This window comes from Mytilus californianus, unplaced genomic scaffold (genome assembly GCF_021869535.1).
Source record: "Mytilus californianus isolate M0D057914Y unplaced genomic scaffold, xbMytCali1.0.p SCAF_4, whole genome shotgun sequence".
In the NCBI taxonomy this organism is placed as follows: Eukaryota; Metazoa; Mollusca; class Bivalvia; order Mytilida; family Mytilidae; genus Mytilus; species Mytilus californianus.
Window position 1 is genome coordinate 24,945,007 of NW_026262690.1, and position 72,089 is coordinate 25,017,095.

At 33.0% G+C, this 72,089-nt stretch overlaps 1 protein-coding gene across 1 annotated transcript; it reads right to left on the bottom strand.

The window, feature by feature from the left end:
• Positions 1–43,460: 43,460 nt before the first annotated feature.
• On the bottom strand, positions 43,461–54,406 carry LOC127737766 (proline-rich proteoglycan 2-like). The gene is made up of 6 exons (XM_052248668.1): positions 54,238–54,406; positions 51,010–51,020; positions 49,689–49,921; positions 46,600–46,693; positions 45,456–45,523; positions 43,461–43,633 (listed from the first exon to the last, which is right to left on the bottom strand). Exons 2-5 carry the CDS (start codon positions 51,016–51,018, stop codon positions 45,467–45,469), a joined length of 393 nt encoding a protein of 130 aa, XP_052104628.1. The 5' UTR covers positions 51,019–51,020; positions 54,238–54,406; the 3' UTR covers positions 43,461–43,633; positions 45,456–45,466.
• Between the last annotated feature and the right edge of the window lie 17,683 nt (positions 54,407–72,089).

Sequence of the window (72,089 nt, forward strand, 5' to 3'; positions counted from 1 at the left end):
GTACACTTCAGGAACCGAGTAGAGAACATACGGGCGTCCATACACACCATTTTGTTGATTATTTTTCTGATTTTATTGGCGTTCCAAATACTTACATCTCTAAAATTTCTATATGGAATTAAAAATAGATAATTAGTTTCATATTTGAGTCGATGACTTTTCATGCATAAAGCACTTGATATGCATAGAAATGAGATTGTAAGATAGTTTTCTCAGCTGACATTATGTATGACTTTAAAACAGATATTTTAAGGCTGAGGCTGGCATTGCAAAACTTAGATAAACATTTTTATTGTACAAAATAATTATGTTCGTATTATAGTCTATACTACACAATGATTATCTTAGTGAATAGAATTTTAGGATGTTTTAATAAAACAGTTGAGTTACTGTCTGCTTGACGTACATAAACATAAGTATATATGCTATATACATTTCTTTATAGTTTTTTAAATGAAATCAATTAATTTCATCACTATAAATGAATTTAATGTCGGAGTACGGCCTTGTTATGCCATTTAATTTATTATTGAAAAAGAATTTTTAATCTGTTGTATAATAAAAGCTTAAACAAACAAATATTCAATAAACAAATGGCTAGCCTTAAAAGATTGCGTATATAAAAAGATTAACGGACTTAGAAGTTTAAGCATTGCAAATTGGACAGGCGGGCGAACAGAAGTTTAGAGGGCACTCTTAATTTTATAAAATTGGGTCTGTGCCGATGAATGGGTACACTATCATGAATCTTCTTTTTGTTTATCCACAATTACATTAACTGTGAACTTAAACTGTTTTCCTTTGTTTCACTTGGTCTGTATGATTATATTAGCAAATAAATAGAGTTGTTAAAATAAGGAAAGGGGAAGGATAATTTTAATTGAAAACAAATACCTGAATGAAGAAGATCTCATGAAAATAAGCCATCCTCTTTAATATCTTTAAAAAATGTCATGTCATGTTATTTCGAGCATTATCATTGCGGCGTAAAAAATACTACATTTCAGCGACCTTACTATTTTCGGTACCAAGATCTCCTCTTACCATCATAGGTCCTCCCTTCTGAAGAATAGCTTTGACAAAATACCCTGAAATAACCCGAGGGTCACTACTAGTCTGCCCTGCCTCCAACCATATTATCAGTCGATAAAAGCCATCTATGCACCCATTTATGCATATTCCCAAAGATTCCAGTTTATCGTAGGAATTCAAATGCCATATGGAGTTTGGCCCTTTCGAACAATATTCTCTCCTATGTAATCGACCATTTCGTCGCATTTCAACTCCTTCGGGGTTTATAATTTGCATCAAAATTCGCACATACTCTTTTTGTATAGTTAAACCTGCTTGTCTACATTTCATAAACATCCAGCGATAACATGGAGCCTTCCAGATCCCTTAATGTTGTCTTTGGTGAAAGCAACGACATCTTCAAGTGGCGTGTAGTGTTTTCGACGAAATAAACGTAGCTTCTTCAGTATTCGTTTCAGGTGTCGATAAGAAACAATGCAGTGATGATTTTTTGCTAAAAGTGCGAGTATTTCCAAGTAATCTAACCCCATTTCAAAATACACCCTTAGGTATTTCTCCATTCTGTCACTTTGAAAAGGAGACATTAAAACGCCGTACCATGTGTAAGCTCAATGGTTTTGAGCGCACACTATATTAGTTTGTGCGCACAATATATTTAAGTTGTGCGCACAATATATTTAAATTGTGCGCACGATATATTATTTTGTGCGCACAATATATTTAAGTTGTGCGCACAATATATATTTTCTTCTTTGCATGTCCATAGCGGGGCTCCGTACAATTCAGAGCAAAGACAGCACTTACCCAATTCAATATTTGACAACCAACTCTGCGAACCTCATCAATGCAAATTCACTTTAAAAAGTCTGTCATATGAGTTGAACCTTTTTAGGTTTAATGTGAAATACTTGATAGCAGCTTAAACGCAATAGAAAATTAGAACCACTTCCTTGTTTCAGGATTAATTCAAAAGCTTCATCGATTAAAATAAATGCATCGAATACAAAAAAAATGTTTAACTTAAGATGTTTTTCAAACTTGAAAAAAAAGAGAACTTCCCGATACATTGGTAAAATGTCTTGATGTCTGCATTGCAGGATATTACAGATAAAATATATTGTTGATTTTCACAGCGATGATTTTTGTTACAAATTTATTTATAATTATGTCTATTTTCTTGTATTACGTGATTATTTTTGGCTTGTGCCGTAAATAAAGGCACTGTTATTTCGAGGCATATACCATCTATTCTAATTAATATCATTAAAATTGTGATTTTTTTTTAATGGAAGAACCACAAACCACAGATTCTGTGAAGAAGAAATGGAAAACAAAATTATATCTCTCTATAGGACATCTTGCCCCGCTCGCACTATTACATTTCAAAGTTAGGCACAGGTAGAAACGTCGTTATATCGAAGTGCGTTCAGTACAGTGGTTTAGTGATGATTTGGTTCAGTTGGTCATGATTTAGTTACGTCACTCGAGCTCGTACGAACGATTGCCTAGGTAAAATAGATGTTAGATTTAGTGTTTTAAGTGAAACTCTCAATTTTGAAATTGTAGTTTTTTTTGAAAATTAACACACGCAAAGCATAATAATAATATGAAAAATTGACTTGGTTTGGCTAAGAAATTGACATGTTTTGGTAAAGTGTTCCAAATTTTGTCATGGTTTTTTATCACATTTGTCATGGTTTGGAAAAAAAATGATACACATTAGTTTCACGAAAATATAAGAAGTTTGTTCGAACGCGTCGTTAAAAGAACCCAATTACACTAAGTACCAAATGACTTATAAGAAAAGTAGCCTTTTTAACCAATTTGATGGATATAATCGGTGAATCGTACATAAAAAACCTTGCGTATATATAGGTTGTATCCAAAGATATCATAGCTGTGAATAATATAACTGATATAGGCATCTTTGAATATAGTTTACATTGTCACTAATATCGATTTTGTCATCGGCAAATTAAAACATAACTAAATGTGTATTCTTTTCAAACGGGATGTATAAAGACACACCCACTTTCATTTTTATCTATAAAGAGGTTAACTCATAACTACCCTACTACTGCCTGTCGATACATTTATTTTTGGCATTGCACAAATCATGTCTTCTTTGACTGTCCATGACGTTAAGATACTTAATTCCTGGGATGTGTTTTAGTTGATTTTAGTCTCTGATGAATGATTTTTTATTATTAATTGTTTTTGGCTTTTAACTAGCTGCCAGTAACTGCGAGTACTTTCAAATCGTATTTTCTTGTTAATATGACCTGTTGATACTAGTATTTGTAATGCTTTTTTGTTATTTAATGTTTACTTATTCAGGATTATATCTGGTCTATATACCAGTTTTGATAAGTGTTTGGTATTACTATAAATGTTCGCTTCTTCGTACTATGAACATCAAAATTATTTATTTTGTAAAAATATTTCCTTTCTCCATTTAAACTGTATACCTGACTACAAAATTATTTTCATTTACCTGTGTATAATATTATTGTAAATGGCGGATTTTCGTTCAATGTTATTGTATTTCTTAAATTGTTTAACATTTCACAGCGGTATGATACTGTTACTATAATTATTCATCCCTTATTTTATTGATTTTGTATTTACATTGTATCATATATCAAATTTATTCGTTCAGTGTATGTTCACTTGTGTTAATTTGTCTTTGATTGAGTTAAACCATTTCAATTGATATTGCATAGTGTGTCTTTCTATGTTGTGATGTTACACTATTGTTTCAGATAAGGGTGAAGGTTTGGTACCATTAAAACGTTTAAACCCGCTGCAATTGTTTGCACCTGTCCTAAGTCAGGGATCTGATGTTCTGTAATCAGTAGTTGTCGTTTGTTGATGTGGTTCATAAGTGTTTCTCGTTTCTAGTTTTTTATATAGATTAGACCGTTGGTTTTCCCGTTTGAATGGTTTATCACTAGTTATTTTGGGGGCCCTTTATAGCTTGCTGTTCGGTATGAGCCAAGGCTCCGTGTTGAAGACCGTACTTTGACTTATAATGGTTTACTTTTATAAATTGTGATTTGGATGGAGAGTTATCTCATTGGCACTCATACCACATCTTCTTATATCTAATAACTCGTTTGTGCAACCATTCAATGGAACCATTTCTCGCCTAAGAGTATGTTAGGGTAAACTTGATGAAAATATTTATATATTTTTGACAGAAAGAAAACTAATATTTTTATTGTAATCGATATTTGAATTTATGTATGTGCATGTGTACTGTATTATGTATAAAATAAATTACCACATATATCATGCTTCATACTACTTAAGTACTTACCACATGTTCTTTATCCTTTTATAATCCATACATGGGTATATTACAGTTTAATATCTAATTTGTGTGAATCACATCAATAATTTCAAATTCAGATTATAACTCTTAATTTTATCATTTGGTTCTTTAATCCTGCAATCCTATCAAAATATATGTACATCAAAGCCTTGGAACGACGTTTTAAGAAGTGAGTTCTTAAACTATTTAAGTCGTATGCAAATTGAAAGATTTGCCATATGTGAAAATTTTGTGTACACACTATACCAACTAATGTGCGTTTGGACGAAAGATTTTTGGTAAATGTCTCGGACGTTACTGGTGACTGTTTTTTTTTAAATTTTTTATTGAGGAAAGGGTATGTGATCGAAAAATATCAAAGCAGCTTGGCAGAAAAAATAAACCACACACGAATATAAAAACAAACCATAAACTACACGCGTAATAAAAATAATTATATGTTCGATTTGTAAATATAACACATAAAGGTGTCATCATCTCCCTTATCGTATTTGTCGATTTTATAACTCGTACCTTTTGATGCAGTCATGTGTGTATTGTAGTTCATTGGTTTTCATAAATTATAAAGTTCGCGGTTTTTTTTAGTTTTTTTCTTTTAGGGGGGGGGGGGGTCTTCTCCTCCCCTCCTCAGTTCCAGTTATTGCGTCAGTCTTTTTTATGACCTCATTAACTCTTGTTACATAACTCGGTCCCCGAGAGGGTGATCCAAAACTATCACTCCTTACCACTCAAATAATGTGTTGTTAACGCAGAAAACCAACTTTTAAAATTGTCGTACGCCTGAAACCAAATTGATATTCTACCTTAAGCCAAATGTTTAACCTGATACGGGACACGTTCGTAAATATGTTTTCTTAACGATAATAAAATGGAACTGCTGTTTGATCTTGTTTGAACTTTGTAATCAACTTTTTTAAAAGGTGTTTATAAAATTATAATTGCTTAAATTATTGTTTAGTTAATTGATATATGTAGTAATTGAGTTATTTTAAATTATGGTAGATAATTCAAAGCACTATAAATATCTAGAAAATAAAATTTAATTAATTATATATCTAGCCCATGAAGATGATAGATAGGGTTTAACGTCAACGACCCACAGGGCGTAAAATGCGCAATATTTCCATATTGTAGATATTTTTCGGAGAGCGTACTCGAGTATCGCTTGATAAAACCAACGAGTACTCGATTAGTAATTCATCACCGAGTTGACAAATCTAACTGCAACAGTTTTTTCTCCATGTTAGATAGTTATATACTGGATGGTCTCTTTTTTGGATTTCCGCCTAACTATGTTGTCATTTTTTGAAGTTAAAACCATAATACAAAAGTTAAACTATTCTTTTGACAATCATAATGAAAAACACAAATAAAAGTTGTATCTTAGACTAAGTGTAAGCCCGGATATCAAAGCATTCTCTTTTTCGTGTATAAATGTATATTTTTTTTATATTATAGTCCTAATATGAAAATTGATATATTTTTGTTATCATACAGTACTTATAAAATATTAATTTATTTGTTTCATTAAATTTGACGGTAACCTTATTTAGTGTTGTGAAATTATGCAGTAAGATTTAGAATATTTTTTGTCGAGCACAACTGGCGATAATTTTTTTCGAATTGCGCAACGGGTTGATAAAAAAAAAATTCATACCTCTCTTATAACAGACACTACACTATCTTATCGTCAATAACATTAAATTGACGACTTTAGACATATCGATTATTGTAAAAAGAAACAAGTATGTGTTGTAGCAGTACAGTACAAGACATGTACACATAAAACATTCTTGTGATATTAAAATACCTACATATAAGTCAAAGAAAACAATATACAAATCACTGCTAACAAGAAGAAATGGAATTACTTCTTTATGGGTTCCATTCAATTGAATAAATTCTTCGTATAAGTTCGATACTTTAAAAATAAGCGATCATGATTGAATTTCCTCCATTCCAAAATGTATGAACATTTTCCATATCTGCAAACAGATGAATCGAAGACTGATTTGTTTATTGTTTTCTTGATTGAATCATTAATATCTTGAAGTAACATAAATCTTCGAAAAGTTTTAAGACACAACGGAGCAATAAGTCAACGTCCATTAAATAGGGAAAAAAATAAAAGAAAAACACAAAACAGTTGAAGGCATCTAAAGAATGCTTTCCACAAGTTTTTGAGCACTAGGGACAGGGATACGTTACACTATGTTCTGTGGAAAGGTTTCTACTACACACAATGCACCATTCGTGTTTCTCATGCTGGAAGGTTTCTATTACACATATGGCACCATTCGTGTTTCTCATGCTGGAAGGTTTCTACTACACATATGGCACCATTCGTGTTTCTCATGCTGAAATTTTTCTACTACACATAGGCACCATTCGTAAAATGGGATAATATGTAGTTAAAGCATGATAGACGGGTCAAGAATATTGATATAATTGATAATATGTAGTTAAAGCATGATAGACGGGTCAGGAATATTGATATAATTGATAATATGTAAGTTTAGGCATGATAGACGGGTCAGGAATATTGATATAATTGAATGAATGAGTGATTTTATGTGACACTGACACTTAATCAATGAAAACATTAATTTTGCTAACTGAAGAATTTTCACCGTCTGTGTGTGGGCCCTTGGTTGAGATACTGCGACTGTGACTTCAATACAATTACAAATACCTATAGTCGAGGAACAAATGATGAAAATTGACATGTTACAACAAATGTTTATAAACATGGAAATATATAAATATTTCAGTTCGAAAATCGATTCTATTATTCTTGCTAAAACAAGATTTTTTATATGCAATATAAAACAATGAAGAAAGTTTTATTTTCAGAGAATAATACTGAATGGATTGATTCGTTACATATCCAGTACAACGGAGATAAATCTTTTAGATATTGTAAAATTATAAAGATTTCGATAGAATGAGGATTGGCCATTGTTTTTACAAACGTATCATAAAACCCTTGGTAGATGTCAAACAATAACAGAGAAACATTAAGAAAGCAACTGTACTGAATGATCTTATACGAAAGTTTCATTTTCTTTGTAATAAATAATTTTAAATAGAAATAACATGTAAATTAAAACATCCTGTAGGATAAAAACTATATTATTACCGAGAGACAATATAAGTTTTTACTTTTCATAGATTGAAATAATTACCCATGGATCTGTTTTTCCTGTAAATATTTTGTGATAAACTGATAGAATACAAAGATTCTTTAAATAAAAGTCAATTTTGATTTCAGACTTTCTAGACAAATTTAGTTGACTGATGATGATCCAACTCAACATTTTATGTATATTTGATATATATGTAATTTCATTTTGAAGTTAGATTTACAGTTTATCTACAACGACAGAATGACTTCTTTTTCATTACAAATGAAATCTCCATTTGCGCTTAAGTTTCAATGGTTGCAAAGAACTTGAGCACTTCACCTGCGTAGAAGAGATGCGAGCGCCACTGGTTAGTCTTATGTAGACGAAGCCAGCGTCTAGTGTACCAAATTATAAGCCCGATATCTCTGAGTAGTTTTTTTTTCATAAAGGATTCCTAATTATGCAAATTATATAATTAAGATTTACATCTTTCTAGAAACTGATCGACTGAATACCTGAAACTTGTTATAGGCCTGTCTAAAGATGGAAAAGTATGTGCATGTAAAATGCTGATTCATTGTATTCGTGAATATAAGAGAATATGTATTTCGATAAACCAAGTGAACTTTACACTTCGAATTTAGACAAAAGAAACGATTTACGATCCTTTTGTTAATTTCTTCCTTTTTTTTGACAGGGATGATCCTGAGCATTAAGGCCTTTTTTGTACAGCATGCTTTTTCCTCAAATAGTTCAATAAGGCCCGTATCTGTAGTGATGTTTAAGATTTCAATATGAACGTTATCTATTTGAAACATGAAAAAAAAATATTACGTCATGGATTTCCTTACCACAAATTACTTGAAACCTTAAAAAAAGGTTAACTTTATTCTATTGAAGATACAAACAATTGGTGTATAAGTTTGGATGTTATTGTAGAAACCTTATGACGAACAGGATGGCACATTCTATGCGATACTATACATCCTTTGAATAAACTTATTCTGAAAGGCTATCAAATTAACACTGTCGCACGATCTTACAATATTGTTCTTTATTGGATCAATTGTCCCAATGCTATTAAACATGTTAAACCTTTCACCCTTTGAAGTGTCTTTCCTTGTTACAAACATTTTCAAATGGAAGAGATTTACATACATAACTATCTTCCTTTTTCTGATAAATTTACATATCATCTCTTCGTCTTATCATTCCAAATGTATTTTATTGTAGTTCTTAGTCTAAATCATTGCATGAATGTTTTAAGTAGAGAATAGGAAATGTATGACACCTGTTTCGTTGGATTAGATGTAATATTCATCATCAGGTAGATTCAAGATTGTCTGGGGGCGTAATGTATAACTAACAAGATTGTCTAGGGCGTAATGCGTAGAAAACAAGATTGTCTGGGGCGTAATGCATAACAAACAAGATCGTCTGGGGCGTAATGCATAACAAACAAGATTGTCTGGGGCGTAAAACGTAACAAACAAGATTATCTTGGGCTAAATGCATAACACACGAGATTGTCTGAGGCGTAATGCATAACAAACAAGATTGCTGGGGCGTAATGCATAACAATCAAGATTGTCTGGGCCTTAATACATAACCGACAAGATTGTCTGGGGCGTAATGCATAACAAACAAGATTGTCTGGGCCGTAATACATAACAAACAAGATTGTCTGGGGCGTAATGCATAACAAAGATTCAAGATTGTCTGGGGCGTAATGCATAACAAAGATTCAAGATTTTTTAGGGCGTAATGCATAACAAAGATTCAAGATTGTCTGGGGCGTAATGCATAACAAAGATTCAAGATTGTCTGGGGCGTAATGCATAACAACGATTCAAGATTTTTTAGGGCGTAATGCATAACAAAGATTCAAGATTTTTTATGGCGTAATGCAAACCAAATATTCAAGATTGTCTGGGGCGTAATGCATAACAAAGATTCAAGATTGTCTGGGGCGTAATGCATAACAAAGATTCAAGATTGTCTGCGACTTAATGCATAACAAAGATTCAAGATTGTCTGGGGCGTAATGCATAACAAAGATTCAAGATTGTCTGGGGCGTAATGCATAACAAAGATTCAAGATTGTCTGGGGCGTAATGCATAACAAAGATTCAAGATTGTCTGGGGCGTAATGCATTACAACGATTCAAGATTGTCTGGGGCGTAATGCATGAGAAAGATTCAAGATTGTCTGGGGCGTAATGCATAAGAAAGATTCAAGATTGTCTAGGGCGTAATGGATAAGAAAGATTCAAGATTGTCTGAGCCTTAATGCATAACAAAGATTCAAGATTGTCTGGGGCGTTATGCATAACAAAGATTCAAGATTGTCTGGGGCGTAATGCATAACAAAGATTCAAGATTGTCTGGGGCGTAATGCATAACAAAGATTCAAGATTGTCTAGGGCGTAATACATAACAAATCTTCAAGATTGTCTGAGGCGTAATGCATAACAGAGATTCAAGATTGTCTGGGGCGTAATGCTGTCTGGGGCGTAATGCATAACAAACAAGATTGTCTGGGGCGTGATGCATAACAAAGATTCAAGATTGTCTGGGGCGTAATGCATAACAAAGATTCAAGATTGTCTGGGGCGTAATGCATAACAAAGATTCAAGATTGTCTGGGGCGTAAAGCATAATAAAAATGACAAAAGAACGGAAGAACAACAGCCAAAAAACAACTATAACTTGAGAGTAGCAATACCATTTCTGATTCGCCTTTATTAAGTTCTTATGAACAGAGTTCTAAGACCGTCATTTACATGTATTGAGTTTGGATGGTGGTTGATAGAAGGGTAAATGTCATATGGCTAAGGTGTTTTAGTACATTGACAATAGTTTGTATAACTGTATAAGAAACTACTCAGTAGCGAATCCATTTTTTTTTAAATACGAGGGGAGTGGGACCGACTATTTCCAGATTTTTTTATTTCTAAAATAAGAGGGATTGTAACTTTTTTATATATAAAGAATCAAATTGTCGTCCTTTGATTAAGTAAACGAGTCCCTTGTATCCTTGGATTCTCCTCTATGTTTCTAAGATTAAGTTAGAGATTTATACTCTAACCGGCTTCCAATTCACAAGTAAATTCTGTACACGTGATCTATGTAGACTTTAAAGTCATATGAAAACTTCACTGATTTAAACAAAAAAGTTGAAAATGTTTTATATACTTGAATGACTAAGTTTGGCTATAAAACACGTTAACATAAACTTTCATGTAAAAAAAAATCCTTCTGTTCTGACAAAGTTAAATTAAAAAATGGGAACCCATGGCTTAAATAAAAAGTAACAAATAAACGACGCTCTATCCATGCTATCATCTCACTTATTTTTCACATGTTCCATGATTCTGTTTTGATTATCACGGTCGCTATCGATAAATTTCGTCATCAAAATGCGAGAACTTCTTTGCAGCTTTAGTCACTGAATGAAATATTTTTTTTTGCCGATTACGTAATAAATATAAAATAACGTGCATAAAGGACATAGTTTAGTATATATGCAGTCATTGGTTAAAAAAATACCATCACGTTATAATTAAAAGAAACTTGTTTCATATGACTTTAATTCCGGCCTCCTGTTTCTGAAATAACTGAAAACATGTTTTAGTTGAGGGCCAGTTTTTTTATAAATATTTAAATTTTCAAGATGAAAACAGAGAAGTTTATTTTTGATCGCGTTACTGATATACTAGATTGAATATCCTTAGCCAACACAAAGCACGAGCATATTGAAAAACTTATATATATTTAAGGTGAGATGTCCCAGGTTATTTAGTAGTTACATAGCGAAGGAATTTTTAAGTATTTGGTTTCGAAAGGCTGTTATCAAAAAGTCAATAACCTATCAAACTCAAGTCAAATGTTCTACTGTTCACTTGCAGCATAGAAGGCAAAGAGCATTGTCTAATCAATCAAAACATATGAAGTCTTGAAGTCTTAGTCAAGCTAAATTAAATGTTCAATACAGAAAATAAGAGATGTGTTACGATTGCTAATGAGACAAGTATCAACAAAAACCAAACGACAAACATTTGTTATTTATATATGTTCAGTTCTTAAAGATATTTAAATTAACGCAATCTATTTAGGACGTGTTTTTTCAACACACAATCGGCATTACCATGGGAACCAAATGTGCTCCTCTTCTTGTCGAATTGTTTATTTATTCGTTTGAAAATACCAGAAACTTCTTAGGAAGAAAGAAAAGAAGTTAGCAGTATTTATTTTTACTTTCAGCTACTAGTATATGGATGATGTTCTCTCGCTAAATGATTCAAAGTTGTGTGATTTTGTTACACGCATCTATCCAATCGAACTCGAGATAAAAGATACAACAGATACAGTTGAAAACAAAACTTTACGACAAAAGAGATGATTTCAGCTTCCCAATTGTGAACTTTCCATTTCTATGTAGCAACATTCCAGCAGCGCCTGAATACGGAGAATATAACTCCCAGTTGATACGATATTCCAGGGCTTGTATTTCCTATCAATATTTTCTTGATAGAGGGTTGCTGCTCACAAGGAAGCTATTAAATCAAGAGTTCCAAGTGGTGAAGTTGAAATCATTCCTTCGTAAATTTTACGGACGCCATCACGAGTTGGTTGATCGTTATGGAATATCGGTTTCACAGATGACAGCGGATATGTTCCAATTGTCGTAACTTCAATCCCGTCCCCCTTTCCTCAAATGTGACCTACCGTGTTTGTACTAACATGAGCAACACGACGGGTGTCACATTTGGAGCAGGATCTGCTTACCCTTCCGGAGCACCTGAGATCACCCCCAGTTTTTGTGGGGTTCGTGTTGCTCAGTCTTTAGTTTTCTATGTTGTGTTTTGTGAACTGTTGTTTGTTTGTCTTTTTCTTTTTTAATCATGGCTTTGTCAGTTTATTTTCGACTTATGAGTTTGAATGTCCCATTGGTATCTTTCGCCTCTCTCCTATTTAAGAGACGTTATAGCAAGATCGGTTTATTGCAAACTGTGTTCATATACTAAATATTTAATCACGAAAAATGACACATCGATTATTTCGCTTTAATCAGTCACCTATTGAAATAATTGTCCTTACACCCCAGTTCTATTGTTATACTTCATAGTTTCTATTTCTGAAACATGTGTAAATTGAATAGATCTATTGTTACGAATAACAATGGATTTTGACCACAGGGTGTGACGAGCGGGGTTTCTGGAAACCCCTGCTTCTACAACCCGCAAACAAAGTCCATTGTTATTCGTAACAATAGAAATTGATTATTTTTTAAATAGCATGAACATAAGAAATTACTTATAGTCTTCACTACAAATTGTTTCATGATATTAAAAAAAATCATTTTAGGAAATTCCAATAAGCATCTATATGGAATACAAAAATAATCCTTTATTTTTTTTTATCCCAGTCATATGTCTCTATTCTAAGCATTGATCTTTAAAAAAAAATGGGGATTCTAACCCCCGGACCCCCCCCCCCCCCCCCCCGGTTACCTAGTGGCCGATCTGGGGTTAGGGGTTCTGCGGGTTGGACCCGACTTTTATTTAAAAGATCAATGCATTTGAATGGTTGGACCCCCACCCCCCCCCCTTTTTCTCTTGAGTTGGGAACCCCCGGGATCAGCCCCTGATTGCCCCCAAAAAGGGAGTTCCTCTATATCAAATATTGTATGTTGAGCGTGTCTGGTAGTCGGATTTTTAATGCAGACACACATATCCCTTAGTATGTTCGAATATGAATGTTTGTTTATTCTCGAGAAGAGGGAGAGGGGGGGCTTTCGTTTTTTGATAAAATCGTAAGATATAAAATACAGTTATGATTACCTTTATTAAACTGATACAGGTAAGTACTTTGGGTTATAATATTGTCTTTGTCTTTAGTCTCTTATACCAAATCCAACGCTTGCCACAAAATGTCGTCCGTCTTATACCCGTCCATATTGACAACTGTATACCAGGAGTATGATGTATTTTTTGTTTGTAATAAGAATACACGAAACAGTTAACCTTGACCTGCTGATCCATATTAGAACATGGATTTAACGGGAATATGCAAAACAACTTTGACATTTGTAAAATATACTCACTTGTCAAAGTTTGAACGAAGATAACCAAAGAAAGGTTACTAGTGGGGTTTCGTGTAATAAAAAAATTATTTTTTTTATAAATCATGGTTTGATATTGTCAATAAATATGCTATCGTTTTTTTTTTTCTTTTAATAATCAATGTTAACAAATATAGGGTTTATACACCTCGGGATACGGCGTGTCTGGATAAGAAACCCCTCCGGCCTCCGGCCGACGGGGTTTCTTATCCAGACACACCTATCCCTCGGTGTATAACTATTACTTCTGCTACAGGAGATCGCCAAGATCTGATATACATTTAATTATCCAGAATTTAATTAGTCTGTCGCGTCAGTGATTAGAGTAAGTTAATTTCCAAGATGAGATATGTTCCTCAGGAAAAAAATTAGTCAACGATTTTGTTATGTAGATTCATTGCAACGATAGAGTAACTATTCTTTTATCTGAATATGGATCACGTAGTTTAAATTTAATATTTACGGTACGGAGATAAGCCTCAGATAACATGATTAGGTCTATATCGCATCTAATATGTTTTTTACCTAACAATATTTATTATGTAAATTCATTATTAGAGAACATGGACATCTGTTGGACTTCATTTGCAAATTGACCTTTACTTGACCTTTAAATTAAATGAGTATTAGAAGTGTAGTAGCAGATGAGACCTTTGCGATTACCTTTATGACATCACAAGAAATATAGATTTGAACATTTATTTTATTTTGCATAAATGAATTTTAGATTACTTTTTATCTCGAGACAACGCTCAAAATAACTAGAATTTAACAACCACTTCCGTGTTTGTTTTTCAGTCTTATCAATTGATTGATAGACATGGACTGGTCATAAAGCGACATTCTTGAAACAGAACATGATTTAACTGGCTTTGAACTATCTTTCCGTAACTTTGTATACTCTTAGATCGGTACTTTGTGTCTTTATGTTAGATGTTTTTGTTCCTCGTGCCAATCTGATGAGTTCAGCTTTTTCCAACAGATCTTACAGTGTGTTCTTATGTTGTGCTGTTACACCACTGTCCCCAGGTTAGGGGAGCGTAAGCGCTCACAAATTAAAACATGTTTAATCCCGCCACATTCTACAATTGCCTATCCCTGAAGCCTGTAATTCAGTGCTTGTCGTTGGTTGCTATCTGTCATATTTGTTTTTCGTTTATTGTTTTTTTTTTTCGTTTGAATTGATTCAGTAATGTCGGGACCGTTTATAAAAGTGTTATCCACATGACAACTTGTACTAGTTATGGCATATGACTATTGCCATGTCATTAACTGTAGACGAAATAAATCTAAATTAGTGACAGCTAAAATCTACTTAATATACCAAGATCTTAAGACTTTGACCACCACAGAACGAAGGTTTTGTAACATTGATTGAATAACCTCCAAATATTGAATTGTTTAAAGAAAGGTAAACAGTGAAAAGTGTTTTTAGTTTAAGACAGATATTTTATAGTCTTTTAAATGTACATGTATTCACATTTTTTTCTAGACATGGAACGATATATCTTGACATGATTCCTTATACTTTTGTAAATTGTTGAACCATGCAGAACCTATACGTCTTTTTGTTTTTTGTGTCATTATGAGTTGTTGTCTTATTGGTGTAAACCCTGCATTTCCTTTTATTATATTCTGCTTAATAAGATCAAGTATAATTGGTTACTCAAAAGTTGGGAGATCATCCAAATTTTACCCCGAAAAGCAAGAAGAAATATAAACTGATCTTGTTTCGCAATTAATCCTTACTGACAGTCTTCAATGTATCAACGCAAGTACTCTTTCTACACGTTGCTTGTGGTACTTTATAAGAAAGTCAGAAAAATCTCCAATAACAGGTTGTTATGGATATTAAGTTCTGTAGTATTTGGAATATAAATAAAAGAGTTTAAAGAGTAAATACCAATGACTATATGACAGGCTCTTACATCACCAGGGAGGGAGATAGGGTGTAAATATTTAAGACCATATGACAAGCTGTTACATTGTCGCGAAGGCAGACAGGGTGTAAAAGTCAATGACCATATGATAATCTCTCACACCACCACGGAGGGAGACAGGGTGTCTATATTTATGACCACATGACAAGCTCTTACATGGTCAAGGAACGAACTAGGGTGTAAATATCAATGACCATATGATAAGCTCTTTCATCGCCACGGAGGGAGACAGCCTGAGGGTATAAATTTTTATGACCACATGACAAGCTCTTACATCGCCACGGAGGGAGACAGGGTATAAATTTTTATGACCACATGACAAGCTCACATCGCCACGGACATGATATGAATTAATTAAACAGTGCCAATTACAAACTTGACAACAAGCCCACTAATATGAACACATGAAAAACAGTTAAAGCTATTGACAAGATTTCAGACAACTTACAGACAAACAACATAGGGAGGCGTAATCAAGTTGCACACTATGCTAGGTTACCTTTTTAAAAAATTGATGAATAAACTTGCGTTCGTGTAAAAAAATCAGAAACCAAAAGACATGGGAACAGTTATAATAAAAAGAACAAATAATTATACATGGTAAGAAAACACAATATCAGTACTGTAATAGAAAAACAGAGGCTTATTTTGACCAGAGAAAGTAGCACGTGTTAAACGAAACCTAGACAACATAATTATGATCTATAAGTGAAGTACAAATTCGTACAAAATCAGAACATAAAATCTTACTTGATTATGTTAACAACAAATTCAAGTGAAATTCGTACAAAATTAAGACAGGAAATTTTATTTAATTAGGCCAACGACAATTTGTCTTTTTGAAATATCTGTGGCAAATTGGAAATAATTGGTCTTCACTTTTGTCGTTGTTTTCTGAGATCAAATAAAAGACAGAATTCGAATTCAGGAGATCTTTTAGTATTCCTAAGAAGAATGTAAAGAAAATGGAAAGGACATTTTATTGATGCACTTTAGACAAACATACTCAATATATATAAAAGCAATAGCGTTAAAATTTGGCTGTTCATTTTCTTCAAAATATAGATATGGAGATGTGGTATGATTGCCAATGAAACAACTATCCACCAAAGTTAAAATGAAGTGGATGTAAGCAATTATAGCCAACCGTACGGCCTTCAAAAATAAGAAAAACTCATACCATATAGTCGGCTTAAAAAGGCTCCAACATGGAAAATATGAAACAATTCAGCTGAGAAAACTGACGGCCTAATTTATAACAAAATAATTTACGAAAAAACAAATATGACAGACATGAACGACAACCACTGAACTACAGGCTTCTGACTAGGGATAGGCAAATAAATAATGTGGCGGGATTAAACATGTTTGTGAGCGCTCAACCCTCACCTAACTTGTGACAGTGGTGTAACAGCACAACATAAGAACAACCTATAAAAATTAGTTGAAAAAGGTTTAACTCACCAGATCAATACAAAGCAGAAAAAGACCAAACAAAAACACAGACCGGACTTGTTCTTCGTAGGACGCAGCATATACCAAGGTGAAGACCAACCCTATAGTCGGCGCAAGCCATACACGTTAGTTGATATATCTGTTGTTTATGGAACAAATGTGGAGAAAACATACCGTTGAAGTCTTTCTACAAATTACATCATTTAAAAACCCCTTATTACAACAAAAACTACACACAAAGTTAATAAGGTATCACCACGGACTTTGTAGGAAAGGAACAGCGAAGATCATGTACATAGTTAGTTAATGTTTTTTCTATTTTCTATTTTATCAGTAGTTTTTTATCCTGGTTTTTAAACGCATTTTAGGTAAATGTTTTAATTTTATCTAAAATTTGTGAAATAAATACTGACTTCGCCTTTCTTAAAGTACCAGCTTTTGATATCTGAACATTGGTTGGTTGATGAAAAGGATACTGTGCCTTCTCCTTTTTAATTCCAATGCCTTACTTATAAATCATAATGTTTTACATATCTATGATTGTTCTTTTGATTGTTCATCATCATGACATTTATTAATGAAGATCAGTTTTGAAGATATTAATCTCCTTGTCATTCCCGCGGTTTCAATGCTTGATCTATTTGTTAACGTATTTTTTGATGATTGATTGACGCCCAACAAGTATATATTCAGGACGATAACAATTTAATTAGATATGAATATCCTCTGGTTCATACTAGACTAACATGCAAAGTCGGTTTTTTTAGACTCGAGCTCATAAGGTGGCAGCCACAGGAAAGCAAATCCCTGTACCCTGAGTCATATCAATCTGACTCCGAGACGATAGGTATATATGCCCGGTGCTTCTCGGAGAAACATGCCATACCACTTCTAAAGTTTTGGTTTAAACCAATAAATCACCCGCATTCATAGTGAGATGCTCCCACGAGACCTCCGTCATTCCAGTGTTCTCAAGACATTTATTTACATAAAATGTTTGTTTCCGTCATTTCCAAGGATAAAAAATAGTAACATGCAACGGGAAATACGCAACAACTACAATTGTTATTTAATACTGTGTAAAATTTTATTTAAAACATATGTTGTGGTAATTAAACTACTTAGATTAAATAAAGGAACATATAAATTTCCTATTGTCATTTAATTTTAAATGAAGCTATCAGTATTAAAATGCCAATATTGATTTTGTAGAATATCAATTTTGCAATTTCGTTCAAGGTATCATTAATATTTCCTTTAATCAGCAGTTTTACTTTTGAATATTTTGTAAATTGCTATAATTGATTTATGTTTGGATTAAATTCCATTTAACTTTATCATTAAACAAGACAAATGCAAAATGAAGTAAAAATATTAGAAAAAAGATAAAATCTTATCATCCTGTTTGCATTTTAAAAAATTCTTCAATTATTCGAGACCATTCGACAATGAAAGAGAACTAACATATAAGAAATCATATCCCTCACAACAAATCATGACCTTCAGAAGATCAAATACTTTTGAGATGTATTGGTATATTTGATAGCAACCTGATCCAATATTTTGGGTACTATACGTAATTTACATAGTGGTCAAAGTGGTCAGAGTGAAAAAGACGAGAAATGTTAGTATATACTAGAAGGTGACCAGCACACACAAGCGTGGGTATGAAAAACATTTAACGAATTGGTCTTCGCGATCGTTATTAGAAGATCGATCGGTTGCTTTGATGAATTTTATTTACTTTTCAGTAAAATATGATTACTCTTGTGTAGTGTCTGTTACAGATAGATAAGTAGGAAAGGCAAAATCGATGATTTGCAATAAACGAGATTACCCCTTTAATCATTAACTGAGTTAGCAGAGCATTCTGTCAATTTCAACTCAATATTTTTTTATTGTTTTAATGTTGGCACAAAACCATAACTCGGAATTCGTAGATGATATTCCAATTCCATCCACTATATTTGCAGCAGAAAACTCGCTAGAAATGACCTAAGAACGGGATGGGCCTTAAACCATAGAGAAAGCTAAAATCTAATAATTGCGTGCATTTGGTTAAAAGATGGTGGTATGTTTGAAAAAGAGGTGCTTTTTATTTTTAGAAAAAAGATCAATATCTCGTTTGTTTAAATTTTCTGTCAGTTTACAATGTGAGTTTGTAAACTTTCTACTTGTATTGCATTCATTGACATTAAAAAGGCCTATGATTAGATTAAATAAATTTATTGGTTTGAAAACTACAGTCGTTGGAATAAGTTCGAAAATGTTGCAAGCACTACATTCAATGTAGAAATGTTCAGTTTTGTTTAAAGATTTTGGCTTAAAACAAGGGTATATATTATTGCGTTTATGTATTTTCAATTTTTTTATTAATGAACTTATTGATGATATTATAAGGATTAAAATTGGTATTAATGTTGATAATGATAAAGTTTGTATATTATTGGATGCAGATTATGATGTTTTTTTAATTGAAAATGAAAATGAAAAGGACGAACACATTTGATCTCCCCTGAACATATAAAAAAAATAACCAATTGAAAAAATGGCACAAATACGAAAGTACCGATTGATTGATTGGTTGTGTAACGTCCGGTGGTAACATCTATTTCCTGAATAATCAGGACGTTAATAAATACGATCTGTAAAGTGGGTCGACTAGGGTGAATGTTTGGAAATTAGACTGCCATGTTAAGTAGGTGCAACTTTGCCTGCAACATTCCACCTACGGATCAATCGAAGAGATGCTACAATGATTCTATTACTAGTACTAGCAGAGAGGGCGACACTCTCCCTACACGAGGAATCGAACTAATTAAACGCTCCTATTCCTGCCGGACGTGACTACATTTTATACATCATGCTAGGTCAAACAGACTCATGGTGGAGTAGTGTAACAGGTGACCATATCTCTTTTCTCCATTTACACATACTGTTACAGTAGACAAAGATGTACATGAATAAGTGTGTATGTACTTGTTATTGAGACTCGAATGATTTGAAGATCGACAAATAGTATGGACCCTTTTTTATTGTTGGAGTCCGTATGATAAACTGTAGATATGAATAATGGTGGGGGTATATGATAATTAAACAGCAATTAAGGGCAACATGCAGTACCAAAAGACATATTGAGGGTAACATGCAGTACCAAAAGACATATTGAGGGCAACGTACAGTACCAAAAGACATATTGAGGGCAACATGCAGTACCAAAAAAGACATATTGAGGGCAACATGCAGTCTTCAACAATAGACAAGTGTCTTAACAATATGTCAAATCATACAGATTATATAGATAAACTGAATAAATTTAAAAGACACATTCAAAGACCTGGCTTTAAAACACAATACTCGAAAAAACGACAAGCAATTAGATATGGCATACAAAAACTACTGACGATATACCCGACCACGGACAGGCAAATCAAAATTTGACATGATTAAATTAGTTTACTTGAGGTCTCACTCTTCCCCTTTTTTATCTTGATCAGTCGTACATAAAAGAACATACAATAAAACAGTACAGAAAAACACTTAATTAACTCTTAAGCAAGGGTATAATTAGTACCAAAAATAAAAATTGATGAATAACAAATTGTACCGTATTAAAAAATGAATGCTCGTAGTTGCCGAAAGCAAGCTCAAAGTACTTAAAGTACTGACAAGTACAAACGTAGTCATGCCGTCTTACGCTTAAATTCGTTGCTATACTTCATAAATGATTTCATACAACAACGTCATAAACAGGATAGGATGACATGATTAATGCCCAAAACAAACTATACAGAAAAAGAATGTGTCCATAGTACACGAATGCCCCACTCGCACTATCATTTTCTATGTTCAGTGGACCGTGAAATTGGGGTCAAAACTTTAATTTGGCTTTAGAATTAGAAAGATCATATCACAGGGAACATGTGTACTAAGTTTCAAGTTGATTGGACTTCAACTTCATCAAATAAAGCTGTTTCACACAATCCCATTTTCATGTTCAATAAACCGTAAAATGTGGACCAAAACCCAAATTTGCCATACTTTTTAAAAAGTCCCAATCATAATGACTATGTATTCAAAGTTACAAGTGGATGCAACTATAAATTCATCATAAACTACCTTGACCAAAACATTTAACCTAGCACGGGACAGACGGACGAACGGACGGACGAACAAACGGACGAACGAACGAACGGACGCACAGACCAGAAAACATAATGCCCCTACTTCCATCGTAGGCGGGGCATAAAAACAAAAGGCACATTTAAGTATGGCTTTAATCAATTAATAAGTACACTAATAAAAAAAAACTAAATAAATAAAACACAAGCACATGGAATCAAAATTTCCCTTCAGTATTTCTGAATAAACTCATCACAGATACCAGGATTGAAATTTTGTACACCATTTTGTGTCATCTACAATTTAACGAGCAGCGATCTTGATCTGATAAATAATACTTCATTAGCTAAAACTTGTCTGTTCTGTGGACATCTTAGGAGAGATGCAGCTTTGAAATGGTATCTTATTTATAATAAAACGTTTATTGACTGGTTTATTTCAAAACCATTTATATAAAAATCTATCCACCAAACTTTAAATGAAGTGGATGTAAGCAACTATAGGCAACCGTACAGCCTTCAACAATGTGAAAAAACCCAAACCGTATAGGCGGCTTTAAAAGGCCCCGACATGAAAATATGAAACAATTCAATTGAGAAAACTAACGGCCTAACTCATAACAAAACAATTTACGAAAAACAAATATGACAGGCATGAACGAACGACAACCACTGAACTACAGACTCCTGACTTGGGACAGGCACATAAAGAATGTGGCGGGGTTAAACATGTATGTGAGCGCTCAACCCTTCCCTAACCTGGGACAGTGGTGTAACAGGACAACATAAAAACAAACTATAATCAAAGTACTGAAGTACTGAACATCGGATGACCGCAGGTTCTTATGGATGGTCAAAAGCACATGTCACAGAAACAGATCACATCTCATTACCTGAAACTGAGGTTAATTTACAGAGATTTTTTTTTTCTTATACAAGTTCGTGCTTGGATGATGAATAAATGATAGGAAATTCAACCTCACCGTAATAACTATTATTATATTGTAGTGATACAAATCAGTATACCTTAGACTATTATACTAATATAATAATAGTTCCAGAGAATACATTGGTTTGTTGTTATATATTATATTAATATTACGGTTGCATGTATATATAATTTTCATCTATTTGTATATCATACTATTCTACTATTATTATAGTGTAATGCAAGTGCATGGTGGACACTCTTCTGTAAAAAAAAATCAAAGTCTTAAAGGCTGTAAAAGCAATTGCTGCCATGTTAATGTTTTGTGGACTTTTATTTTTCATCCATATATATAAGAATTAAACCTGACAGGACAGGAGTGTTGACTAGTGAGAAGCAAGACGGTTTTAACTTTATATCAAAATAAGACTTTAGCAGGAAATCATTTTAAATATGTTTTATATTTTACAAGGAGACAACAAGTTTACCAGGCTAAAGTTGGGGTTAATTATACATGTGCTGAAACATATAACTGAAAAAAAATCATTATGGATTATCCCCTGGTAGTGTTTGTAACTGGGCAATAATTTCCTTTATTGAATTAATTTTAACCATTTTCATAATTAATTTAAATTAACCATTCAGTTAAAACATTTCAACTTTCCAGACGCTAATGTTGAAAAACGGGACAGAAATAAAATATCTTACAAGACATAAACATGTAAAAAATAAATATATATTTCAGCTTACTAAAAATATTTTCATAATGTTACTTTGACATCATTTCTTAAAACTAAGTCCCAAACATAATTGCTCAGTTGACATGTGTCATCCTCCTGCGATACGAGATAACTATAATTCTGATGCAATCCCAAAAAGGGGGGTCATCACAAACAAACATGACATTAAATTGTCATTATACGAACTAGAACAAACAGCTCTATGTTGCTTTGATATTTATCAATTTTCAGGAAACATGTGAAATAAATTTCAGGTCCATTTCATTATAATGCCTAACAAGATTGTGTGAGGTAGACGAAATTGACCTTAAAACGATCGTATTGTCGTTTGATGTCCAAAAATAGGCAGATCGGACATATACGGACTTTATCTAATGACTACATAAATTTGGGATTTATTATTATTATAATATTCTAATGGAACTGAAAATTGTATTTTTTTTTAGGATAAACAACAATTTTACCTGGCGTAGCCGTTCATAAATGTTTTTCTGCATTTATCTTCGAAAAATGGCGTATTTAATGGAATAGAACGTTAATACAGTAAACTTTCTCTTTTTTCTCCGCAATAGGCTTTCAAAAATAATTTATCTAATGTGTATGTGGAAAATTATGTGAAAAGATAAAAAGTGGCAATTGTTACCTTTCATACCTTAAGTTTCGTTCATCTGATTCTGACCAATGCTTATATACTAAATATCTATTTATATGCCGCTATTATTGTTGTTGTTACCAATTATGTAAATCAATTGTATCTGATTTTATGCCCTTTATGGGCCCTGTAATTTGGGAAATAAAAAAAAAATCTATTCATTGATAAAACGTAATATGGACTGGTCCAGTGTCCAGTTTGCAGGTCATTTACTTTTCTGTACACATTCATGCACGCTCTGATTTAATCAATATACTCGTACGAAAAAGCATGAACAGTTTGAAGGTAATCTAATAATAACTTAATCCAATCAAATTGCATAAGATTCAATAACAATGTCAAGTCCACATCATAATGAGTAATAGAGGTAAACTGGGTAGGGAGAAAATGACAGATATTTCAAGTTAATATTTATGCAATAACGAATTAAAATTTGTCAACCAAAAGTTTTGCTACAATTTCAAAAACATGTCGTTCTGTATGGGTATAGTTTTCGGATCTTTCATTAGCGTATTTAAGGCTATAAAAAGTTTGGGCTTCAAAAGTTCACACAATTATTGACTTTATACAGAAAATTCGTCCTTGTAAAACATTTAATAGTTCACAAATGATACGCGATTTTAAAGTAAAATTATTTCTTAAAACACTGCAAAAAATTTCATTCGTATTGATAAAGTGGTATCGTCATAAAGTGCGTTGAAATGAACAGTGGTATAGCAAATATCGAATTCCCTCACAACATGTTATCACACACTACAGTAAGGGGAGTCAGTTAAGTTTGTCTATTTTTAGATACTATGCAGGTAATCTTTTGACACTACGTATACAACCTGTGTGACCTGTGTAGTGATTTTGATTTTACGATAAATTCATGAATGAACGATAATTTTATGAATGAACATGAGCACCTGACCTCTTTCTTAAACACCTATTAAACATATAAAACCGTATTTAATAAGGAGATAATTCAGTCAAATTTTCAGTACTAAATCAACAACTGAAATGATTCCATTTTTTGATGAAACATCGTACGAACGGAGAACGGAATCGCAGGTATAATAATGCACTTTTTTCCCTTGTAATGACCGCGGATCTATAATTTTTATAGATCGGTTGAAATCCCAAAACTAATTTGCATAATGGAAATTTAGGCGATAGCAATACATCGGAGTGACCTCAAGGTCATCCTCTGTAAAAATCAATTGAAAAAGGATTTCAAGTGGTTTCAAATATAATAATCCTGATTGTTTCCACGGCCATTTCCTGTGCATACATGTAGATCTGTAATCTTTAAATTGGAGTACTTTATATATGTTGTGTACAAGTTATCATTTTGTACAAATTATAATTTGTACAAAAAAATTGTACAAATTATAATTTGTATTTTGACTTTGTACAAATTGTAATTTGTACAAAAAGTGCTTGTACAAATTACAATTTGTACAAAATTTGACTAAAATTCACTTATAACTTGTACAATAATTTATAGTACGGATTTTGTTATAAAAAAAAGGATTGATACACACTATAGAATTTTTATTTTTTATTCAATGACCCCACAATAAACCTTATTTACAAAATACAAAAATAGTTATGTATCATTTGTTTGAGCATGTGAGTGAATCATCGTTCTTCACCCCCCCCCCCCCCCCCCCCCCTTTTGCATTTACATGAAAGAAACCCCTGACCACCATTTTTTGAAAGCTTTTCAACTGCTTCACGTAGTGAAAGTTGAAGCTCAGGAACCGTTGCTGCCAATAAAGATGCGTCTTTAACAGCTTATATTTGTTTTCTCGACAAATATCCTGTTAAAATTCCTACAGCTGTTCCAATGCGGTACCCAAATTCTGATTAAATAATTACACCTAAGATATTTAGAGGATCAGTTAGGGCACGATCATACTTAGAAATTGGTATAATGACATTCATGATCCCCCACAGCAAGTTCTGATAATTTCTGTTTTGTTTTCTTGGTTAGATATTCGGCTTCGACCTTTTTGCGCATTACATTTATGCGCATTTGGGGATTAAAAAAAAATACGTTTGCGCGCAGCTTTTGGTTACATTTGCGCGCATTCATTTTACAGGTAACACAGGTAAAAATAAAGGTTATTCATAATAAATATGACTATAAATGATTAGATTTGAAAATATTTGTTAATTTAAATTATGTATTTTTCATATTGAATTCTAAAAAAAATGAGTGATCTTGAGAAATTATATGTATATACCTGTACTTACCAAAGATTACCTGTAAAATAAATGTGTGCAAATGTAATCAAAAGCTGCGCGGAAACGTAATGATTTTTGCGTGCAAATGTAATGGTAATCGGCGCGCAAATATAATGTACCGGGATCTGTTGGCCAGACAGCGCACGCTTCCTGGCACGTATGATTATTGTTTCAACGTCCGTGTCATCCTGATTGTCACTGGGGCCAATTTCTATTATACTATCAGAATTGTCACTGGGGCCAATTTCTATTATACTATCAGAATTGTCACTGGGGCCAATTTTTATTATACTATCAGAATTGTCACTGGGGCCAATTTTTATTATTCTATCAGAATTGTCACTTGGATCAATTTCTATTGTACTATCCGAATTAACTGGCATGCATGTATCAATTACATTTCCTGTCTCCATCTGGGTATTTTTGTATTTTGTGAATAAGGTTTATTGTATGGTCATTGAATAAAAATTCTATAATGTGTATCAATGCTTTTTTTATAACAAAATCCGTACTATAAATTATTGTACAAGTTATAAGTGAATTTTAGTCAAATTTTGTACAAATTGTAATTTGTACAAGCACTTTTTGTACAAATTACAATTTGTACAAAGTCAAAATACAAATTATAATTTGTACAATTTTTTTGTACAAATTATAATTTGTACAAAATGATAACTTGTACACAACATATACATAGATCTGTAATCTTTAAATTGGAGTACTTTGGATACAATGTAGGAGCCTGATTTTATTTTTGTTCTTTTACTTTTTTTAAGAAGATAAGCTAGACTGAAGCTTAACATATTAATCACTTTGCTGTTTCTCTTTTTTGTAGTTTTGTCGGATAAGAATTAATGATAAATGTTCCATTATATATACAAAAAGTGTATTCTTTAGTCGTAGATCACAATGATAAGAGAGGAACAGCTCAGTAATTTTCATGTTCTTTGGTGTTTAAATTCAATTTAATGTAAAAGACTTTAGTCATAGAATCCTCAAATACTTTTGAAATATAACTTTTGTCAGTCGATTTCCATTCCATTGCCATATGGTGACTTATCTTTGATCATCTTTAGGTTGTATTTCCATATAGTATCTCGAAATTTATAAAATTATATTGTCAAGAAAGTCCATTGAAAAGAGTAAATTAATTTGTATCAAATACCTTTGTTCTGTTTTTCATAGGTATTGGAATATATTTTCAACGTCTGCATGCTTTATGTGCCACTGGATACGAGGATAAATGTTCGCAAGAAAATTCAAATATTGACTTCTTTGTTTTTTTATTATGTTTGAGAACTCAAAAAACGGATTCACTTTCAAAAATAATATCTGTACCCAAGTTTTATATTTTCAAAAGTGATAAATTTTATTAGACTTTTGTACAAAGTACATAGATACCGAAACAGTTTGAGAAGTTGTTATAATAGGTCGATAATGAGGAATTAAAATATAAAACGATTTCACAAGACTGAGTCAGACATTTCCACTGAAGATGGCACCGATCCAGTTAACAATATTCTACACTGCATTTATTTATGGATACACCCAAGGTAGGATAACTCGTGGTACATAACAACCAGCGACTTTTTGGGCAATCTATTTTACCGACTTTTTACGTTTTGTACCGAAATAAACAGGTAGTTCTTGTTTGAATGTTCCTTTTCCCTTTGTTTTTCTAACTTATACATTTCAGTATAACTTACGATCAATTTTAATCGTAATATTTTTTGTGAAAAGAGTCGCAGAATCAGGTCATAAAATATTGCTGGCAGGAATACGTGAACGTGCTGTTGCTAGACAATTTCACTCCAGAAACAACTCCTCTTATTGTCGTTACAACAACGGTACAGGCAGACGGGATTTGTTAATGACCACCCATGACCAGATCAATATGTAGTGACAATTTGATTACGCAACGTAATTTTCGAGACATGGTTACGCAGTTGGAAAGCAGGTCACGGTTTGACCCTAGCTGCGGAACCGTAGCTCTTAGGTCCTCATGTTATTAGGTCCTCATGTTATTTTTTGACTATTTGCGGACCATGGAGGACCTAAGAGCTACGGTTCCGCAGCTAGGTTTGACCCCAAGTCTATCAGCAACAATAGAGTCACGTGACCGTGAAAATTCAGTAAAACTACGGATGAGACAAACCTCACTTTTACTCACTAAAATACCACTGTCATGGTAAAAACTTATTGATCAAAATAATCTTGAATATACATAGTTTTAACTCGTCAAAACTTACACATCAACTCAAAGTCCTTTATTCTTTATTTTATCTTCAAACTTGAAGTTTGTGTGAAAATTGTCAAGGCTCCTGATCGAAAAATCTCAATATTTTCGAGGAAACTAAAAATGATGGGCTGAATTTAAATTTAATAAAGCATCTCATTAAGACAAACACTCGATATGAATATCTAGGCAATACAGTTTTGGATACGCAAACGTCAAGTTATGTTCAACACGAAGCGGTGGGTTTTTTGCCGATTTGTGCAAGTGGTTATCTCCCCTTGATATCACCAGTCAAAAATAAAAACCCACCAAAATGAATAAAAAGGAGTTTATTTTACAAAAATCAAGAAGAAAATAAAAGAAAGTCGATTAACAACTATGTTAGTATTATAATATTAAGAAGAGATACTTCCCTACTTTTCAGAGAAGGATTACAGGTAAAATTAAAAGACAAAAAATTGGTAAAAATAAGATCTAGAAACCTAGCTGAATTGATATGAATTAGCTCTAGCTGATGAAATTTACTTTCAGTTTTTAATTTTTATAATGGGATATGGGATCACTCCTAATGGATTTTCTTTTAACTACTTCTAACAATGTTTAATGCAATAAAACATACTGTATACAATTTAAATAATCTTTCTGAAAAAAAAATAGTACTGACCATTTATATTTCATATTTTAATAAAGTGGGACCAAGAGTCACAATTTAATTTCTTCAAAGTAAAAAAGCCTTTTAACTCAAGCCTATGTTTCTTAGTTGAACAGTACAGTACTGCATAGAAAATATCATACAGAAAAAGGAAAAGTTTACCAAAAAAATGACAAAAATTCTGTAAAAAAATAATGCTTAAAATTATAAGTGAAAGTGACATAATTTTGAATTTTAAAATCATTATTATTGTAAAATTCAACTATTAGATTAGCTAGCACAGTAGCCCTTGTCCAATTTCTCAGGGTATTTTATAGAGTATGAAAGTAAACTTTTGAAGAAAAAAATGGGGCTTCTTCTCTTCAGGTTGCTGTATCTGCTGCTTTACATATTCATAAACAAAGTATTGTATATTTTACCTGAATAATTGGATATTAATCTCAGAAATGAAAGTTGGTATGACAAATCTAGTGCATTTTACTTTAATAATGATCAATGATGATTAAATTTGACAAGAATTTGCCATTTGAATAAATTCAATTTCGTAAGAACACATCTCTATGAATTAATTTCTTGTTTGACTTGAAAAGCTAGTGTTTGCTCTTATTAATGTAGCTTACTTAGTAAAGAGATAATTAATAAGCAAGGTTTTTAACTTATAAAATATAAATATAATTAACTGACCATCATTTCCTTTTTTCATATATGTTTTTTCCTCCAGAAGTTTTCTTTGCAATGCATTTTCTATTGCTATTTTTGTGCTTTTGTTTATCCATAGGCCATCATTAATTTGTCATATTTGCTTCCAGTATAAATGAAATTTTCTTAGACCTATAGTTTCAAACGCCATAAAAAAGAACTTTGTTTGTTGTTTCACTTGTCCAATGTGTAAATTTTCACCATGCACATGACCCTGACACATATTTTGTAAACGTTATATGACGTATGTTGAAAAAGAAAACAATGTCACCGTCAATTTGTGTAGGGGATCAAAAAGGGTTTTAATTACTTTGAAATGGAGGTATCGTATGGAACTGTGAAAAACAACAACTTTTAATCACAATTTCATTCATATATATAATAAAATCAGTATTTTAGAATATTTTGGAAACAGGTACAATGAAAAGAAGTTGAACTTTACTGTTCTGAAGTAGAAACGCAGCCAAAACCAGGTACAAATTGACATGACTGGTGGTCACCAAAATTGATGTATAATAGTAAAAAATGATGGCTTCAAAGTTGTGTAGAAATTTGAAATAGTTTACCCGGTTTCATTTAAGATTATTACCGTTCTTTTCCGTATTTGGATACGCAAACGTCAAGTTATGAAAAATCGATGTTTTTGGCGAACAAAAAAGATGGCTGAAATTTTTTAGAACGGACAGGATAAAGAAATAGCAATAACAAGCTATTTTTGATAATGTTTGTATGACGTATTGAAACTATATTGGTCGCAAAACCTACAAATTCTAAAATTCAATTATAATAAAATCATGACAAGTTGAAATAAATACTTTAAACGTCAATCTTTTAGCCGATTGATTTGGCGGACTTTTTGACGTCACGGACGACTGTATCGCCACCTGATTAATTCCCCCTGCTATTGTTGCTGATAGAGCTTGACGACAACGGACGTTTCCAAGGACTTGCTTTCCAACTGACGGCCGCAACGTCAACTGCTTATCAAGTCGTTGAATGCCATGGCAGACAGATTCACGCCATAAATATTTCCAAATACTGTAAATGACAATACTGAAGTGCAGAAATACATTTAAAGTCCCAAAGTTTAAACAGCATAATTGCCATGGGTGGGACAGAGGCCAAAATCAGAAGGTACAAAACAGAACTCAAAACATGCCCAACAGAACTGGTTGACCTTTCTGTCAATCATTTAGGCATTGGTTACAAGCAGTCATTGCCTTCGATGGTGACACATCCATTGATAAGGGGAAAATCATGATTTTAGTGCAATCCACATAATTTGAACATCAAACATGACGTAATCAATTCAACTATCGAACTGAAATTTTTTTTTAGACAACGAAATAATGAATAAAATGTATGTTTATATATTTATTTTACATAAATTGCAGAATTGAAAACTGAGAATTAAAAAGAATAATCTAGTGTTGCGTTTTTAAAGTCCGTCAGTATAACTGAACAAAGTTTAGGGGTTTTCAGGATATTGGAAGATATGCGGTTCCTCTTTGTAAACCTCTTCATGGTCCATGAAAACACATTGGGAAGTCGTTATGACAATCAGACAAATGTTTTGATTTACGTAACATATTTATTGAATTTAAGCTATGCCTTTTTTCGGTCGATCTTGCCTTCGCGTGCGCTCTCTTAGCGAACAAAACCGGAAAATAAGTTGTTCCTGTGAGTTTTTGATGTCTGGATTACGTCATGTCACTAGAGTAAACCATTAAACGAATCGTCAATTTAAACTAATGAATATCAGAAACCAAATTTACTGAACAAATCAACACAAACACAGGAAAACGCTTATTTTCATTTGTTCGTGGCTGCGCGAAAAAGTGTCTCTCATTAAAAAGTCCCCCTCCAGTTGATTAGAAAATAATTTTTTACACCTAATCCCATTAAACACTGATGTTGCAGCCAACATTTTCCGATTTCGGACAGGTTTGTATTTCCATTCAAATACCGTCTGATTATTGACCGGAGATGATCAACCAAAAGCACTTCGATTCTATGAAATTGAAGAGATTATAGTATTTCGCTGGGTTTTGCTTCCCGATCCTATTTTGGAACCCTGATTCTAAGAGGGCGTGTCTAATTAGTCATGCCCGATTAACTTTTAATTAATAGAACCTCAACTTAAAGACCTACACCGGGTTTATAAGTTCGAGGTACAATAAGTAAACAAAAGAGATCCTTTATGGAATGAGATCGTCCCAGGAATCTTAGATAATTGTTTTGCGTTGAATAACAATGAAAAATGCACGAACAGGTTTGTAATATTATGAAAAAAAAACATTTTGAATTTGGTTTTAAACGTGTGTTATATTATTTTTCACATATTCAAAGTTTCGTCCTAGATAGAGAAAAAAACAAGCGTGTTACTGATCAATTTTCCTTATACATGCACGAGCTTTTCAGAAATATCAGTTGCTTGATTAAGTTGTTTTATGTATGTCCAGTGACAAATATTTCATTCACATTCAGGACGATAACAAACTATAGACAGATTTCGCAACGTCTGAGGCCGACCGTCATGAATACAGAGAAATTTAAATTGCCACTGAAGAAAGATGATATTTTGATAGAGCTAGAAATGTTGCCGTGCAACATGAAATATACGATTATTTTGTATGTTCCCTAGACAAAATAATCATGTAAGCTTGCAGTTGCTGCTTTGTCTACTATTCTGTTCAGAACAAATATAAAGACCGTACTTTGACCTATAATGGTTTGCTTTTATAAATTTTGACTTGGATGGAGAGTTGTCTCATTGGCACTCATACCACATCTTCTTATATCTAAATAGAACATTAAGTATGACGTTAATTTGACAGCTTTGTTGCATTTAACGTTTAAGATATTTGCCCTATTAGATGTCACAATCTTGATAAAGAACAATAAAGCTGTTTCCTCGTGGTAACTTGAGATCGCTTGCTTGCTTTTGAAGCTTATAATATTTGACTAATTTGAACGTCCTTAGCAAATTCTTACTACACTTAGCTATTCAGTTATCAGCATTTGCTTTTTGCTAAATTTGCTAATTAGGGAGAGGAGAATCTTCTGGCTGTGCCAACATTTTTGTTGTTTTAAATTTGGATGCAAAAGAGGATAATGCGAACTGTTAATTCAAGAAACGCTATGTACAATATCGAACTCTTGATACCTTCTCAAATGTAAAATCATAGGAAAGATAATCAACATCAATGAAAGCGTCTGAAACAAAACAAAATTTCAACGTTCTACTTTAATTGCAAAAAAGTTTAATGACAAAATTATAAACCCAACTGCATTCCAACATTTTTCATTCTTATACAGTTTTGACCGAGACCTATATGATAGGTATCATTATCTTTTCAGTAAAACTGACATTTTTAACATAAAACTGTTTTTTCATCACCAAATGTGTTACTCGATATTATCGAGATTATAAGGTTATAGTACAAGACTCAATCAGGGGTTTAATACGTTATATATTTCGAATCCAAACTTTGAGATATATTGATCTTTTTTCCTTGACTCATAGTGGTCCCGAGTAAAGCAATATGATTATGGGAATGAATTTTAATTAAATAAAGAGCCCGGGTTATTTAATGTCAACAAAGCAAGTCACATATTTGGTCTACACCACAGGCTGTATTTAGTAATCTGTCAGTAATAATGCAATAGATTCGTAAAGACCATGCAGACCAGACGAAAACAGTTATTAACTATTCCAACGATTAGTTGTTACACAACTTCTTATCGAACATACCTAGATGCATAAGGTCCTTCACAATATTCAGGTAAATGTTCATTTGGGTTTTGATTCTGTAATTTTCCTATACTACGTAACATGCAAATGCAAAATAATTAATGTTGTCTGTTCAGTCCAATTAATTAATAAATCTTGTTCTTTGGTTTTTTTTTAATAAGAATAAAATCGTATTTAAATAGCATAGATAAATGTAACATCTTTAGAATCAAGTTATGTAGGTTTGAGTGGCTCGATCAAAACGTGTATAGATGAGACACTTTTTTTTAGTCGTCCGTTATTCCCATTACACGTCTAAATGAAGCATAAACCTCTTGAAAAATAAACTTTCACCTTTCTTAGTTTTATAATCGCGGCCTGACATAATCATATATTATGAATCGTAATAAAACAGTCGATAAAAACCATAGTAAAAAAATATTAAAAAAAAATGTATTAGTGTTCAGTCATGTAGTAAATTGCACTATTAAAAAAACCATAAAAATATTGCACTATATTATTGAGTGATTTAAATGGAAATTTTACATTATAGCATTGTACAAGATCTTGTCTTCGTGTACTATGTACATAGAATAATTTATGAAGTTGATTGATTGTTGTTTGCTCTACGTCCAGTGGCAAATATTTCATGCATGTTCATGACGAGAACACATAAATTTTAAATACAATAGGTAGGTCTTGCAATAGGAGGTCGACAGTGAGGTTGGACGTGAAACTTGGAATACCACTGAAAAATGAGGATATATTGGATAAGGACAGAAATTTAGCCTTGCAACAGCTGGCCACATCCGGACCCTTCAAATAATTGGTGCAAAAGTTTTTAAATTTGCAGAAACGTTAATCCATGAAATCCTCTCTGAAGTCGACCATCGATATTTACGTGTTGTTTCCATTATCATTTAACGTATCTACATTGTAATTTAGATTATATATTTTTAACTCGCTTTAGTAACTGTGATAATTCTGTGAAACTGTATTGTTTATTGTACTTGAGTTTTTGGTATGATATTCTATACTACCGACCTCCTTGCTGATCTCGTGGGAGCGTGTTCGCCTCGAGAGCGGGAGGTCTTTGGTTCGAATCCCGACCGGCTCAAACAAAGACGTTGAAATTGGTATTTGCTGTTTCAACGCTAAACACGCGGCATTTAAGAGTAAGAGCAAAGACTGGTCGGAATATGCATTTAATTTGCCGCTAGACGTTAAGCAGCCATCCATTATCATCATGTATTTTACCGTTACTATATAGTGAATTGTTTTTCTCCTGCTGGTTTATATTACACCTTCTTTAGTTTCCACTGATCGAAATTTAAAAAAGGGCAGGTGATATTTTTCAACCACACACTTGTGCCTGTTAGGATATCTTAGACGGTAAATAATATTATATTAAATGTGCCTGGGTTATCTTTGACGGTAAATATTATGAAATTAACTCCATATTTTTCAGTCATGGGGCAGTTTTGAGCTTATTATTTTGTATAGGTATCTTTCTATTACAAAAGACTGTATGTTGACTCTTAATGCTTTTGATTTGTCTGTGTCGTTGGGTTGCTGTCGCATTAATGTTTACCTTTATCTCCTTTTATTCAAAACCAAAGGATTGACTTGGGTATAGAAATATTGACATCTCTGGACTTCTCCTATCCGACAGTATACCCTTGCTAAAGAGGTGCGTCCGTTTGACTGTTCGGATGTATAAATACGCAGCTACGTCCGGTCGAAATACAGAAGTCGAATATCCGATGCCTTGTGTAGTGCATGAGTTTTGCGCTATTTAAACGTTAAACTGAGAACCATTTGAATAACTCTTTGAGGGGGAAATACGAGATATGCACAAGTTAAATGATTGAAATCTTTAAAAGGGCACTAGCTGTCAAATTCATGTTCACCGATTTGACTCAAATTCTCATATTTGATTTATAACAATGCAAAACATTTATCCAAACTATTAAAAGTCTAAAATAAACAATTTACAGGGCATGGGCTCGATAATATGTAGCTTCGATTCGTGCCTATTTTAGTCTAGACGCCATCTAATTAATTATCGAGGTGACCTCCGAAGTCCTTCGATGACCATATAAGCGATGTAAACATAAATATAGATATTAATAGATTAGGCGAACTCGTGCAATTGGATTTTTCTAGGTCTGTTTAATTTCATACAATTTTTTAGATTAAAAATATATGTTTATCATCGTTTTTACCTGTATAAGAATGTTTTTTTTTGTGGATCGAATTAGTCAATCAAATGATTTACCTTTGTTTCACTTTCAATGTTGACATCATTTTCCTTTAAATAACTTTACACGCACTATTCATGCGTTATCCATTTCTAACTAAGGGGTTAGATTGAAGTTCACATGAATACGGACTCAATGAGGTCGAATTATTCACTTGCAAGGGAATAATTCATCATCAATGTTTCTTAGCTTATTTTGACAAGATTGAACCATACTGGCTGCTAAAAGCGAATAATTATTTCACTATTTCACTATTTCACTTTCATTAATGATTGAAAAAAAAATCATGTTTTAGATTTTTTATATTATATATCTCGTAGCTAGTGCCCCTTTTTAAACAACAACAGACGTTAGCTAAATCTTCAAAGAAGTTGCATGGTTGATTTCAACACAAGTTTTGCGCCTTTTGCAAAGACAATAATTGACGAAGAAAAATTTTAAATAACAAAACCGATCAGTAAGACTATATCTAAAAAATAAATGAAACGGCCAAAATAAGTTGAATCCTTATATAAATTGTTGCCCTTTAAAACATTTTTTTTTATCCATTTATGCTTTTATGACAACTATACCAGATAAAAAAAAACTTGAAACAGCGAATTTTGACGAGACTGCCATCGTTGTACGCTTCAATATAAGAGTTATTGCCGCTCAATGAAGATCTTTTTTCTGTACTACTGCCCTCCTCCTAATTTGGCTGGGTATGATACAATGTAACCCCTGATGTGGACTACGTTATTAAATGTTTAAAAAAAAAAACGGAAAGAGAAAAATGAGGCAAGAAATGGTAACATTTACACTTAAAAACCAAATATATAAAAATTAGAAAACTGTTTGAGACAATTATCAACTGAAGACTAATGATTATACATTATTAAATGAAGCTGATTGCTCCCTTAACGTCCAGTGACAAATATGTCATGCTTTTTCACGACGGGATGCAAAGTGGATCGACCTGAAGCAAAAGATAACAATTTTAAAGTGACACTTTAATAAGATTGATCGTTGGCTAGAGGTAAAATGTAAGCCGTACTAGAATAAAGTTGAACCATGATCAAAAGTTAAGCTATTGTTTTGCGTTGAATAACAATGAAAAGTGCACGAACAGGTTTGTAATTTTATGAAAAAAAATAATTTTGAATTTGGTTTTAAACGCGTGTTATATTATTTTTCACATATTCAAAGTTTCGTCCTAGATAGAGAAAAACACAAGCGTGTTACTGATCAATTTTCCTTATACATGCACGAGCTTTTCAGAAATATCAGTTGCTTGATTAAGTTGTTTTATGTATGTCCAGTGACAGATATTTCATTCACATTCAGGACGATAACAAATTATAGACAGAGTTCGCAACGTCTGAGGCCGACCGTCATGAATACAGAGAAATTTAAATTGCCACTGAAGAAAGATGATATTTTGATAGAGCTAGAAATGTTGCCTTGCAACATGAAATATACGATTATTTTGTAAATTTGTATGTTCCCTAGACAAAATAATCATATAAGCTTGCAGTTGCTGCTTTGTCTACTATTCTGTTCAGAACAAATATAAAGACCGTACTTTGACCTATAATGGTTTGCTTTTATAAATTTTGACTTGGATGGAGAGTTGTCTCATTGGCATTCACACCACATCTTCTTATATCTAAATAGAACATTTAATTTGACAGCTTTGTTGCATTTAACGTTTAAGATATTTGCCCTATTAGATGTCACAATCTTAATAAAGAACAATAAAGCTGTTTCCTCGTGGTAACTTGAGATCGCTTGCTTGCTTTTGAAGCTTATAATATTTGACTAATTTGAACATCCTTAGCAAATTCTTACTACATGTAGCTATTCAGTTACCAGCATTTGCTTTTTGCTAAATGTGCTAACTAGGGAGAGGAGATTCTTCTGGCTGTGCCAACATTTTCGTTGTTTTTAAATTTTGATACAAAAGAGGATAATGTGTACGTCCAAGAAGTCGCTATGCACAATATCGAACTCTTGATACCTTCCCAAATGTAAAATCATAGGAAAGATAATCAACATCAATGAAAGCGTCTGAAACAAAACAAAATTTCAACGTTCTACTTTAATTGCAAAAAAGTTTAATGACAAAATTATAAACCCAACTGCATTCCAACATTTTTCATTCTTATACAGTTTTGACCGAGACCTATATGATAGGTATCATTATCTTTTCAGTAAAACTGACATTTTTAACATAAAACTGTTTTTTCATCACCAAATGTGTTACTCGATATTATCGAGATTATAAGGTTATAGTACAAGACTCAATCAGGGGTTTAATACGTTATATATTTCGAATCCAAACTTTGAGATATATAGATCTTTTTTCCTTGACTCATAGTGGTCCCGAGTAAAGCAATATGTCTACGGGAATGAATGTTAATTAAATAAAGAGCCCGGGTTATTTAATGTCAACAAAGCAAGTCACATATTTGGTTTACACCACAGGCTGTATTTAGTGCTTATGGGTTGTACAATCTAAATGTCTAAAGGTAGACATGAACCGGTAAATATTTTGTTTCCGCGGCTTTAATGGCACATGTGATGTCTGAAAGTTATTGACGAGGGGCAAATAGTTAATGTTAACAACCGTATAGATTGGTTTGTTAGATATATTCGCCATTTTTTTTTCTTTCTTGATCTAGAAAAGTATAAGACCAAACATAAAAAGTTCTAGATTATATATAAATTAAATAATTGATGACCAAAAAGGATCCAGCTTCAGAGTAAAAAGGTTTTATTCGCATTGTTAAAGTATAGGCAAACTTCTGCTGCTAAGTTTTGTAGTAATGCATACATTAGCAACTGAAAGAGTTCTTTAAAATCTTGTAACACTATATCCGTTTGCTTCAGATTTACAGAACTTGATTTTATAAGTGTAAATCATAGTGTAAATTACTTACTCTTGTTATCTTTGTTGCTGAAAAAGATTTTTCCATGTGTAAAGAATGTTGTTCGATTGCATAGGCTCGATTCTGTTTCAATCCGTTTACTATGATTTTTAATGTTTAGTGTGCCATAAGGTTACAATGAGCATTTAATCTTTCTTTTCTTACGTCATAAAGCAGCTGTGTTGCGAAAATTGTTTTTATCTGTGTATGTTACAGGTATAACGCATTTGTTTTCCTAATGCAAGTCTCATTCTGAATTTAGTCAAATCCTATTTGTCTACAGAATATCTTCCTTTGTAGAGAGTATTTAGCAGTAGCCAGAATTTTTACACGCTGTTTTGAAAATTACTCGGTAGACCAAATTCATTTCTGTTTAACTTTACATCAGACTTCTTGTTAAAATACTGTTAGTTATAAAGCTACTCGCGTATTGCTCTTAATATATAATATGTTTATTATTGTTAAAAAGAGCTAAATGAAAATTCAATCGAAATTTAGAATTTTCATATATTTCATAACGTTTTTCAACTTGTCTTTTTAATAGTATTAAGAATTCAATAAACACGTGACTACAACTTGTACCTTTGTATCATCCGCTTCACAAAAGTCCATTGTTACACTGTAATAATCAAATATTGCTAGTTTCACATATTGAATATCTTTGCAGTAAATGGAGGTACACAAAATAGTTTTCTACGCTTTTCAAATCTACAGTAGCCACTGATCAAAGCACGATATCATCAACAAGAAAACGCATTTCGATAGCAACAACTACAGTGCAAATTGCAACTATATATTGGCCTTTGGCTTCAACGTCTCGTGATATGGTCACTACAGAAACGTCAAAGGCGACTGCTGCAAATTCAAGGGTTGCATTAACGGACTGGATTTCGGAAAATCGAAGCACTGAAATAGATACAGACACAATTTCTGTAGCTGCATACAGTTCAAATCAATGTCATTTTTCCTGTAAGCTAAAAAGTAACAAATGGCTTCGACTTGAAAAGAGCGTATCAAGAGACAGACTTCGAATTCTTCTACAAAACTACATATTTCAACTTCAGAAGAATATAACAGTGGAGGTAAAGGAAACCTTTGCTTACTGGAATAAGAAAAGATCAGCTCAAGACAATAGGAAGTCGTGTAGGATTATGGGGTGGACTGCCTGTTTTGTAATAGTTTTTCCATTTGCATTGGTTGTATTTTCTGATCTAATGAATATAGAATGAATTTCATAACAGTGTGGACATGGACACCTGGTACATGTATTTAAATGATATCGTGTCGGTCACTGGCTGTCGACACAAAGACCTCACGCAATAACAGTATGTCAGGGGCCTCTCAATGAGGATATACATAATTACTATTTTAACCATGGCCATTCATATATTTTTTTTGCATGAAAGTTTATAGGAATTTGTTTTGAATATATTTATATACTCACAGGAAAAGTTTCTTTTGAAAGAATGAGTATATTTAGAGGTGATATCACCAAGTAATCGAGAGAAAAAAATCTGAGAAAAAAATAAGAAAAATTCTTTTCTGGCAATAAGTGAAAAATTAAGTAATGTGTCAGTTATAGGCAAGTAGTCCATCATGCATTGCTAATCATTCAGTGGATTGGTCAATCGCCAAAAAAAAATGCTTTATTTGGAAACAAACACTTATACCCGACCTGATAAATGCAGCTGACCAGTTTAGTCTTGTACACAGGATTTATATGTTTCTTGATATTTTCACGGGTTATTTTTTGTTAGAATGATATTTAAATGTTCATGCAAATCTGATCGTTGGCGTCTTCGATGGAAATTCCGTGCAAAAAATTATGCAGCCCAGAGGACTAAAATGATTGTTTATGAAGGTCCGGGGTTCTTATTACCAACAAAAAATAATCTTAGTATGAAAGTTGATCGTAGGTTACTCTACATCAACTCGTACGAATAAATGTTTTCTTATTTTTTTAAGAAGCCACAGAACGTTTGTGCAAGAAAAACATAACGTTTTTTTTCTCTCGATTACTTGGTGTTATCACCTCTGAATATACTCATTCTGTCATAAGAAACTTTTTGTTATGAGTATATAAATATATTCAAAACAAATTCCTATAAACTTTCATGCAAAAACTATTATTTTATGAACGGACATGTGTAAAGATAGTACTAGTAATTATGTATATCCCAATTGAGAGGGCCCTGACATACTATAATTGCGTGAAATCTTTGTTGACGACAGCCAGTGATACACAAGATAACATTGTCCACGCTGTTATGAAATTCGTTCTATACTGACCTAAATAAAACACGGCCAATTCAGTGATCAACCTGAAATCAGATCAATATATTAGCAGTAATATGAGATTTATCTCAGCCAATAAATATATTATGGCAGCCACATTCCATTTTAAGGACGCTGCACTTACAAATGTAGTTCATTACTATGATGTTTATAGGGAAAAACGTACAACAAAAATACCGAATTCCAAGGTAAATTCAAAGAGTGGAAGTCCATAAAAACTGACAAAATCAAACATTATCAATCAACAGAACGAGTGAAAAAACAACCGTCCTATTCCTGACTTGGAACAGCCATTTTCATAAGAAAATGGTGGGTTAAACGTGGTTTATTGTTAGCTAAACCTACACGTGTATGACAGTTGTATAAAGATAGTCAAGACTTCATTTGACTTTTATTTCTAAAGCTTTGTAACACATACAAGTGTCTTGTCCTGATTGTTATCGTAAAAAAACAGTAGCAATGTCAGACTGGAATGTGAATACTATTGCCTGTATTGGCCAACATACTACTGTTTTTCCTTCAAGGTCTGAACATGGTATGTCATAACAATTCAATTCAGTATTCGCTATGTTTGCTTCGTGGGACAAGATTTTTACATTCAGTCTGAATTATTAGGTGAAAAAACGAATAACCATGTTTACTCTCTGTTGATGGTTATATTTCATTTGTTTGAATTTTTCTAGATACAATGTAAGTTTTTAAGTTTATTACAGGATCGTAAAGATCCCAGAACATATTTTATCACATAAAATTTAAGAACTTTCATAAATTGAATATTATTTTACATTATGTATGTTGGACAGAAAATCACGTTGGTCTTTTATGTCCTTTTATGCTATCGTAACAAAATGGAATCTGTAATAAACTCAAAAACGTGTTTAAAAGCATGTTCGTTTTGCTCCTGATTAAGTAGACATCTCCCGAGGTTAACAGTTTTAAATCTAATGAAAATTCATTTGGGAACCAGTTGAGGGTTTTCGAATGGCTTGAAATAAAGGCTGCATGTTGTTTGTAATTTCCAAGTTAATGGATACTTTGTACTGAAACAAAATAACCACCTTAGTCAAAGTTGATCGTAGAAGCTTTTGCCTGGTCTTTATAACACTATTCGTTTAATACACCCAAATTCTTTTATGCGTTGCTTCCAAAAGTTTTGGTCTCGTGTGGAACTGATGAAGGTTAAATTAAGAAACACTTCCGCACGGAAATCGGTATCGCACTGTTTTCTTCGTTTCTTTTTTATTTTTGTTTGTAGTTTCCGTATTATTTTGGTAGAAAAAGACTGTGGAAAAAATACAAGTCGTAGACCTCATTTTTAAAGTAAATTGAGATTTTACCAAACTTGAACTTTTATGGATACCTTTTTGCATTTGGAATACTTAGTAAAAGGTAAACATTCAAAGTCCTATAGAAACTAGATGTGTCAGAACGACACGAATGTCCCCGCTCGCAAAAAGCATGTATTTTCGGCATTAAACGTAAATTCAATCTGTAACTCATCATAGTGGACCCACATACTTAAAGTCAGCTCAATATGGAAAGGCGTTTGGAAAAAAAAAAGTCCTTATATCTGTTATTTATTTTTCACAAAATTTTCAAAGTCAAAAGCCTGTAATTTCGGAAAAAACCAGCAGAGCGGAACAAAACGTAAACTCGATCTGTAACTCATCACGGATAAGGGTAAACTATATGGACCCGACCTATAGATATCTGGGAATATGGTTGGTTAAAGGACTACACGTGGTGACTACATATATTTGATATAGGATGTCCTAAAAATATGGGGTTAGTTACCATATGGGGTTAGTAAGGACTTACTTCCCTTTCAAAACAAAAAAGAAATCTGAAAGGTTTTAACAAACGAAAAAATTGATAATGAACGATTGAAATAAATTCATAAAACAAATTTAAAGCTAACAAGTTGTTATTGTTGGCAATTTTTTTTTTGTATTGACAAATGGAAGTAGGTTCTTAATAATTAGTATTGAAAACTTAATCCCTTTGATAGGCCGCTAGTCTAAATACCACATATGAAGATAGTCGGTAAGATAAATTCGTTACACGGTGTGCTAGTGACAGACGAAGAAATTGATGATGAACGATTGAAATAAATTCATAAAACACATTTTAAGCTAACAAGTTGTTATTGTTGGCATTTGTTTTTGTATAGACCAATGGAACTAGGTTCTTAATATGAACGGTATTGAGCTTGATCACTAATTTGATAGGCCACTAGTCTAAAACACCATGTTAAGATAGTCGATAAGATAAATTCGTTATACAGTGTGCTAGAGACCTAATACGATATATATGGGGTCAGTAAATTCCATTTGGGGATTCGAACTTCGCTCTCACCCTATATGAAATTTACTGACCCAATATATATATTCGCTCTCACCCCATATAGAATTTACTGACCCCATATATATCATATTAGGTCACTAGCACACTATGTAACTAATATTATAATGTAAATACAAAAGCCTTCATCTAAATGGTATGAAATATTAACTAGTGTATGAGTGTAAAACTCGGAAGTTGTACCATTGAAAGTCAATAGGGAAGTGAAATACGAAGATCTACATATGATATGTATTTATGTAATATTCTACATTTCATTGTACGACCTTCAATAATATGGGCATATATACATATCATATCGGAAGATAACTAAAATACATTTTGAAAGCCAACTTATAATATTTGCAAATCTACTTGTGAATATTTTCATGTTTTCAAAATGGAGAAGGAACTGCTAACCCTTCCAGAACACCTAAGTTTATCCCGGTTGTTTGATGGGGTTCGTTTTACTCATTCTTTAGTTTTCTATGTAGTGTTGTGTGGACGTAAACGTCTTTTCGTCTTTTTTTCGTTTTTTTTTTGTCATGCGTTGTCTCTTTGACCTACGAGTTTAGAATGTCCCCTTGATATCATCCGCCTCTTGTTTACTGTTCTAGTATGGTAATCATCAGTCAAAAGAATTAAGAGATGACAATTAAATGACATTACTTTAGTGAAAACAAACAATACAGAATGATAATGATAACTATAATTTGATGAGATGATTATTTACAGTCTTTGATTTAGTATACATCCAATAATTATGTCTGCGTCGATTTCGATCCTACCAATTCTCGAGAAATCTTTGTAGTGGAATCTTCCATCAATCTGTAAAATGTTTTTACAAGGTATAACAAGCACTTATATTTACCCCTATGAACCATTTTACTACACATGTATGAATGAGGTTATAATTCCAGTAGACAGATTCGTCCTTCAACACATTTGAATGATCTGATGAATATGAATAAAAGAATTGAGGTATTCCTTAAAAAATAAAACATTAATCAATCAATCAATGTGGTCATGGGTAATTCAAGAAAGCTCTCTTCGTATGGAATAAAGAAATGTAACTACTAATACACACCTTATCTTGCCAAGGAAAAAATGCGATTCACTTTTCCTTGTACTGTATATTCATATGATAGCTGTCGCTGTATGTTAAACGCGACAAGAATCAATCAGTTCTTTATTTTGAATATAAACGAATAAAAAAGTGTTAGGAGGAGGGTTGGGCGCCCGATAACATGTTTAACCCCGCAACATTCTTTATGTGCCTGTCCCAAGTCGGGAGCCTGTAATTCAGTGGTTGTCGTTTGTTGCTGTATATCATATTTGTTTTTCGTTCATTATTTTGTACATAAATCAGGCCAGGCCGTTAGTTTTCTCGTTTGAATTGTTTTACATTTGTCATTTCGGGGACTTTTATAGCTGACTATGCGATAAGTGCTCATTGTTGAAGGCCGTACGGTGACCTATAGTTATTAATTTCTGTGTCATTTTGTCTCTTCTGGAGAGTTGTCTCATTGACAATCATACAACATTTTCTTATTTTTATATAAAGAAATGATATTTTTCCGTTATTGGGGTTATTGTTCTTATGTTTTAACTAATGATCCGAAGATTAAATAGTAAAAATGTGAAAAAACAAACGTCCGAACGAGACCTACCACCAAATTTGTAGTTACCTTACAGCAACATGACGGGTGCCACTAGTGGAACAGGATCTACTTACCCTCCGGAGTACCTGAGATCACCATCAGTTTATGGTAGGGTTCTTGTTGCTTAGTCTTAAAAATTAGGTTTTTTTTGTAGTGTTTAGTTGCCTTGTTTGTCTTATGGTCGTATTTTGTTTTTTGCCATAGCTTTGTCAGTTTCTATTCGACTTGTGAGTTTTTAGTGTCCATTGTATCTTCCGACTCTTTTTTGCATACAGGAAAGAGCAAATTTGCTATTACAGAAACTACCCAGTCACAGTTACGTTAACGTATTTATATATTTACAATCAATAGCAAGTGGCTTTGTTTGTTATGTAGTGAGCATTAATTTGTTAATACTTCAATATTTGTAGCATAACAATATGAAACCTTAGCATACATTTAGCTTTCAGGTACTTTGGTATGATAGCGCGAACTGGACATTCGCGGTAAAACCTTTTTCTGAAAATAATTTTTACTTTGGCCATCCGAAACTCAATCTCAGTCAGTGAGTGCTGTATAATTTCCCAATCAAGCCATCAAATTACATTGTTTTAATGATTGACAGGCTAAATAACAGTATTTAAACAGTGTTTAGTGTTTGTTCATCAATACCATGCGACGAAAAAGAAAATAAGTAGAATTACAATTTATAAAAATATGTTCTGGTTATTTGTGTCGTTGGGTTACCAATTGCCGCCTCAATGTCGTATACCCAACATCATTACAATTATAAAGAGTAAGCACGTGTATTCCACATCATAGATTAAAGTGGTTTAAAACTGAAACGTCAAACTCTATTTACAGTTAGTTTTTTGTAGTTCTATTAACGTGGTACGAGTTAGTTTTTTGTAGTTCTATTAACGTGGTACGTATAATACTAATCATCAGTGATGTTGATGCTTCCTAGGAATACTTGTCTATTTAGGAAACACAATCAAAAAGATATTTACCTTGATAGTCTTTAATGATGGTCATGGCCATGGTCGCCGCCACCACCCAGAAGAATACAACATGCCAACTGTAATAGCATAATGCATTTTATTAAGTAATATTCATATCCTAATATTAGACCGTACTACATTATTAAAAATGTAAAATCATTGTATACTCCTTTATAAAGATATATTTAATAATAGATGTATAAATAATTTTATAATATATTCGTATATCTATATATATAGATATGGCGTACAAAATTTTAATCCTGGTATCAATGATGAGTTTATTTAAAACCACTGGGTCGATGCCACTGCTGTTGGAGGTTTTCTCCCCGAGGGTATCACCAGCCCAGTAGTCGGCACTTCTGTGTTGAGATGAATTATCATTGATATTCAGTTGTCATATTTATAAATTAACTTTTTCTTTTAAAATACTAAGGATTTTCTATCACAGGAAAAGATTACCTAAGCTGTGTTTTTGCAAAGCCTTTCGGAATTTTGTGTCCTCAATGCTCTTCCATTTCGTACTTTATATTTGGTCTTTTTAACATTTTGATTCGAGCTTTACTTATGAGTCTTTTGTAGATGAAACGCGCGTCTGGCGTACAAAATTTTAATCCTGATATCTATGATGAGTTTATATATATGGTATTAGATAGCTAAAGATTATTTAAGAGTGTTTAGATCCATAATCAGAAATTAAGGATGTTCGCTTCTCTGTTTCAAAATAGCAAGCTTTTTAAAAGTCTGTTATAAATTGATAGTGTATATATATATATATAACAGAATTAAAAAAGCAGAAAAATGCAAGGTCCTTGTCCTTGTTTTTGAGATATAAGCCATTGAAAATTTGGCGGGAAATGATTCTCTCTGGATTTTTCATACATTTAACATTGGCACCTTTTTTTTCAAAACCTATGAAAAATTAACAAGGATTTTCAAAAATGGCTTTTCAAACTATATGAAAAAAATTATGAAAAGAAAAGTAGGGGTTAGCGGGCCAAATTTTTTATGGCAACACATGGATCCAACATAGGAATCCGAATATCTGACAAAAAGTCAAAAACAAGAGAAGCGAACATCCTTAAACGACAAAGACACTGTACAGGCAAATCGGTAATAAGTCAAAAACAAATCAAATATACAGCAAACTTACTCCTAGTACTAAGATAATTGGACCTAGAAATATTACAACAAGGACACAGAGCAACCAGTTCCACCACTCCCACTTACTTGTATCTGGCATGCATCTAATCAAAACATTTCAATATTAATATAATACAAAAATACATTGTAACGTTTACAGATTCATTCTCGTGTGTGTGTCTATACTGAAAAAGGCACACGAGTTATACAAAACTAGAGGCTCTAAATAGCCTGTGTCGCTCACCTTGGTCTATATACATATTCAACAAAGGACGATCTCCAACATTGTAGACGAGAATAGAATTCATGACAAAAATCTCTGTTTTGTTGATCTTGTATCGCTGATCATTTAGTCGGTTTAGTTCTCTTATCTTATTTTTTGTTGTTGCTCAAAACACAAAAGATGGTAAAATAAATCCTCATTTAAGGGCAATCGCTTCTATAAAGAGTGACAGTCTACTAACTATATCTGTAAAATTTGACTTGTTAGCAGATCTTGCCTTGCTGATAATTTTTTTGTGATTTAAAGTGTCTATTTATCTATTATAATTTTTATCATATAAGGCAAAACGCAAAAAAAAATGGTAAAAATCGTAATCAAAGGGCAATAAGTCCAATAAGGAGTCGTCGGACGATTTCCTGTATGTTGTCTTAATTGTAGATCTTGTCTTGCTGATAATTTTTGCTCATTTAAGTTTCTATCTATCTATTATTATTTTTAAGATATAAAGCAAAAACGCCCAAAAATGGTAAAAATCGTCATCAAAGAGCAATAACTCTAATAAAGAGTCGACTGACGATTTCGACTATGCAGACTTATTTGTAGAACTTGTCTTGCTGATCATTTTTGCATCTTAAAGTTTCTCTCTATCTATTATGATTTTCAAGATAATAGGCAAAAATGAAAAAAAAGAGTAAAATTTGTCTTTAAGGGCAATAACTCCTATGAGAGGTCGTCTGACAGTTTTGACACATATATATATATATATATATAATTGGTAGAGCTCAACATTGTGAACATTTCTGCCCCTGTCAGATTTTCTCTATTCATAAGGGTTTTCAAAATAATAGACAAAACTTGCATTTTATCCCAATTTTCTATTTTTAGCCATTTCGGCCATCTTGGTTTTGCAGGCGGTGTCATCGGACACATTTTTTAAAAAAGATACCTCAATGATGATTGTGGCCAAGTTTGGTTATATTAGGCCCAGCAGTTTCAAAGGAGAAGATTTTTGTAAAAGTTAACGACGATGGACGACGGACGACGAGAGACGACGACCGACGACGACGGACGACGGACGCCAAGTGATGAGAAAAGTTCACTTGGCCCTTTGGGCCAGGTGAGCTAAAAATCAACAAGTAGTATACACAGAAAAGACTGTTTTATAATCTTTATATAATTGAAAATGTATATAAAGCTGACATTCGATAATAAATGTATATAGTCTACTAAATTATTCTTTTGGTTTTTTTTTTCAATTCAACACTCAAATATTACTGTGAATCATATACTACTGTCAGGTGAAATATATTCCCTTTTTTGCCTACCATCATAGACACGTATATGCATACTTGAAATCATGTTCTACACGTTTAAATCGTTAAACTTCCTTATCATTCACAACAGGAAAATTTCAAAATCCATCCAAATAAAAGATATATACATGTAAAAATCCACCAATCAAATTGTATAAATCACTTATCAAAGTTAAAGTATTCTTGTCTAGAGGCATTTTTGAAATAAAATTATTTTTGACATATCTCAGGAGTAGTCAGAACGGGTTGTAAAATCTATTTCGATACCACCATGCCTGGAAGAATGTATTATTAAGATATGTCAAGAACGAGGACCCAATAATATAACTTTACGTAACCAGAATTCACGCTATACAAAAAGTAATCCATTATGATTTGGCTGTATGGTTATGTTCCAAGGGAGTTAGTTAAAAATGAATTTAGTTTATAGTAAGTTTATTGTAGTAAGAAACCCAGGACGAGTTCAAACAGAAAGATTTTGAAGCAGTGAAAACTGTGCACCTTACAATCAGCATGACTTTATCAGATGACAATACGAATACTAAAAATCCAGGTAAAAAATAAGGCATAGGTACTTTAATACAGTCACGGAGCCGCGACATGTCGCGTGTGTGTTTTAGTGTACTTTTTATATAAGGGACAATTTTGTGTTACTTCTTCACAATTACATTTTGTACTCTCTTATTTCACTAAACTAATAGGAAGCACATCTTCTTTCTGTTCCATAGCAATGGAGTTCACCCAGAATTTGTGCGGGGTTTTTGTTGCTTTTGCGGTGTAGTTGTTTGTCCTTTTAAGACTTTTCAATTTGATTTTGCTATTGGTTTTTGCATATAATATGATAATATACTTTATATCCTTGAAAACATAAGAAAATGGAAAATACAAATGGGAAAATCACAGATTACGCTTGGAAATCAAGCATACCGTTAGAAGGATGGATAGACTATGATAAATTAACCTTGCAGACTTTGCCCACATAGTCAAATACTAGACTATACCGGATAAAGGAGAAGATAGTCATAGTTTCGTTAGATAAATTTGGATTAGGGAGTTGAAGTGGGCAGGCTAGGCCGTACCATGCAAATTAATATATTGTAGATCTATATTAAATATTGTATTACACAAGTGACTATGATTGATCAATTTACTGATTTTTTAATTAGGTTTGCTTAACTTCCAGTAGCAAACAATGCATATTCTGGCGGGGAAAGAAACTAAACAATGCATCATTTAAGTAGGAACATCGAAGGGGATCGTACCGGATGAAGGGAGGGAAATTTGGACTGTCATTGGCAAAAGGGAGCATTATATTGCCGATTAATATGACCATTCAAAGAATTTGTATGTACAAGCAGTGTAACAATCTCCAAAACGGAGCATGGTAGTGAATGTAACAATTCGGACCTGATATGACGTAGTATGTGTACATTCTGTACGACCATCACTGCTGCACCACCTCTCTCACCGGACCTCAGCAAAGATCCTACACATTTTACAATTCATATGAAATACAGAAATCAACATTTGGAAAAAGTTTGTTATCACGATGTATCTACTTACCCTTTGTTTTCCTTCACCGTTACATAGTCGCTGCTTTGTTGAACTACTACAACCTGCTGTTGTTGCTGTTGGTGATGCATCGGTGGTGGACCATATCCGCCATTATAGGGTGGAGGTGGTCCTTGTGGTGGCGGGTAGTGAGCAGCCGGAGGCGGAGGGTACTGCCCACCTGGAGGCGGGGGATACTGCCCACCAGGAGGTGGAGGATACTGCCCACCAGGAGGAGGCGGGTACTATGAAAAATATTAGAGAGTAAAATATTACAAAAACGTATTCAACCTACATGTAGTGGACATGTCAAAGATGTTGCAGTAATGAGGTCGAATATTAAAAAAATCTGTTCAACTGTGATAGTCTAGCAGACCAACGAAAAGATAATAACAATGATAAAGGATTCTTGCAAGCATTTAAAAGATTTACACCTAACCAAAAAAACTGAAATGGGTTATGAACAATTAGGAACAATGAGAAATTATTATCACAATTATGCATATTCATAAGTGTTGGTGAGATTGACGCAAACACAACTTTCAAATTTTTCCCTCTTTCGATTTTTACTAGTTATTAGACGATTCAAGATTATCCTCCTCTTTTCTTATCATCACTTAAACTGTAGTATTTTCCATTTGTCAGTTTTACAACACTGTCCCTTTATATATCTTGCAGAATGGCAATGCCTACCTCTTGTTGATGTGCATTAGTCTTGAGGAGAACCACTTGTGGTGATAATTATATAGTATTTGTAGCTAGTTCTAAATGACAGCCCCTTGATGACCTCTACATTGGGTAGGTGTAAAGTTTCTCCTGCTATGCACTGGTTATGAGGAGAACTAGTACTAAATATGAAACTATGCTGCTTGTTCTGTTATTTTCTTTTAATATATTTTATATCTGTTTCTATAAAAGGACATCATTACTCCACACACTTAACAGTTTAATAATATCCTATATTCATGTATTGTGAATAATTAATTCAATTGTGTGTTTTCTTGAGATCTTTTATTCTCAGATTTTTGTATAATAAATATTAACGTTTTGTTATTACTTGAACTATGATGTTTATGTATCTTGCCTGATAAGAACCCATGAATGGGTAATAAAAATTACATTTGTGGACAAGTAGCATACACTGTAATACCAATTTCATTTTGTAATAGTTTTCCATTTAGAAATAACAATCTTTAGGCAGAAAGAAACTAGTTTTAAAATTAAAGGAGTCAAACATGTACATACATGATAACTTTCAATTTTTATTGTTGTATTTTCATATGCATGAACACAGATATTTTATATATCATGATAAATAAGGTGACTGACTTACCTGCTGCATTCCTGAAAAATATAAATGTTTAAACATTTTACACAAGTGACTGGTGCGAAATAAATTAGCGAAAGCTACGTGAATGTCAATTTAGCGCAAAGGAGTTAAGATTAAAAAAAATTGGTAAAATGCGCATCATAAATTAACGGAGAATAAGGTAAAATTGTGTGATAATAAATGCATCCTTTCGGGGGGATAAAAGTCAACCAGCAGTAGAGGTAAATAAAAGTAAAACGAATCATGTGTATGATAAGTATTTCTGGATTTACTTTTAAATGTATCAGAAGCTCGCAGAACAAAAAGATACATATCTTTAAAGTTATACAGCAGGCAAAAAAGGAAGTGGAAAATAAAATTTAGAATTATCTATGAAAAATACAATTTGTCTTTGAGAGGTGCCTGTTTATTGAAAATAATTTTATTCATGTCAAAATTTGTATAAATATAGAAAGTAAGGATATTTCAAAGAAGCTGACTGGAATATTGAAATATTGTCACCTAGACTTCTGACGTCCAGCGTTAAACACCGCTTACAGGGGTAAATGTATAGAATGAATTTCATAACAGCGTGGACATGGACACATTGTAATTAAATGTTATCTTGTGTATCACTGGCTGTCGACCATAAAGACTTCACGCAATTACAGTATGTCAGGGGCCTCTCAATTGGGATATACATAATTACTATCTTTACACATGTCCATTCTTAAAATAATAGTTTTTGCATGAAAGTTTATAGAAATTGTTTTGAATATATTTGTATTCTCACAACAAAAAGTTTCTTTTGGCAGAACGAGTATATTCAGAGGTGATATCACCAAGTAATCGAGAGAAAAAAAAACGTTATGTTTTTCTTGCACAAACGTTCTGTGGCTTCTTAAAAAATAAGAAAACATTTATTCGTACGAGTTGATGTAGAGTAACCTACGATCAACTTTCATACTAAGATTATTTTTTGATGGTAATAAGAACCCCGGACCTTCATAAACAATCATTTTAGTCCTCTGGGCTGCATAATTTTTTGCACGGAATTTCCATCGAAGACGCCAACGATCAGATTTGCATGAACATTTAAATACCATTCTAACAAAAAATAACCCGTGAAAATATCTAGAAGCATATGAATCCTGTCTTGTGTGTAAAATTTACGTTAACTGGAGTCAGAGTAGCTTTTGTGGAAACATTGATATTTATTTTAGATTTTGTTATACCCGAAAACGTATTACAAAAGTTACGGGATCTCTATTCTTTATACAAATTAAGCAGGTTATTTCAATGAATTTGGTCTTACTCAACTATTTTATTTTTGTTATTTGAGGACGCATATTTGAGACAATTCTGCATAAATATTAATTAGCAATTTTATTCATGCTGATTTCAAAAGCCTCTTGCATAGCCGACCCCTCCCTTATTTTAACTGAATCAGGAATGGTCGCCCCCTTACAATTTGAAATTGTACTCACTTGTTTTTCGGTTTCTTTGTTTCCATATATCTTTATGAATTTAATGATATGTTCACAATGCATCTGTTTTGGAATAATAAATCATGTGTACAAGACTAAACTGGTCAGCTGCATTTAACAGGTCGGGTACATATCCTTATACGAACATATATTATTTAGCATACGTATGCCCCCCGTCAATGCATGTATAAGTGTTTGTTTCCAATTAAGGCATTTTGTTTTTATTTTGGCGATTGACCAATCCACTGAATGATTTGCAATGCATGGTTGACTACTTGCCTATAACTGACACACTACTTAATTTTTCACTTATTGCCAGAAAAGAATTTTTCTTACTTTTTTCTCACATTTTTTTCTCTCGATTACCTGGTGATATCACCTCTGAATATACTCATTCTTTCAAAAGAAACTTTTCCTGTGAGTATATAAATATATTCAAAACAAATTCCTATTAACTTTCATGCCAAAAAAAATATGAATGGCCATGTGTAAAATAGTAATTATGTATATCCCCATTGAGAGGCCCCTGACATACTGTTATTGCGTGAGGTCTTTGTTGTCGACAGCCAGTGACCGACACGATATCATTTAAATATCAGATGTCCATGTCCACACTGTTATGAAATTCATTCTAAATGCACAGCCATGACTGGAAGGAATGGGGAAGTTAAATCCTTGGTTTTATAGAAACTTGACAATGACAAGTACAGGCGATTAACTGTCTATTAGCAGAAGCAAAAATCTGACAAGTACAAGCAATTAACTTTTTTTATGAGCAGAAACATATAAATGACAAGTACAGGCGATTAACTTACAATTGTTTAATTATGATCAGAAACATAACACTGACAAACTTGTTTATAAACCGAAACATAACACTGGCAAGTACAGGCGATTAACTTGTTTATAAGCAGAAACTTAACACTGGCAAGTACAGGCGATTAACTTGTTTATGAGCAGAAACTTAACACTGACAAGTACAGGCAATTAACTTGTTAGTGAGCAGAAACTTAACACTGGCAAGTACAGGCGATTAACTTGTTTATGAGCAGAAACTTAACACTGGCAAGTACAGGCGATTAACTTGTTTATGAGCAGAAACTTAACACTGACAAGTGCAGGCGATTTACTTGTTTATTTGCAGAAACTTAACACTGGCAAGTACAGGCGATTAACTTGTTTATGAGCAGAAACTTGACACTGGCAAGAACAGGCGATTAACTTGTTAGTGAGCAGAAACTTAACACTGGCAAGTACAGGCGATTAACTTGTTCATGAGCAGAAACTTAACACTGACAAGTGCAGGCGATTTACTTGTTAGTGAGCAGAAACTTAACACTGGCAAGTACAGGCGATTAGCTTGTTTATGAGCAGAAACTTAACACTGGCAAGTACAGGCGATTAACTTGTTTATGAGCAGAAACTTAACACTGGCAAGTACAGGCGATTAACTTGTTTATGAGCAGAAACTTAACACTGACAAGTGCAGGCGATTTACTTGTTTATGAGCAGAAACTTAACACTGGCAAGTACAGGCGATTAACTTGTTTATGAGCAGAAACTTGACACTGACAAGTACAGGCGATTAACTTGTTAGTGAGCCACATTCCCTTATTAATAAGTCAATGGCAAACATCTAAGTAGCATAATGATGTCCTGCAAAATATTTAAAACATATTGTGCACGTCACAACGGCGTTACATGTATGCATATAAAAAACGAATTTTAATTTAACATGTACTGCATTAACATATTACAACTATACCTGAAGATTTTTAATTTTATATACGATTATCCAATTTCCTGTTCATCAATGATATTGAAATGAAATAGGGGTTGTTAATAAAACAAATCCACTAAGTAAATCTCTCTATTACATGAAGATACTATGTATATAAAATTACCAATGTCACGTCTACGGTATATTTTTAAAGTCTTTACTAAGTCCACCTTTGTAGCGCAACCACGGATATAACCAATACAAATAATAAATCCTTTTGAATTTTAAATGAAAATGGTTCAATTATTTAGACTTGGACTTATACTCATTACATGTAAACAATGTACATATACATGTAGTTCACTGTGTCACTGATTTTGACACTTTTAATAATTTAATATGTTTGAAAAGATTGTATATTATCGTTTTTAAAGCTATTTCGTTTAGTTATACTAATTTACTTTACTGTAAGTAACATCAATGGTGGTCTGTTTCAACGGTATGCGTAATAAAAATACTATCTGTAGTGTAATTACTTTTCGTTTCGCATAGCGTTTATACAATACATACAATGTTTCCACCTTATATGAAATAAAAACTTAAGTAAGCATACAGATTATCTGACGCTTTTCTCCACGTATAGGACTATGTTATGCCTGTAAAATATACTTAGTTTGCGAAACGATTTTAATAGTTTTAAGGAATTTGTCTCATACTTTAATGATTATTTCGACATTTGTTAGTTATAAGTAATTTTAGCTAAACCAGAGACCTCATTGAGCTTGATTCGCTCCTTGGTAAATCTACCCTTTACTGTCTCCAGAGAAGATAACTTTCTGACTAATTTAGCTACAGTTACGATTTCTTTTTTTTGTAATGGATTCTTTATCTACCAAATATGTGAGTTTATAAATGATAGATTGGAATATCTTGTTTTTGTTGCATAATTTCTCTGTTTGTCCCTTCTACTGGTATATAACCAGCAAATGTATCAGGACAAGAAAACAAAAATCAGGTACAGTGTAACAAAATTTATTTCAAACCTAGTCACACTCAAAGCTATAAAAATTATTATTACAGATAGTGGTGTTTAGCTTTCAATTATTGCATGCATACGTATATAATGTAAAATCTTAACGCTATATGAAATAATTTCAACAAATATATGTGATTATTATTGTTTTTTTTTTTAATTTTTTTAATCTTTTTTTTTTTTCTTTTTATTATTTTTTCTACTCTTGCGCCACTTAAATTTTCGGTCCAATTTATGCAAACGTTGAAATAATACGTAATGTATGCATGCTCTTATATAATTGTATTGTTAAATATATTAAATGGAGAAGACTCCATACGTTTGTTTGACTTGTGTATAATTCAATCTGTGTTTATGCAAATAAAATATGTTTAAAATTAAACCAAATCAAAAGGAAGCAATTTGTATTCATTTGATTTTGTCTATATTGTCTTTTAACTTCTTATAATCTTATCTCAAACAATATACCAGATGTCAATTGATACTGTATGCTGTCGGGTTGTGTTGCTGTCTCATCGACGTGCATCCAACATCTCCTTTTAATCATAGATGATCAAATTTGAAACAAACTGGATATTAAACTGTTTTTATGGTCTTTATTAAAAAGGGAAGATACTAGGAGGGCAATTAAAACATAAGCTTAAGAAAAAACAACCAACGTCATGCCAGAAAGAAGAAAAACAACCAAGAAGAAAAACAACCAACGTCATACCAGAAAGAAGAAAAACAACCAAAAAGAAAATTAACCAACGTCATGACAGGAAGAAGAAAAACAACCGACGTCATGCCAGAAAGAAGAAAAACAACCAAGAAGAAAAACAACCAACTTCATACCAGAAAGAAGAAAAACAACCAAGAAGAAAAACAACCAACGTCATGCCAGAAAGAAGAAAAACAACCAAGAAGAAAAACAACCAACGTCATGCCAGAAAGAAGAAAAGCAACCAAAAAGAAAATTAACCAACGTCATGACAGAAAGAAGAAAAACAACCGACGTCATGCCAGAAAGAAGAAAAAAGACGAAAAGACACCAGTCAATATTAACTATATAGAAAAGTAAAGATTAGGCGAAACACGCAACTCATAAAATGTTCCAGATGGTCAAGTAGTATCTGCTTCCTGAGCATTCTTCACAAGGTCATGCTTTTCTCTGACGTCTTTACACTAAATCCATTGGATGTTGGATGTTGATAGTTTAGTCTTAGATACATGACATTTTTATTAGATGTTATTGGCTTTGAACTAGTAACTGCGAGTTCTCTCAGATCTGTACTTAGTCTATTTTTTGTTATAGGGATGTATAAATACATAGCCACGTCCGGTTTGTGTTTTTGTTACTTATTTTTCTGCTTTGTTTCGATCTGATGAGTTGAGCCTTTTTCAACTTATTTTTATAGTTTGTTCATATTTTGTACTATTACACCACTTGTCCCAGGTTAGAGGAAGGTTGGGAGCCCGATAACATGTTTAACCCCGCCACATTCTTCATGTGCCTGTGCCAAGTCAGGAGCCTGTAATTCAGAGGTTGTCGTTTGTTGCGGTATATCATGTTTGTATTTCGTTCATTGTTTTTACATAAATCAGGCCGTTATTTTTTTTGTTTGAATTGTTTTACATTTGTCATTTCGGGGCCTTTTATAGCTGACTATGTGGTGTGGGTTTTGCTCATTGTCGAAGGCCGTACGGTGACCTATAGTTGTTAACTTCTATGTCATTTGGTCTCTGGTGGAGAGTTGTCTCATTGACAATTATACCACATCTTCTTATTTCTATAGTCATTATGATTTGTAATAAATGAAAGGAGTAAAACCTTGTGGCTACGGCAACTGAATCATATTCATAATAATGATACGAAACCCTTTACAAATTTTATCACATCTTGCTGATTGTTTGGAATATGTAAAAATTATGTTACAAAATTAAATTTGATAAATATCTGTAAAAATAAAACATGTTACAATAAATCAAGCATGATAATTTTTACAAATGTCTTTCTTAGATGGTTTCTGTCATCGTTTTGAAGTGTTTTGATTCTACAATCCCCATAGAATAGAGAATGGAAACGCAGCAAGAAATTCCTGCACCCGTAGCCGAGCTTCATCTGGCCCCTTAGCAATAATGTAGTAGTTCAGCGAAATGGACGCCACACTAAACTCAGAAACATACAATTAAACCAAAATTAAAAAAAAAACACATAAGACTAACAAGGATTAGAGGTTCCAGTCTTTAGACAGGTGCAAAAATGCGGCGGGTTTAAACATGTTTTGTGAGATCTCAACACTGCCCATCTACTATTTATCTTTCTTCCTGCACAGCCGCAACGCTTTTCTAAGAGTATTCCAGATAAAGGTAATTTACATAAATTTACATCAGACGTAACAAAAAAACTGTGTTATATTTTGATTGCTTTTACATGATAAAGCACGCATGGTGTGAAAATCCACAACACACATTTTGTCTACCTCTTTTAGTGATAAAATATATTCTTTCTATTATTCTGGGATTCCCCACTTTAAATCTTTTTTTTTTATAATTCTTGTCATTAGAAAATAAATAAAAATAAATATCTAACGAATGCATACAATTAGTTTTTATTAAGGTAGGCATACGTTACTCCACCCAATCAACCCACAAGTAATCCAATAAGACATCGGTGAGTCTCAGCTCGTCGTACATATATACTGTCCTTCATTATGCAGATTTGCGTGAAAGTTTATTTCACGAAGTTTGAAAAAAGTAAAATAAATGTTGATTTTTATCTGATGATGATAAGTTTATATATCTTTTTAAAAGTACTGATTGTTATGATATGGTTGCCAAGACCTGCTTTGATATATTTTAAAAGTAGAAAAAAAATCGGTTTTATTTTCGTATGCTTGATTAATAGTTATGTTTTAAAGAACTGAAATGTTTTGTAGACATGATACATATATAGTTATAATTTATTTTACTTTTTATTGGAATTTTATAGTCTTTCGTTATTCTTTATACAAAGGCACTTGTATTTTAACTTATAGAATTGCTGTTTTATACCATGTATATATACTGACCGACTTTAGAAACGCAACACTAGATTATTCTTTTTAAATTTTTGAATGAATGTGGCACCGTCAAAAGCAATGACTGCCTGTAACAAACGCCAAAGTGATTGTCAGAAAGATCAACCAATTCTGTTCCACATGTTTTGGGTTCCGTTTTACACCTTCTGAATATGCGTTGTTTCACCCATTACAATGGGTTTTGGCAATTATGCGGTGGAAACTTCAGGGCTTTAAATGTTTTTCTTCAGTCGATTCGTTGGCAGTTCAGTTTATGGGAAACGTTTATGGCATGAATCTGTGCGCAATGGCATTCGGCAATATGATAAGCAGTTGACGTTGCGGCCGTAAACATGTCTTGCAAATGACGTTGCGTAATCGAATTCTATTGACGTTGCATTGTCACTACATGTTGATCTGGTCATTGATGGTCAGTAAAAAATCCCGTCTACCTGTATCGTTGCCGGAAGGAAAAGCAAGACGAGTTTCTGAAGTCAAACTGTATGGTTACAGCACGTTCACGTTTTCCTGTTTGCAGTATTCTTATGGGCTGATTCAGTTTTTTATTCCTCAGTCTTGGCAATATGGAGATGCAACATTTTTTAACTGATTTAAGTGTGGCAAAGGGTTGAAAGAACTGTTTCACGAAGCAAAACAAACTGAAAAAATCTTTTATGGGTTCCAAATTTCGCTTTAAGAAATTCGTGCGACTTCAAAAATCCGGTATGTTCAATAACCATAGGTAAGTCAAGCGTTGATTTTTTCTTAAGAGAAAGAAGTATGGTAAGCATTAATAGTAGTTGTATGAGAATCAAACATGATGTGGAAAAAAAATCAACAAAATGAGTGTTGCGTTTTTAAAGTCAGTCAGTATATAATGATGATTTTATTATATGTTTTACAAGTAGTGAGACTTTAAAAGAATATTGAATCTGAATCTGATTAGAGCTATTTTTCTAATGCTTGTTGTTGAAAGGTTTGGTTGGCTTGCTTGCTTTGTTTGTTTAAATGTTTGTTCAAGCATTGCAATTAAGATTGACATCTCCAATCATTAGATAGGCGGCGCTTCAGCTTGTATACCTGATGATACTTAAATGTTATTGGATGTTAAATATATAAAACAGAGTATAATGTATACAAGCTGAAGCCCCGCCTATCTATTGTTTGCAGATGTCAATCTTTATTACAATGCTTGAGCAAATATTTATATAAACGTTAAAAGCAAGCAAAGCAAGCAATATAAAAATAAGGAGATGTGGTATGATTGCAAATGAGACAACTATCCACCAAAGTTCAAATGAAGTGAATGTAAGCAATTATGAGCATCCGTACAGCCTTCAACAATGAGAAAAACCCATACCGTATGGTCGGCTATAAAAGGCCTCGACATGAAAAATATGAAACAATTCAATTGAGAAAACTAACGGCCTAATTTATAACAAAACAATTTACGAAAAACAAATATAACAGACATGAACCAACGACAACCACTGAACTACAGGCTCCTGACTTGGGATAGGCACATACAGAATGTGGCGGGTTTAGACATGATTGTGAGCGCTCAACCCTCCCCTAACCTGGGACAGTGGTGTAACAGTACAACATAAGAAAAATATTTAAAAATCAATTGAAAAAGGCTTAACTCATCAGATGGATACAAATAGAAATACATCTAGGAAAAACACAGAGTGGACGTGGACGTGTAATATTTAGTACGGTATTAATTTACGAATAACAAAATCAATATTTATACCAATAAAAATAATATTCAAAGATTTAATTACAGTGTTAAATAGGTAACCTTTTAGAATAAATTTATTTAAAGGATTGATAAGTTTACCCGGATCGTATCTAAATTTCCGGGCTCGGTTTACAACATCACCGTAAAATTTAGGATGTGCTATACCGTTTGAAATAAGTTTTCTACAGGTAAGTCCAAACTTGCAGACCAAATCTTTGTATCTATGGAAGAATTTAGTAAAGGTTTTTTAAGTAATTTATGGTTACGAAATACCTGACTTAATAATTTACTAGTAATACATAGATTACGCTCATTGAAATACAAAACGTCACTACAGACACGAGCATAGCGAACGAGTTGGAATATATAAACAACGTAAGACGGTGCCAAAGGAACATCACTGTCCAAAAAGGGAAAATTAACAATAAGGAAAGAAAAATCATCCCTTTTGTCGTAAATCTTTGATTAGAGTTTCTGGTGTTATACTGAAATATCTAAATCTATGAAAGGAAGCCAACCAAACCTTTAAACTACAAGCATTAGGAAAACAGCTCTAAAATGATGAAGGTGATCTGCCGTTTACATTCTATTTATTTGTTTTGTTTGCGAATCGTTGTCTCGTTACAAATAGAATATAGTAAAGTACTCTCGATCAATGAAATTGTAAGATTTGATGTTTCTTAATTGTGAAGAATGAATGTGAATCTTGTTCTTAATAAGGGATTATCTTATTGTTTACGTTTAGGCCTACTTACAATTCAAAACAGCATTTCTATAAATGAGTAAAATTTGAAGGGATTTGTGATTGAAACCAATTAATTTAAAAGTTGAATTTTGAAACAAACAATTAAAATCAAAACAAATTAAACTTTACTGGTGCAGTGAAATTTGTATCGTTAATGTTATTGATAACTTAAAAATGACTGAAGAATTATGCAATATCAAAACAATGCAAAAAAGAAAAAATAGTTTTAAAATTAAATATAACCTACATCTTTAGCTAATACGCTCATAGTCCCGTCACACTAGACCAAGACTATGAAGATCCCACTACGATCTATAATCAAAGTACTGAAGTACTGAACATCGGATGACCGCAAGTTCTTGTGGATGGTCACAAGCACTTGTCTCAGAAAAAAAAATCACATCTCTTTACCTGAAAGTGAGGTTAAGGTACATAGATATATTTTTTTCTGAGACAAGTTCGTGCATGGATGATGAGTAAATGACAGGAAATTCAATCTCACCGTAATAACTATTGTTATACTGTAGTGATACAAATCAGTATACTCTGGTTTGTTGTTATATATTATATTAATATTTGTATATAACAGTTACATGTATATATAATTTTCATCCATTTGTATATCATTCTATTCTACTATTCTAATAATAGTGCAGTGCAAGTGCATGGTGGACACTCTTCTGTAATAATTCGATTTTTCTAATAGATTGGATTGGAGTAGGCATTCATATTTTCCCGCAAAACGCCCTTGAGATATTCTTCCGCATGCGTTAACACAAATTTTCGGTATTCTTGATTTGTTATTGATATATATATTTCTCACGACAAAACATTTTCATATCATTTATCTATGTTCTTAAAAAATATTTTCATGAATATTTATTATTGAAATTGATAAGCGTTAAGGAATGTTATTTTGCGTTCGGTTATCAGTTAAAAACGAAAGTCACGTGGGTAGAAATGTCTGTGGCAACAATACACCGGATGCCCTCACGGTCATCCGATGTAAAAAATAAGAACGCGGTGAGATCGTGGTATGATCGGGTTGAATATTAAATATTTCATAGTTTTCACGTCCATACCACGACCTTGATAAGATCCTGCTACGATTCCGCTACGATAGTAACATGTTCTAATTACGATCTTGTCACGCTCTTGCTACGTCTAATAGACATTTGCGGAAACTACGTCTATACCTATGACTACACTTAGACTTACGATTACAGTTGACGAAAAACAGGGGGTCATCTCAAAATTAAATAATAAGGAACAATAGCGATACCTAGTAAAACTTAATGATGTTTTTTTTTTGTATGTAAATTTAACTTTTCGACGACACACTAATGCAGCGCAAATGGTCACAACAGATTTGGATATGTCATCAAAAAATCCCCATAACTTTGTATTTTTTTTTAATTCTCCGATGGCGTGTTCAAGCTATACCTTATAGTATTTTATAAGTCTATTTTTTTTTTTAGATTTTCTCTACATATCCTGGGGTTTTCAAACAATCTGTTGTCAATACTGTATGACTGTTCAGATATATTTTGTCGCCCATCAAAAACAGCAGAGACTAATACGCGTTCCCCTAGAAACAAAGTACTTCTCTCTATGTTTATGTTCCAAAATTGTGTCTGACCTTGTTCTAGTATAGCAAAATCAGCAAAACATTTTTAAGAGGATACTCTACAAACGGTGCACTTAAAAATCAGGAAAAATGCTATAAGCAAGTTACACAATATAATTGTTCAGCCCGCCGTAGCGCAATGCTTTTGAAATAACAAGATCTCTAAAAAAATTGTACAAAAGCAAACAACTCAGAACCCGGTAGTCATTTTTACCTGTGTCGCTGAAGGCGAAAGCAGGTCTATTAACAGCTCGGCTCTGTCCGTCCGTCAATCCGTCCGAAAAAAAGTAGAATAACAAAAATACCGAACTCCAAGGAAAATTCAAAACGGAAAGTCCTTTATCCAATGGCAAAATCAAAAGCTCAAACACATCAAACAAATGGAAAACAACTGTCATATTCCTGACTTGGTACGGGCTTTTCCTTAATATGTAGAATGACCTTGCGTAAAAAAATTTCTTCAATTCTTTATATAGAAAAAACGTGGACAAAAATGTTTGTCAAAATCAGAAAAAAAAGATAATAAATATACCGGTATACCGAACGGCAAGTATAATGCTTTGAAGAATAAATAGTTCTTAAGCACCCAACCTCCGTATCCTATCATTTTATTAGAAAAAAATATGGAAACTATATATGTCTCTTAGCATATAAACATTTAATATTGTCAACATGCTCCTTAGATCGCCCTTTCTTTACATTAAGTCTTGTTGAAATTAATTTCTAATTGTCCCAACCTAGCCAACGACAATATTTTTTGTCTCGTGTAAAATTTATTAAATGATGTTTGCCCATTCTATCATACTGCGTACATTAACAGCATGTTGAACCTGGATAAAATTATGTACAATAATTAATGTGAACATATTACTTCATATATTTCTTTAAACCCTGTTGTTCAACTATAGAAAACATCATAGGAGTTAGAATTTGTTTTGGAACCACGGTTTATATTTACGCTTTGTAATCCTAATCGTAGGTGTTTGACATTTTCCGCAAATACCTAATAAGACCTTACCAAAGACTTACACGATCTCAATACGAGTCTACTACGATCGAACCACGAATCCTCTCCGTTTCCACTACGTTATCACTGAGTTCTTCTTCCCTATAAATATCTTGACTTTCCCATGGTACACATCAGTTTCCTTGAGAAAACATGCCGCCAAAGGTATCAAATTACTTAGAGGTCGTGGTAGAAGTTATTGAATCCGTTTTTCTTTTTTTTTTATATCAACAGAATGATGTCGTGCAATTATCGTGGCTAGGACGTAGTAGTATCGTAGTAAGGTCGTACTAAGGACGACAAGCGCGTAGTAGCAGCGTACTATTGTCTTCCTCATCGTAGTATAATCGTATCAATATCGCAGTAGTAGCGTAATAAAGACGTAGTGAAATCGGGATAGTCGCAGCGAAATCTTTTCCATTGGCTTCCCGATTGCACAACGTTTCCAATACGATGCCTCTACGCCCATCCCGATTTCACTACGTTCTTACAACGACCTTCCTACGCTTCTACTACTACTAGTTTTGGCCACGACTGCACTACGAATGTTTTGAGCATGTTCAATGTTGGCCGTGGACCTCAACGATCATGAAGACCTTAGCACGTCCTTACTACGACCTGACCACGAACCCCACGGTCTTACTACGACTTCCAAATTTTTCATAATTTCTGAGATCGTAGCGGGATCGTGGTCCTAGTGTGATGGGGGTATAATACCAAAATTCAGATGTCTGAATCCGCGGTTGGTAAGAAGTAGTATCTTACTATCTATTTTCATCCAAAGATTGTTTTGAAAAAAGAACCCCAGACCTGCATAAAAGTCATTTCAGTGCTCTGAACAAGATATTTTTGGCACGAAACAAAGAAGTCACATAGAAGACTCCAACGATCAAAATGTATTATTCTCGAACAATTAAATATCATATAACACACTTTAACTTGTGAAAATATCATTCAAGAACCATATGCATCTGTGCGAAATATACGTATATGTTAAGTGTGGTGTGTTCACACATCGCGGTTCGTAATTTTCAAATATCAATCAATTATTCAATCAATCAAAGCCTGTCGGACAGAATGTTAGTTGGATGTCAGGTTATTACATTGTTAATTGTTGAAATGCGCATCTGGTGCAGAAAATTGACCGTTACTTATTGTTATTGTAGCATGTATCAGTATAATTTTTATAATACTTTAATTTTAAATTTTTTTGTGTCTTGTATTTATAATGATTGATTGTTGGTTGTTAAACGTCCAGTGGCAAATATTTCATGCATGTTCAGGACGAGAACAAATTAACAATAAATACAATAGGTATGTCTTGTAATAGAGGCTGTCCGGGGTGAAGATCGGGGAAACTTACTAGACTGCCACTGGAAAATGGGGATAAATTGGATAGGGACAGAAATTTTGCCTTACAACAGGCCAACTACGGACACCTCATAGATGCCTACACGAGGCATCGGATTTAACGTCCCCATTCTGACCGGACGTGGCTACGTACTTGATACATCCCGCACAACCAAACAGACGCCCCACTTTGGCAAGAGATTTACTGCCGGTTGGAAGAAGACCTGTAGAGACCATATTTCTATTCCCCAGTCACCCTTGGGGCCTCTTGTATTTATACTCAGCGCGCCTAACGAATCTTGGAAATGGTTTTATTGAAAATGTAAAAATACGGTGGTTACCAATGTTCAAAAAGTTTGATTAATTGCTGATTGCTTAACGTCCAGTGGCAATTTCGAATGCAAATAAACAGATAAATTTCAATGACGAACTACAAAACAATGATCGTATATGGTGCATGACGCTATGTCCTACAAATGATAATTTTAACTTTTAGTTATGGTTGGCTAAGTTGTAAAGGTAGAGTATACAAGATCAGCTTTTAATGAAAAACGTATGAATTGCATATAAGATAGATGCTTTGTGTGATATCCTCATATTATTATTAGATTCGGTTAGTTTTTAAGTTATTATCAATCATTGTAACATCATATGAAATCTTATGTACGTTACAATAAATAAGATTTTTTTTCTTTTTTCAAGTTGACTTCGTTTCAGCTAAATGCAACTTTTAGATATTTTAATAGTACAGAAAGTAAACAATACAGATAGTTGTTTAATTCGTCCTGTCGGAAAATTTTTCAACATATCAATGAATATGTATTTAAAATTTGTACACAGAGACTCGGTTATATATTTCAACAACTTTGTAATTTGAATTTTGTTTCTGTATTTCCTGTCTTTATTCTATTGAAAAATCCTAATATACAAATGTTGATAGTATACTGCACATTGCTGCTAAACATACAAATCCAAATACCAGAGTTAATATAAATACAAATGAATTGATTGATTGATTCTTTTTGTGTTTAACGCCACTTTCAGCACTATTGTGTTATTTCGTGGCGGTCAGTTTTTATTTGGTTGAAGAAGACGGAGTGCCCGGAGAGAACCAACGACCTACGGTAGGAAAACTGACAACCGTAATCAATTCAAAAAATTGGAGTCGAGCGAACATGCAACGTGCGGGATTCGAACTCACAACCTCAGTGTTGACAGGCTAGTAGTGATACAGTAGTTCGACTACTTAGACAACTCTGCCACCGAGGCCCCTTCATACAAATGGACAGGAGATACAAAAAAAAATGACAAATTAAAAAATAATCCTTCAGCCAACAGAGAATTTGTTTCCGATATGCGATTTGATCGTTCGCAAAGAACAAGCATTATAAATGTAACATTGCAATATATCATCTGTTTAAAATCACAGAGAACATACCAACGAAAACATATTGGTAGTAAATGTCCACAAAATTTGACTGATGTTTCACGTATTGTCGCTACTCGACAAAGATATATGTGACTCATTAGACCATATGGCAATCAATAGCACACGACACAAATTCGTGTCGAAAATTTCATTGCAATTATCGTACTGAATATGCATGAAATATTTGCTACTGATGTTTGGTAAACAATATTCAATCATTGCAGTTATGTTTAATTGTTGTCATTCGTAATCAGATGACGAACTTACAGTGATCAATGCAAGTAACAGGCTGAAGATTACAGGGGAACATTCAAAACTCATTAGTCAAGATAAACTGACAACGCCATGGCAAAACATAAAAGATGACGAAATGACAAACACATTCCCAAAACACAACATAGTAAATTAAAGAATGAGCAAAATGAACCCCAGTAAAAACAGCGGGTAAGCAGAGCCTGCTCCAATAGTATTGTTGCTCATTGTAATGACGATGAGTCTCATTCGGTGGTGTCATAATAGAGGAAAAGAGGTCAGGATTGTGGTTATGATTGTGGTTATTATAATTGGAACATATCAGTGGTCATCTGTGACACAGATATTCCATAACGTTCAACCAACTCGCGATATCGTCAGTAAAACTTTTGAAGGGATAACTTCAACTTTACTACTTGGTACCCTTGGTTCAATACCTTCCTTGTGAGCAGTATCCCTCTATTAATGAAACAGTATCAATTTAGCAGTCTCATACACATTTCCAGGGAACAAATGCTTTTTAAAGTTGTATTTTGGGTCTGCCTGGGATTATATCGAAGGTAAATACGTTACACAGAAAATAATAATTATACCTCGGTATGATCGTGAATACGTAAGTCTGATTTCAGGGTCAGGGCTGCTAAGGCGTCAAGTTTTTCGATATAAAACAATTTTTTTATTTCTCATAAGCGATTTCACTGAAATAAATTCTTTTTGTTTTTGAGACATGCGTTATATATCGGCTCTGGTGCTCGTTTGGTCAAAACAAAATTTACTCCTATATTTTAGTTGAACAACATTTGCCATAATTTGATAAATGATAAATGCTTTATTTTTTTCAAAATCTGTTTTGAGCCATTTGTATTAACCCCCCAAAAGGACCAACCTAGACAAACGAATAAAACCTATTCGTCAAACTTAATTACTGCCTAAGTATAAACAAAATGCTTGAAGACAAGTCTTCATATTCAATATCATTAAACAAACGAAAGAATGGGCATGCGTCAAATGATATGGTAGGGTAAACGAACAGTCGAAAATGGGATATAATTGATGGATAACGCATTATTTTTCCTGAAAACTGTCATTTATTTCATTCCTGAATACTTTAATGTTTATCTGAACTGAAAATCAGTGAACAAATTTTGATGTAAACGTTATATTTTACTGAGCTTAGCTCCGTGCAGATTTTGTAATGAGTGAAAACAATATGGCGTCCCCCACAAATGTAAACAAGGACTTGCCAGATGAAAGCCAAGATGATATTTTGGTAACTTGCTCTCAACCAGGTCTTACAATAACCACACAAGAGTCTATTTGTAACAAGAGACCCCATCCAGACAGTCCCGATACCCTCCCAGCGACGCTTAAACAGCGGACAAGACAACTCCGAAGGCGAGGCAATTCGTTAGGCGATCTTACTGATTTAGATATTCCCAAAAAAAGCGGCTTCACTTAGAAAGTCTGTTGCTGATAGAGTCCTGGAGGCCCTAAGCAGTCCAGAGGTCATAAACACTATTATGCCTATTTTGTCAAAACAAATAAGTGAAACCTTGGTGCCAATTATACAAACGGAGGTAAAAAAATGTGTTATGGACGAAATGGAACCACTTTTACATAAAATCGACAGTCTGAATAAAACAATTGAAAAACAACAGCAACAAATCACTATGCAATTTATCCAACTTTCAGCCTTACAAAGCACCACTAAAGATCAAGTAACATCAAACAAAGAACGAGACAACGATGTCAACTTCCTTTATAACAGGGTTGCAGAACTAGAAAACAGACTTTAAATCCAAGAACAGTACTCTAGAAGGACAAGTCTTTGCTTCAATAATATCCCTATTCCTGTAGACCGACTCAGTGGAGGTAAAATTGTACATCCTGTCGATACTGACAACATCATATTGGATATATGTAAAAACAAACTCAAACTTGATATTGGTATCCAAGACATTGGAAGATCACATGTCATTGGCAAAGTCAAACAAGGAAAGTCTCAAGTGATTGTGCGATTCATTTCCTACAGAACTAGACAACTAGTATTCTCAAACAAAAAGGCTCTAAAAGGTGATCCAAATGGTACCTTCATTACAGAAAACTTGACCCAATTTAGGACAAACCTCGTCAAAAAATTAGCCGCTCTAAAATTTAACAATAAAATCAATACATACTGGACCATGGACGGCCGAATCTTTGTCAAACTGACTGCAAACAGTAGTAAACGAATAATCAACGATCTCCAAGATATTTCTGATCTTGAGGCAGCAATCCGTCAAGGTAAAGACAGCACAAACTCAAACAACTCCGGAGACTAGAGTACAGGATCTCATCAACTTTTCAAAAACTTTAATAAACTCACTTCTTATTTGTTTTTGCATTGTTTCACGTTTCCTAATAAGTATCATATGTGCTAATCAAGGTGTGTTGCCATTTACAAATAGAGTATTCATGTCCAAAAAAAAATCCCAATTAAATAAAAAATAATGAACGAAAGTGATCACACTATATAACACATCTCTATGAATAAAGTAAATTAGCGTTTTCCTCTACCGTGAAAACTGACACTTATTCACTCTTAGTTATGAAGAAGACTTATGTTAACTCTTCTATTTAATAAACAGCAGGTGGTACACTTATGTCATTGAATTTTGATAAGCAATAATAATTCGGACGAAGCATATCTTAATATGCGTGTATAGTTTGGAGCCCATTTCTTTCTTGTTTTGTTTTTCTGCTAAATATGCAAATTTTCCCTCGAACTTCATCCCTCGCAATAACATACATTCGTTAAAAACTGCTAACGGGGTTATTGTCCTGTTTAATAACCTTATGAAATTAGATCAGTTATTACCTATTATGACTTTCAACATGGTATTCAAGTTTCTCATTTGTATTATTAATGGCTAGCTCTGTATGGTAAAATGTATGCTTAAAGTAAGGCGCTGGCTCGCCGTTTACAGTTTTATAAAAAAAAAATTAAATCACACATTTATGTACGTAACAAATACATATATTAAAATTACCAAATCAGTAATAAGTACAGGACATAATCGAATCTTATAAATGTCAACTCCTTATTTTCTATTATTTTTCCGTCCAATCTTCTTTTATTTATAGTTCATATACAACCAGTACAATAGTCAACAACATGTAATATATTAGTGTACACTGTAGAAATCCAGTAAATAATCTTACCGAACTCCACACAAATGATCAATTTAAATACCTATCGACGGATAGCTCACCATAGCAGTGTATCAGTATTTAATAAATGCATAATTTGAGAATGAATATAAAAAAACAAAGCGTAAATAATAGCTGTAATGCAAGATGAAATTTGTCCATTATTATATGAGCCATTTGCCTTGACCTTTTGTATTGTATTCCTGTTCGGTTGTCAATGTATATGTTTATTGTGTATGCTGTGGTAATTTGTACTTTAATGTTTATTGTCTTTGCTGTTTTTTGTAATGTTTGATTTAGATGTAAAACCAATAGTATATATGGAAGTTTGAGTTAATACTGATAACAACAATGATAGCTTTAAAACTACAAAAAATAATGATAGATTTTAAAGAAACTTCTATATCCCATTTCTCTGGCTAATTAAATATGAGTTCTGGCTACCAAACTTGTAATTCAAAACTTGTTTACTTCCAGGTCTAATAGTTTGAACTTTATCGTGTAGAGTTTTCTCATTGGCATTCATACTTAGTGCCTTATTTGATATCAATACAGTTTCAATTTAATTTTTTTGTCTAGTTTGTCCCTGTAAGTATTGTACTAAATTTTTTCAATATTACAGAATCCCATTTTCATTCAACTATCATGACTTCCATATATATCAGACTCACTTCTCATGCTTTTATACTGTTCAAATTATTTTTTGTATCTTTTTGTTTTTTTTATTTTGTTGTGTTTTCCTGTGATGATGACGATGATGATGATGATTTGTGTGCCGGTTTGGTAATGCTTCCCTACAGCAGTCCTTTCTTATCCCCTGTTACGGCTGTTTCAGTCAATGGGTAACAGCGTTCAAGATTACAGGGCTGCTGTAGGTATACTTAATAACCGAAGAAACTACTGTAAACCTTTAGCACGTATAAAAATGGAGTCCTATTCAGATATACTTTTAACTAATTTACGCTGCAGTTTCCTCGTCTTCAATCTCTCGGTTTAACAAACAGTAAGTCCAAGATCAGATATTATTTTTCTGTTGTATGTACTTCATTTTATCCTCATAATTGGAAATATTGAAACAAACCCAGGTCCAAATCTTCGTAACGAATCGAATACACCGTCATTTAACGACACAAATACATCAAACAATTTTATTTCCATTTGTAGTCTGACATTAGATCCGTCAGAAATAAACTAGCATTTCTAAATAATTTTTGTGACGAATTTGATATTGTGACATTAACAGAAACGCACTTAGATCCCAACATCGCTGATGACAACATACAACTAGACTCTTTCTCTTCAAATATCGTAAAAAAAAGATAGAAATAGCTTTGGTGGTGGTTTACTTGTCTATGTTAAAGATGGTATTGGACTTAAACGCATTAATGAACTCGAAACAATAGACGATGAATCCCTTTTTGTAAATATCCATGTTAAAGGCCAAACATTTTTATTATGTCACACTTATCGATCGCCTAATTCAGATAATAACTACTGGACACGTTTAAATCATGCAATCGGAATGGGATTACAGGTCAATGAGAGGATGGTTATTACGGGCGATTTGAACTCTGACTTACTTACAGCGCACAACAACAAACTGATTGACACATTAAATTTGTTCAATCTAACCCATGTAATTAAGTTACCTACTAGAATAACAGACCATAGTAGCACTCTGCTAGATCCGATTATAATAAGTGACTCTATGACATGTTCCTTTTCTAATGTTCTAAAAACCCCATCCGTTATTAGTGATCATGATGCACCTATTGCATTTCTCGAATGTCCAATGTCCGATTTTAAATCTTTTAAAAGAGAAATATGGCTCTATGATAGGGCTGATAAATCAAAATTTGCGGAGAAGTTAGATGAAATAGACTGGAACACAGTGCTTCCGGACACTAAAAACACCAACGAGTTGTTTGAAATATTTACAATAGAATTTTTGAAAATAGCCAAAGAGTGTATCCCTACTAAACTAATAACTGTAAGACATAACGACAAACACTGGTTCAATAACGACATAAGACGAGAAATTCGAATTCGAGACCGATTAAGAAAAAAGGCAGTTAAATCCAAGACTGAAAATGACATTTTGAGGTACAAGCAACAGAGAAATAAAGTAAATAATATGAAAAAAATAGCCAAAGAAAAGTTTGAAACAAATTTGGACAGTATTATACTGGAAAACTCCCCGAACTCAAAAAAGTATTGGAAACTTATGAAAATGTTGATCAAATAAAAAAAAAATTCGGACAACATACCCCCTCTCCAAAATATTATAAATGAAAATGGACTAAACGATGTCGTATATGAAGATGAGGAAAAATGCAGCTTATTAAACAAATATTTTAGTACGATTTCAAAACTTGATGAAGAACATGTAAATGTACCCGAATTTAAAACAAAAACTGATAGTAAATTTTCGGAAATCAAAATAAATACACAAGAAATCATAGATATTATCCAGATATTAGATCCAAA

Coding starts and splice junctions, on each gene's coding strand:
- LOC127737766 (XM_052248668.1), bottom strand. Junction 46,694..49,688: donor ACGGTGAAGGAAAACAAAGG/GTAAGTAGATAC, acceptor TGTTTTGATTAG/ATGCATGCCAGATACAAGTA. Junction 45,524..46,599: donor CAATTATCTTAGTACTAGGA/GTAAGTTTGCTG, acceptor ATGCTATTACAG/TTGGCATGTTGTATTCTTCT.